This window comes from Ptychodera flava, chromosome 10, assembly GCF_041260155.1.
Source record: "Ptychodera flava strain L36383 chromosome 10, AS_Pfla_20210202, whole genome shotgun sequence".
Classification (NCBI taxonomy): Eukaryota; Metazoa; Hemichordata; class Enteropneusta; family Ptychoderidae; genus Ptychodera; species Ptychodera flava.
Genome location: NC_091937.1, coordinates 38,137,595 through 38,209,683, shown reverse-complemented (window position 1 = coordinate 38,209,683; position 72,089 = coordinate 38,137,595). Strand labels below are relative to the sequence as shown.

At 38.7% G+C, this 72,089-nt stretch overlaps 2 protein-coding genes across 3 annotated transcripts; one reads left to right on the top strand and one right to left on the bottom strand.

Moving 5' to 3' along the window:
- The first annotated feature begins 22,789 nt into the window (after window positions 1-22,789).
- LOC139142707 (metabotropic glutamate receptor 1-like) lies at window positions 22,790-51,520 on the top strand. The gene is made up of 8 exons (XM_070712777.1): window positions 22,790-24,080; window positions 38,327-38,573; window positions 39,861-40,093; window positions 42,482-42,731; window positions 43,672-43,846; window positions 47,120-47,240; window positions 47,736-48,636; window positions 49,685-51,520. Exons 1-8 carry the CDS (start codon window positions 23,345-23,347, stop codon window positions 50,976-50,978), a joined length of 3,957 nt encoding a protein of 1,318 aa, XP_070568878.1. The 5' UTR covers window positions 22,790-23,344; the 3' UTR covers window positions 50,979-51,520.
- Window positions 51,521-56,037: 4,517 nt separating this feature from the next.
- Window positions 56,038-69,406, bottom strand: LOC139142706 (cytochrome P450 2U1-like). 2 transcript variants are annotated; one of them, XM_070712774.1, is made up of 3 exons: window positions 68,662-69,406; window positions 59,517-60,476; window positions 56,038-58,156 (listed from the first exon to the last, which is right to left on the bottom strand). In XM_070712774.1, exons 1-3 carry the CDS (start codon window positions 69,017-69,019, stop codon window positions 57,975-57,977), a joined length of 1,500 nt encoding a protein of 499 aa, XP_070568875.1. In that variant the 5' UTR covers window positions 69,020-69,406; the 3' UTR covers window positions 56,038-57,974. The 2 variants fall into 2 exon arrangements, with proteins under 2 accessions (XP_070568875.1, XP_070568876.1); XM_070712775.1 differs by having other exon boundaries at window positions 58,003-58,156; window positions 59,521-60,476; window positions 68,662-69,098.
- Between the last annotated feature and the right edge of the window lie 2,683 nt (window positions 69,407-72,089).

The following is a 72,089-nucleotide window of genomic DNA, read 5'->3' as shown; positions in this document are numbered from 1 at the left end:
CAGTGTTCGTACATTAATAAGCCGTCGACTGTCAAAATGGCACTCACAACGCCAAGCAGCGTAACCGTAATCTCTCTATTGCTCTCACTGCGAAGAGAGAGCCATTATACGCGATTGTGTCCTGCTTAATCCATTTTCTTCTTTATTAAAAACCAGCTTAGTTAGATTTTCACTTAATGAGACTAGCTGACAACAAACTAATGCTATGAACAATATCGTCTGCGCTGAATGCTCACAATTGCTAGTAAAGGGAGCAATTTTTATGCCGCCTATGTCTGATTGAAATTTGAGCGTAAATCTGCCCAATTTTCAAAGGGGAATGTGGCAAAGTTCATGTCTGTTTTATTGAAACGCAGATATGCGTAAAGAAAATGAATTCCAGGACCGAAAAACGGATTCTCTTCTTTCTGCGTGTGGTTGAGCGATGGGAAATGACGTAATGGCTGTATTTGGTCGTGCCTGGTAAATTACAGCTTCAATGCGTTCCCGCGCTCGGTCTCACGGCGACCGATAAGTCCAGAACAATTCAGATTTGACTGTCAAATCAATAAAAATTCCATGCGACGCACTGAAAAACGTCATCGCCACGTCTTCTTTTGGAAAAAGTGTGCGAAATGCGGACGGGGACAATACAGATAAAAATATTTTACCCAATGCCAAGTTGATGTTTGACCTTTTGACATTAAGACGAAACCACTCGCAAATTTAAAAGCTTAGCATGTTTTAAAAATCTCCCTTAAGCCTCATGTCAAATCCACAGTCGTAAAATGACCATGTTCACTTTGTCTACTACCAGAATTTATTCATTTCGCACCAAAACTACAGTAAATCTTATCGAAAAATTACATCGCGATGTTTTTGTGAATAAAACCTGTGAAATCGAAATATTTCAAAAGGAAGACTTCTTAAAAATTATTACGTTGAATGATGACCGAACATCAGAAACCAGTTTAAAATTACACAGATCGTTTAGAATATTACAAAAATGTGTGCACCATGCAATGTCTATTTTCACCTCTTTACGAAGATACACAATCTTTTGTGTTAGAATTTTTATTCAACCGTAATTTAAAATAAGCAAGGCACAAAATAAGCTGGGAGAAAGGCGCGGGTTAAATCAAGGACGCGGGTATGGTGCTGAAAAAAGGACTCAACATAAGGCGCGTTAAATAAAGTAATTTGTTTGCCGTCCGCGTGGTGAAAGGTTTTCAGAGAAAATGTAGAAAACATACACAATGTTAACACTATTGCAAATAAAATTATTATTTTTCTGGAACAAACAAAATTAGCTTGAGCTTATGTCAATGCACTTGTGTTTTTGTTTATGTTTGTTTTTTCCCTGGCTGGCTGGGAGGTTTTTCAAAAATCCAAGGACGACAAACAAAGAATTTTCTTTAAGTGGCCTAAGTCACATCACGTACACTATCACTGCCACCAACCGTTCATGAACAAACATTTCAGGAAAGAAAAGTTTAGAATAATATTTCTGATGATTACTTGTGTGAGACATCGTGATCTCTAATACAAAAGAAAGGTCAGTATGTCTAGTGGTATCTTTGCAAATGCAAAACCGAGCGAGACCCGACGATAATGTTTATACGCCAACGGAGCCTGGAAAACAACCTAGGTAAGTGAGGAACGTGGAAAGCTTCAGACTATCTGAATTTCGTCGCGATCTGTTCGCTTATTGAGTGTATCCAGATGGTTGGGTCATATTTGATAAACTATTCAATTTCGTTTTAATTTGAGAAGTGTCTCGCCGAGATGTCTGCTAGTTATTATACCACTGTCACCTAAAACAGTGAATAGTTCAACCCCGTAAGCACCATATTGATGTTAGTTTGGACGCAGACGCGCTCTTTCGATCACACGATGGCGCTGTCGTGACAGATTTGTCTGAAAACTGACGGGATTTCAGTGGTAATAGTGACGGCAAATGTTACATGAAGCTTTCACCAGAAGCATTTTCTATGAACAAATATAACCTCCGTTTATGGCATGTGAGATCATCGTGGTACAAATGCCTTCAGCGTACAAACTATCAGACGTTCTTACACGCCCTTGACTTTTATACTCTTCTCTCGTGTATGCACAGTGTCTCATGGCGCCGCTTAATTTCTCGTAAAATCCGCCAATTTTTCTGTCTAAATGCACATCGCCAAAGCCACTCCGAGTACAACACATCAAGGTTCAACATTCTCCTCCCGAAAGACAATATTTACAGTTAGAGATTGATCGTTCATTACGCTAGAATAAACATGTCAGTTCTTCCCCTTCCTATTGCGGTACAAGAAGTGAGCTTATACCCCATGGATACACCTATTCAATTGCAGAGCCCTCCGCTTTTGACCTTGTAAAAGTAGATGTTTTCCTCAATTCTCCAGCCGCTACGGTTTGAGACCGTCGTCGCAGGCCCAACTTTCTTCTCAGATTGTTTATTGCGTTTTAGGAATATGAATGTACGGTAGCCACTAGGTTGGAATGTACCGATTTAGCGATGGTCCTGAATCGATTTGTGCATTCACAAGAGTGCATTCACAAGAGACACTGTGGTGTCACATAACGCCCAGGTCTCACCGTGATTCGACAATAAGACACAAGTTTGTCCTTAGCGCCTGAATTGGTTACGAATCCCCTTCCTTGAAGCAAACACGCGACCAAATTGTCGTTATGTGCCCTCAACGAACTGTGTGTGTCAACCATAATGCGTTACAAACTGGTTACATGGAAGCGTGTCTATGAAATCAGTAGATTTCTAAACCTGCAAATGATTCCTCATTAACAACGTCGTACAATGAGCAGACAGATTATTCCATTGTTCACCAGGAACGCCGACCCTTTGGCAGGACTGAATTACACTGGGCCCACACTGGCAAAATTAGAAAATCAACATAATCGCAGAGGCGGCTAATTCATACTTTCGATAATATAGGCTCCACTAATGAAACTAGAAACATTGGGCCCCATGTTTTCCGGGCTGCTTTATTGATAATTAATTCGTGATTAATTTGTACAAAGTTAAATTCACATTGGCGTTCTCTTTTGATAGCGATATTTAAACAAAAAATGACAAAAATGAGCAGTATGGTGAAAATATTCAAAATGAGCTAAACGAGCCGAGATTTATTTCATGTCAGTTGAGAAACTTACAATAATGGATCATGATCAGCCATTAGTTAAATATTAACAGACCGACATATGTGTCCAGTCCAGGGTTTATGATTGACCTCTTGACCTCTTGGTGTTTTATCATTTATAAACTCGCTGAAATTAAGTGCGTGTTTCCATCATACGTGTATCTGAACAGTGAATAAAAAATGCTGATGAACATCCTGCCGACAGCGTTTGATATCTGTGAAGCTAAAATGATAAGTAATTGATCCCATTCAATATTTGATAAGTCTCGAGAGAAGAATGAAGTCATAAAAACACAATCAGTGACAAATGATGTTTTTGCTGGTCCGTGTCATTGAACGGGACGCCGCCGCCCTTCGATTAGCCAGGCGGCAGTCTCGGCACGTGCATTATAAATTTCGCTTATATCTTCGAGCTCAGAGGCATCTTATTACCTGACGAGAAATTTTCAATATCTTTAAAACGGGTTTTTCATGTATGCTACGTATACTGTCAAATTTTCTCGCAACAATAACTGGGAAGAAAGTTCATTTGTGAGGAATCTACAATGTGTATTGTCCATGTTGTCGGATGCGAAATTTAAAATAAAATCTTATTTAGTCTCGGTATCTTCCTCCTATAGTTATCGTCTGTAAGTGAGCACTAATTTAAACTTTGCAATTCTGTTTCATTTGTCATTTTCCCCTGGCGTGTTTTAAATAATTTTGTGTGTTTGTGTTTCAAACGCAATAGGAACTGATATCAAATAATGGCGACCTACCGGCTGCCATATTTTTGTAACCAAGTAGAACAATCCTTATCGGTGTTTTGTGACGATAGAGTTGGAGATTTCAAGTAGTATGTAACCTCGGCATCGCCTCTGACGCATTTATTAGACATGCAAGGGTCAAGACATAACTCTAGACCATTTAAATCGTAACTTGTTTCTGAAAACGCATCTTTTGAAAGCCGACCGGTTCTTTTAACAATGAATGCACAGTTGATCTGATGTGATTTTGATTTCATTTATGCAGGACACACATAATCTTTATAAAGGTACAGAGCGCTGAAATAGTTCAATATTGTTCAATGGTTGCTTCAAGTAACAATACGCGTTTGTTCATAAATCGCCGCTATTTTATCTGACTGTTCATTACGGTAGACGGTTTTGTCTCCTAGCAACTAAGAAGTCTCAGCGTCAGACATCCGTCCATTCAAAAATAATCAACACTCTCGTAACATGTCTGGACAGGAATTAATGCAAAAGTACGATACTTCAGCTAAAACCATATTTCAAACGTTTGTGGCCAGATAGATGTCTCAGTAGATAGGACATTGAAGTGATCTTATCTGATCCATAACTACTAGAATAACCGGTAATGGGTAAATGTCTTATTTTTTCAAAAGTAAAAATATACCCGGATCCAGGAGAGCCCTTCCTATGCTCAAGGTGCAGAGATTAGGCACTGCACGATTTTCGACTTCATGGAGATTCGAACTTTTCCACAGAAGCAATAACGCGGGAGTTAATAGCCGATAAAAATATTCGAGTGCTGTGACGGTACTAGGCAGTGCTAAATTCTATGATTCCGTGCGTCGATGGTTAATGTTCTGCCGTGGGATTAAGACGTCGATGCATTGCCATGTCACGTAGCCGAGAAAAACACAAACTCACCGGTCGGTTAATTGTTATTGATTCCATGCGTCTCAAAGAGCTTGTCTCTTTCCAAATCACACAGAGAGAATGTCTTTAAATTCTTGTAAACGACGGCAGTGACAACAAACATCAGCCGGTTCAGCAGGGAGCTAGTCAATCTACGTTATTTTATACGGCACACGTAAGGGCGAGGAAAGGTATTTTACTTGGGATTCTGAATATTCAAGAAGCTTTCACTCGTTACTCAAAATGTGAGGCAGGTCTGATTCCAACTCAAAAACAGTGTCAAACAATGTCATCATCCAGCCGTGTCGCTAGTTTCCTGACGGGTTCAGCGTGATGTAACGCAAAGAGTTCACACCACCCGCTCCGCTAATTGGTGACGCGTCAGAATTAATTGCATGAGACTGCAATCGCCAAGCGCAGTGATTTCAACGTACTATGTGATTATTTTTTTTCTCGTTAAAGGAACAATTGAGTATATGGCCGAGTGCGTCAGAAAGAAATCCCTAATTTGCAGACACCAAACAGAACAAGGGCATCAAGACATCTTCCTTGAGTAAGAAAGTAGCGGCGAAGCACAAATTGGTACCATGATTAAAATGGCACAAATCACCGTGCAATTGCTCCCAAACAAAAGATTCTATAAAATCTCACAATAATTTTGGGTTTTTACACAAAATGTATCCAGAGAGGCGAAGATTATGTACCAAAAGTAATACGCAGGCATTCTAGATTCTGTAGGTTTGGAACCCTCTTTACGCATCTAAAAAATAGGCAATATGTGGATGGTTAGATGGACCGACTATCCAGTAGAGACAAACTTCATACGAAGTCCCACGATTACACTGTAGAACAAAATGTATACATCGTTTTCAATATTTCGGTGATGGTCGTGACACCATTTCAAGTTGACGCGCAAAATTTCAAACATTATGTTATTACAAAATTATCGGTTATTGTTAAATGAGCATCCGATAGTATATTTCCCTGATGACTTGAGAACGTCAATAAGTCAATGTTCAAAATTTTCTCCATTAAAATATCACACAGGCATGATTCATTGTTTCTTGTAATTTCGGGATAAATTACGTTTGCAATGTTTAGATGAAATTCCATATCGCCAGTAACCTGTGCTGTTGCTTGGAGACCAGACACACCAGGTCACACAATACATCAGTTCTTCTCAATTTGAGGGTTTTGAGATCGATTTTGACGCGTGATGTATGTGGTTCTGATCCCCCAACTAAAGAAATTTGCGTGTAATGAATTCTTGTGATGCTAGTTCTATACCGTGTTTGGTGGGGAGTCGTGCTAAAACGCAGTAGCGCGCCACGTGGCCGTTGCGTCGCGTACAACCGACAGAGATATTCGCGGATGAACTCGGCGTGGCAGCTACGCCCCATCACTACCCGTTACAGATCAAATCTTGCGAAGAATATGGCGACCTTTACCGACTGAAAATGCGCTCTCAAAGTATCATCGCCTCTCTGCGTTTCGGACGTGTGAGCTCACGTCTAGGGTGTCGAGTTCAACTTGGACACGGCAAATAAAACATTTAACTCTGTTTGTCGGCACAAGGCAAAAAGTCAGAAATTGTCTGTGTCATACAGGCAGAAGAAGATCAAAGCGAATCCAAAAGATCAGGAGAGTGATTTTTCACGCTGTAATGACCCCATCCAGCAAAATTGGCTTCAATTTGCGTAATCTTACCAGACGTTGCCGACGAGTACTCACGATGCATGCAAAAGGGAACTTCTGTGATTCCACTTGAATCCAAATGACATAGCACGTATAAAACTGGAAAGTGTACTCTCTCTCTCTCTCTCGCTCTCTCTCTCTCTCTCTCTCTCCATAAAGTGACTCTGCCTGCATGCGTCTAGAAATTTTCAAAAATGCTTACGCAATGCTTTATATCTCTAATATTAAATAGTTGTGTTTAAGTTTTACATAGGTATGAACGCTGTATTTTTGATGATTTTTTTCACTGACTATATTTTTACGTCAAGTAACGGTTTTTGCTATTCTCCCAGTATTCAGCTTCTCCACTTGGCCTGTACATGTTTGCATTGCATTTTATCGTTGACAAGTCAACGTTGGTCCTGAATAGAATTCAAGTTTAAACCGTACGTGGACAGTGCATTTTACATGTAAAGACGCTGTGTTGACAAGCGAAATAGTAGGAATTTCAACATTCTTTGGGATTTAGAACTAGCACTTGTAATTTACATAGAAAACAAAATAGTGAACAATTATGAAAATCGCAGCCACTATCCCTTCCTCAATTTTGTTCTCGTCATTTGAAATGCTAATCCTGATCGTGGTTGCTTATATTGAACACAAATATCAACCCGAATAAATGACACTTGATTCAGAGAAGAAAGTAAACATCATCATCACTCAGCATGCGGCTGACATGACCTGCGTCATTACCGACGGTTTCCACGGTAACAGTTCCATGGAAACCGGAAATTCCGATGGCACGATACAGAAACGCGCATACCGGTACCATCACTCGGTGGAAGGTGCGCCAACAACACGTTGAAACGGTCGGTACACTACCCAGCAGCTTTGCACGAAATCAGACGTTTTTTGTCGTCAACGCGGCTGTTTGGAGACTTTGAATGAAAATATTACTACTCGTGATCAAATTAGCTGGTCCAATCACGGTTGGATAACCACAGATAATTTCTCCCGGCTCTTGAAGATCAACTTATCGGGGTGAAATCTCCCGGCATTTCGATTTACGATCGCGAGTCCTCGTAGGTGTGTTGGATATCGCCTCGTTTTGAGTGATTTATATCCACAAGCAGTGGACTAGGTCTCCAGAGCGTGAGCCCCGATTCTTTAGTTAATGGATAATTTGATTATTTTGTCTCGATTTATTAGAAAATCTGTAAATATCAAAGTCGATCTGCGTAATGTTGCGTCACTTCGGTAAATTACACCATGCGTTAATGGTTTGACAATCACACATAGCAGGCGGGTAATGTATATGCCAGACTGAAAATTAATATTTGTCGGAGACAAATATGTACGTAGTGTTGTCCCTACAACAGTTGGTTCTATAAAATTACAAAATGCTTATCAAAAAGGAAAACTAAAGAAACTCAGAGAAGGAAGTGTTCAAGCTGTTTAAAAAACATGTTTCATTGAACGACTTAAAAAGTTCCCTGTGTTTTGATTAAAGAAATCAGACATGAAACGCGATGAAAATTCATCAAAGAACGTTGTAAAAGCTCCTGGATTATTATTTGTTTTTCAATGCAATGGTTAGCAATGGCCCATTTAGGTTAATACTTATACATACTTGTCCATTTCATGATCACGGAAATTGAAATTGTCTTGTTTGCTGAGCTGCTCATTGACGACGTTTTTCTTCGTTATGTTTGTTTCATGACAGGATTTTTATGCAATCGTGCAAATCTACCGACGTTTTAATGGGAAGATATTAAAATAGATGCTTTGGACTGTAAGTAGCCCATTGATGTATTTGATGACGGGTTGCAACCGCCATAATCTGAAATAAATAAACGGGTTCGTGTATGATTTTTCAAGTTGCGGGTTCTTCATTTTTCATTCTTGCACTGATGGAGCGATAGAGCGAAATGGTTCTCTTTCATCACTCCACTAATTCCTCTCTCGCCATCTCATTTCACAATAAAAAGTCCTAAAATTACCAAGTTGCGCAGAAGTGAAAACTACTGAGTGCTAAAAAGGCGCAATGCTTCAGTATATTTCAAACTTTAACTATCTGTAAAATACATGTGGAAGCACACTTTCAGATAAGAGGCATATTGGAAACTTATAACTTGTCGTTTTCAAGAAATCATGGCTGATCATAAATTTTGCGGCTAGTTTTGAATTGCACTCCAAAGTGTGTAAGCTTATGTCGAATATTATAAGGTGGATGATTACTCAGAAAATATGGAAGACAACACAAGTCATCGCTCTAAACCGTTCAACAAAGTCTCATTTCAACTATATTATTTGTGAACACCCAGTTTTGAATCAGATAAAAACGTTTCCAATATAAAACCGTACAGTTTGGTTTTCAGGATAATCAGATCACCAACACACTATGTCCCAGTTCCACATAATAGCGTGGATTATCGTTCATGAAACACCAAAGGAATAATTGCAAATGTGTTCTCTCAAGTGTGTGATGTGATATTAAAACTGAAAACATGTGTCAATCTTCTCTTCCCATTTTAAAACAGTCCTTTGTTTGCATCAAAGCAAGTGCGAATCACAACACTGGCCAATATCGGCGTATTGATATCCTCAACTACGGTATCCACATGCATTTGACGTAATATTGTGCCAGTGCATCAGAGATTAAAGGGCAGTATAATAACCAAGAGGAAGGTAGGCGTACCACTGTTGAAAGGATTTGTAAAAAGCTGGGTATGAAAGTTGAGCGTACGATATTGCTTTCGCAATCATAGTATGTCACGTGGTATTACCTCGTTGGATTTGTTCGATCCTTTACCGTATGTTTGCCTTTGCGCTTTCACAAGCGGTGATCACACGATTAGTTTTCCTCTTTTGACCGTTCCTGAGTTCTCCTGCAATTAACTGCTACCACCCTGCACGAGACTAGCTGGCTTCACAAGATTTCTTTCTCGATCAAAGTCCTTCGTTAATTAGCTTTGACCTTGGAAGTAGTTTTGAATATTTAGCTCTGCCTTGCTCAAGTCCAAAATGACACCAAAAGACATAACGTTCAGCTTATCAGCACAGCCTGTATAATTGTGCATTCTGTTCCGCCGTATTGTTGAAAACTTAATTTTTGTCCGGACTGAAATTTATTCGTCAACAGTAAAATTGCTACTGTATAAGATCCATTGCGTAGGCAAAACCATGTTCAATACTTTGTATTTCGACATATTATAGAAAAGTATTGTTTGTTTTCTGAAATGAATATGATGAAAAAGCTATGTTATCAGAAGCTACAGTCATTGTCCCTTGAAATAACTGGAACACACACACATAGCAACAACTGAACCAGTCAACAGTCACATGGCATCCACATGAAGACTTAATCTGTATTTCACATTTGCGTATGGTCTTGCACACAGGTACGATATATTAATTCGGATTTAATCTATATCTTTATTCGTACACCAACATGAACACGTAACTCAAGGCCGATGACGTCAACTGTGTCTGGGTTATACTAATCTAGATAGATCCTAATCAGCGATCCTAATCGATGCACCAATCGTTATCAACATATTTCACTTTCGATAACATTCATCCGACAAGCCGTCCCGACCATGAGATATACGACTGTAAGTCCAAGGTACAAGAATCCCAAACGGAAGATCGAATGCTTTCAAATGTTGTCGTAAAGATGCGGGGAGATTGCCCGCCATGGCGTCGCGATGCATTCCAAGGTAAACGTGGCGACCGTGCCATGCTCGAATCAGCGTCTGTGAACGATGGTGCCATGCTCGAATCAGCATCTGTGAATGATGAAATACAAACATCTTGATTACTACATGCATAAGCGGAGACTGTAAATCCACATTGATTTATTAAAACCATCTTGCCCGAAGATATCCCCTGACATAATTGTTATCCGGATGGAATTTTAAACACATTCAGGCGTCGCCGTTTAGTACTCAGCCGGGCTGATAATATATTGATGTCAGTGTCTATGAAAGACTGTCGCATGCCTTTATTGATGGAATTTTCTTCCGACAGGTTGGAATCGCTTGACTGTGACTTAAATTGGCGGGGACTAAGAAACTTAAATCGTCTTGTCAGATTTTTATTTATATTGATTCTCGCCTAACGTTTGCTGTTAGCTCGATTTTCTATCGTACACTTCCGATTTGTACGACGCCCGCCGTGACTGCTTGACTATCCATCAGCAATTATCGCCGTGCCACAAAAGTTGAAAAGTAGAACTTCCGAAAAGAAATCTCGTCTTCGTTTCTGTTCTCCTAATTTTATCAGTGTTTCAGACTCTAGACACATGCAGAAGAGAAATGATCATTTCGTCATCGAAGATGCATCGTGTTTAACAGCGAGCGACCAACTCTGTTGGCCATACACTTTGTCTTCAGCTCAATATCTAAAAATATTTTTAAAGCAAGACCAAGGCCTAAGTGAAGACGTTCATGCCCTTCCTTAGGTAGGCCTATATACATCCTGCAAATTTATTGATAAGATCAGCTAAGTCCACATACGTGTTTTCTTTTTTCTTTAATGGTTCGATCTTCTAAAGATAACGATTCCACAATCTTTCTAGATAAGCTTACTTTCTATCCTCAATGAGACGAATTTTTCCGGTGGACAGTCTCTGACATGTGCTTATTTGTGCCCAATTCTTGTAGAATCTCGGACAGTGTCCCCATCTCCCGCTTTCAAAAAAGTCTGTTGCCGGATCACAGCAGAACAGTTTAAACGCTTTGGAGCTCGACCATGTTACAGTTGTTGCTATAATCTCTTAACTAAAATATAGGTGTGACTGAATGAATCACGAAGACATTCTCTCATTTTCCGGATTACGCAATCAGGAATCGATCGATACTCTTCCTTTTTCCATTAGTATCGTTAATCCAAGCTGACTTGCATCAACATTTGCAGCTCCCTTCCTGCGTTAAGGTAGGATGCGCCTCGAAAGTGAAAGACTTAAACTTTTGCTCAAACTTTCTTCAAGGAATCTTTCAACTATGCTCTTTCAAAATCGAGATTAAAAATCGACCGTCACCGTGCGAATTTTAGTACTAGAGCGACAAATTACCGAAGTTTTACCGATATTTCCCGATATTTGAAATTCAAAATGGTCGCATCCTTGTGATAACTCTCTGGAAAAAATAAAATTTTCGATTTTCGAAAAATTAAGATGGTGAAAATTTTTCTTACTCCAAGAGCTTTAAAATGATCTCCACGAGTGGTAGATTAGAAAGGAATTCTAAAAGTTTTAGAGTCCGCATATCTGTCCCCGAGGGGGCTGCTACCTTAATGCAAAGAACGATGTTGGGAGATTAACGTATGGGTTTTGATTTGGTGTAAAAGTCAAAGATCAATAAGCAGGGGGATAGATCATGTTGATTTACGTAAATCTCCTGGAATAAATTCTTGAAATAAATCTAATATCGCATTTTTGGAAATCTTCACCAAACTTTGATCATGACTTGCCAAGTTCAGTCATTTTGTCCTGTCCGTTCTGCTGGGCAGGAAGCATATGAGGAGTGATAGAGCATGCGCACCTTCTCCGTTCCCTTGATCATTTATTTATTTGCTTATTTAGTTATTTACTAACTTACTTGTTTCCTTTTTTCTTGAGGTAATTTGTTTGTTGTTTGTGGAGAGTAGCATAGAAATAAACACATGTTTGTGGAGAGTAGCATAGAAATAAACACATGTTTGTGGAGAGTAGCATAGAAATAAACACATGTTTGTGGAGAGTAGCATAGAAATAAACACATGTTTGTGGAGAGTAGCATAGAAATAAACACATGTTTGTGGAGAGTAGGATAGAAATAAACACATGTTTGTGGAGAGTAGCATAGATATAAACACATGTTTGTGGAGAGTAGCATAGAAATAAACACATGTTTGTGGAGAGTAGCATAGAAATAAACACATGTTTGTGGAGAGTAGCATAGAAATAAACACATGTTTGTGGAGAGTAGCATAGAAATAAACACATGTTTGTGGAGAGTAGCATAGAAATAAACACATGTTTGTGGAGAGTAGCATAGAAATAAACACATGTTTGTGGAGAGTAGCATAGAAATAAACACATGTTGCCTTTTCTTTTTATCGTCACTGCAGTTGCTGCCGTCTGTCATGGGGTCAACGGTAACCTTCATACTTAGACACTATATTCCCTTTGTAAAGTGGGTCTGTTAAATGAGACTGGTTTTTTAGTCAAGGATTTCTTTTGAAGAATACATGACAATGTAATACGAGGACATATTCTATCCATCAGATCTCATAGATCAATCAGATCACACCAGACAGGAAGAAGACCATAACAAATTTAATAGATCGTTAGGATTGTTTTAAAGAAGAATAAAACCGAAATACTATGCATAGCATCTACTCTGTCTCTCTCACTCTGCCCTGTAATAGAGCATTAATAGGGTTTTCATTATGTCAGTATTAGTGACATATTTGGCAAAGAGATTGAATTAGCCAAGCATGATAGTGGCAAAAGAGGGCGCCCGGAAATTGACTCCGACCATAACTCGGATGGGCTTCGGTCTTCGATACTATCTCCTTTGGAAGCCTAAGTCGGCTTACCGTGTGCGGGTCCGGAAGACCTTTTCATTAACCTCCCTAAGTATTTAAGTCAAATATATGTTACAAAATGGTTACCATGGGAACAGCGCGCATTAACGACGGAAGGAGGGCAAAATAAATCGCAAAGACACTACATTCATAATACGCATAGAATATATACATCGATATTGAGAGAGAGAGAGAGAGAGAGAGAGAGAGAGAGAGAGAGAGAGAGAGAGAGAGAGAGCACGAGCACTTAACGACGACACACGCTGCTATTGAACAACAAGACAAGGCAATCGTCGACACAGGACCACACATATCTATAAATCTTGTGACAAGCTACAGTTTAATGCGTTAGCGATGTAACTTTGAAATCTCATTTAATAGCTTCTTTTCGATTCCATCTATCGCGACTACTAGAAAACAAACCATCAAAATACGACGAGGGGACGTCGCGGCTCATTACGACTGAGCCGAATAAAAAATGGGTTCGCAATGCAATCGATCTTTCACGCCTCCAAGCTAAGATTTACAGTTCCAGCAGTTGATCTCCGACCCGACGCAAAGAAATCGGCGGATCCTCTATCAGTAGATGAAAAGTTATTATTGGGTTTGGGTGTATAGAAAAGAGACGAAAACCTTATGCCCGACGGTAAAAACGCTAACCCGGTCTGACACGCGACGAAAATACTCAATTGTATTCGATTTTTTCCAACTATCTTGAAAATTGCCCCTGTTGGAATACTGGTATACCTTCAGGTAAATGTAACTCCTTCGTCAGTAGCAAACATGCAAAGTATTTTCCCGTGGGAGAATACAATCCCACGTAGGTTTCCCGACTCGCCCAGGAAGGTTTAGAAACCATGTTTCTTGATGAGAACGTTAACGTTCATCAGTCGAGTGGAAAGGACAGAGAACGCAACCACGTATATTACAGATAGGGTTCGCAGGGCGGAGCGCGCACCGTAAAACGGCTGTTGTGGTTGCTATGGCGATTTGAAATAACAGCAAACCGTGGCAAGATATGGGATACAACAAGGCGTACATGTCTAGAATATACTGTTGTCGGTGAGAGATACAGAATACTCCGATCTCCTGACCACGTACAGCAGTTGAAAAACTCGGTTATTTCATATATTTCCTGGTAAAGACCTAGAGATTCTGAGAGAATCTTGGAGAATGTGCAGCTACGTCTGTTTTTCAGATCTCGGTACTCAACAAATCTGAACTGCACAGTCTCTGTGAAGCAATAAACCCAAAATTTAACGGTTTCGTAACTAATATGTAATTAGGCAGAAAATCTCTCTTTCTCTACCTTTCAGTAAGTGTAAAGGTCAGTGATCTTTGATTCCCCGAGGAGGCGAATGAATAGGTCTCTACTTAACCTCTTGAACCATAATATTCGCAACGTCTTGCGTTCTTTTTTGCAGCCAACAAATTTTGAACTTAAACTTTGTATCACTGTAATGAGTATATATATATATATATATATATATATATATATATATATATATATATATATATATATATATATATATATACATACATACATACATACATACATACATACATACATACATACATACATACATACATACATACATACATACTCCTGAATTTAACTGTCTTATGTGTAATACATTTCCTTAGTATATAGATTTTTAATGTCTTTTACTTTTGGAGATATCTGTCAAGTCATACAATCATCTGCTTTGGAGGAAAACTAATTGAAATAATTACTTTGCACATGGACAATTGGAGTTTCCTTCCCTACAAGAAATTGAAGGTGGCTCTCAAAGGTAAACACTCATTCAACAGCCATCATACAGTAACTGTTGAACGTGCCTAGGCATTGGTTTTGGTGATGAAGAAGACGATGTAATGATATTGGAACATGGTCAAGTGCTTAGACCGAGAGTTAGCGGATTTTTTCAGAACATGAAGAATCGGGCTAAAGCCACGCTTTTCTTCAGTTGCATATAGAGCGACGGTCGCTCTCCAATAACGGCTTATAAACAGCATGCGCTCCTAAAGCCGAATTTAATTCCAGTTTGTGTTGTCACGTAATCGAAATACGTCAACATAATTCCAATGAAGTGTGACGGAGATCTTAACGACATGTTCGCTGTCATTCATCTGATATGCACAACAGAGTTGACTTTATTTTGTGTGTCTACATCGAGCACAGATATTGTTTTTTTTCTGTTAAAGGCAGACTACAGATCCAACAGCGTAGGTCCCTGGATTTCTATGTGACTACGAGCAGATAGCGATGTTGATACGGTATTGCAAAAGCGGGATTTGATAGATATGTATTACATTTTTTCTGTTGCTGTATTCTTTCACAAGACAGCCATCGTCACCTTAGAGATTTATAAGAACGGATTTTTGGGTGAAAGTTAGTCAGGCAAATCAAGACGACCCCTAAAAGGGAAAGCACAAACGAGACGCAGTGAAAATTCATTCATTCATTCATTCATTCATTCATTCATTCATTCATTCATTCATTCATTCATTCATTCATTCATTCATTCATTCATTCATTCATTCATTCATTCATTCATTCATTCACGTGCATATATCAGTAGCAGCCACAACAGCAAAGGACAGGTGTGCAATTACAACAATATACATGTAGCATCAGTTACAATTTTTCAATCAGTGTCTATAGAAACGATGATGTCATTAACATACCAAATATTTTTGAAAGCATATATTAGAATTCAGCCTAAAGTAACTGAAAACATCTAAAATACAACAACAAACTCGCTTAAAAAGGAAACAAGCTCACTACTTACCAACGGATCATTATCAATTATCGCTTTTCGTCTCGTCACATGAATCGCAGCTTAAGCTGTTGTAAAAAAAGTTTAAAAGTGCAAAAAATACGCTTGTCCATATACGATTTATTAAATGGTGGGCCTAAAACGAACCACCAGTATGAAATCTTGGATGAATAGATGAATGAATGAATGAATGAATGAATGAATGAATGAATGAATGAATGAATGAATGAATGAATGGATGAATGAATGAATGAATGAATGAATGAATGAATGAATGAATGAATGAGTACTTCATATGCCACCTCTCTATCTGGTCAATGACTTCGCATAATATTGTATACTTTAAGAAATATTTCCTTTGCCACTCATACGTGGGTATGTTTTAGCTCCTGAAGAAAACAACATACGAAGAAGAGTAAGATTACACTATAGAGACATTTTCACGGAAAAATGCCGGCAGCAATGTCAAAGACGACAATTCAAGTACATTAATGGAGCTATTTTTTTTCACTTTTTCATCAAAAATATGCCACTAATGCAATGTAGAGTACACGGCAACTTAATAACAGCGCCTCTGAAAACGGGAGAACGGCGTGACGTCACAGGCGAAGAACCTCGGAATTGACGGAGAAAAAGAAATATCAGACATTAATACCTTTTTGAGAAGGAACAACTGGATCTGATTTCAGAAGCTTTTTTGTTTCTTTGTACCTTTTATCGAGAATGGTTCGTGGTGTGTGAGATAAAGAAGACGTTTTTGCCGTCGAATCAGAACTTTCGCAGATAAAAGACACCAATGAAATTTTACTATATCAGATATATTTCACTCAAAACGGAATATACTCGATAAGGCAACTGGAGCAGTATTGTCAGTTCAGTGCATATGATGAACGATAAGACGATCCAATCATGTAGAGATGATAAACTGTAACAAAAATAAAACGGCTGTGGAATATGTAATTGATATGCGCATTACGGGGGCGAATGCAAAGTTTGCGTCTGGCTTGAAGGTATACTGTCACCTGTTCCAATTTTGCCACAGTTACCATGGAAAGAAAACCTCTAACCAATCACAGATTTAAGCGGGTGGCCACTTTTTAAAAACAGCGCCCTCACATGGGCATTTTGAATACCAAGGAACGCCATATATGGTATATTTAGATTACAGGTGACTGTATACTTTAATTGTATGCACAAAAAGCAGGTTGTATGTTTGTTCTGTTTTTGGGAGGGAAGGGTTCGGTGACAAATGGCATGTGCAAAGCGTAGGATTCATAAGCGATAAACCTGTCCGCATAATGATGGCACAGACACTTCGTTTACCTGATCATTAAGTTAGGCCACAAGGAAGAAAAAAGGGACCGGTTGTCAATCAACTATATGCACAAACAGCAGGTTTCTGAAAGAAAGGGCAATATTGGTCAATGACAACGTGCAAGATGCGAAGTGAATGAATATTCTATTCAAATGATAAGGAGAAAAGAGCGTAAAATAATCGAAACAAGCACAAAAAGCAACATCGCAAAGAAAAGGACAAGAAAATAAAAGCGCCGGACATCTTACACGTAAGGTATAGTCAATGCCGCCTAACCGTCAATGAGAAGGAGACAAATCTAAAAAAGCGATGGTTCCAGCGAAGAGTCTTCTCTGGCACTGACAACCCCTTTTCATTCCAGGAAGTACGGTGCCAATGACGAGTTAGTTGTCGGCAAAAGGCATAGCTGCAGAGTGTGTGCATATATCAGTAGCAGCGCACAATAGCAAAGGACAGGTGTGCAATCACAACAATATACATGTAGCATCAGTTACAATTTTTCAATCAGTGTCTATAGAAACGATGATGTCATTAACATACCAAATATTTTTGAAAGCACATATTTGAATTCAGCCTAAAGTAACTGAAAGCATCCAAAATACAACAAGCTCACTACTTACCAACGGATCATTATCAATTATCGCTTTTCGTCTCGTCACTTAAATCGCACCTTAAGCTGTTGTAAAAAAGTTTAAAAGCGCAACAATACGCTTGTCAATATACGATTTATCAAATGGTGGGCCTAAATCGAAGCACAGTATGAAATCTTGCATTCCGACCACAGAAACGTCAACAGTGAGAAAGACGAGGGCATTCTGAAAACATTATGTAAAAGATCATCTGTAGCACTGCAGAAACACAATCAAAGGATAAGCTATACGAAGACCAACCACTGATAATAATGAGACGAACAAGGATGACTGATCAAATGAAAAAAATAAATTGATGATAAACACTAAAAATAAGTATTGAACGGTAATATCTGATGATCAATCACTGATGTACTTAAACAGCGACTGGAAACTGGAGAAAATAAGATTACAATAACTAGAGAAAAACTACAAAAGAAGAAAAAAATATATATACTCGTTTCCCAGAACAAAAATAATTAACTGATTATCAAAAGTCACAGCTGTGGTCCCTGCAATGATGGTAGCCTACTTTGCAGACATTTTAGGAATTAAATATCCCATGCGAGGAAGTATGTCAAATCGTGCTAAGCCATGGACCGATTTCAGAGCGATTATCAGCTTTCTATACGATTTACTCCTGAAATAATAAAATGGTGAAGCCCCATGTGGTTGTGTTATTAAAAAACTCACCTTGAAATTTACTGCTGTAATTTCGAATAAATGTTACATTTCTCATAAAGAGATGAACCGACAACTGCTTCTCCTCGCTTATTGCATCATAGGAATATATATTTATACCTGCGACTTTGCGTTGAAATATTATTATTCCCCGTCTGTAAATGCTGAATGCCTTAAGGACCCATCGGAAGAAAGAAATGCATTGGTAGGATTTAAGTTCGGAGCATCCGTAAAACTGACAGTGTGTACGTGATTGCGGCATCTATCGTCATTCCCCAAGGGTCATTGGCCTCGGGTTCAACATAAACCTTTCAACGAATGTTTACTGCCCGATGCTTGTTATTTCAGTTCAATATTGTTTAAGGATTGTATAGTGAGCGTGTAGAATAGCGTCCTTGTTTCTTCGCTATCTTCAATCTTGTAGCACTCACGAATTACTCAGTTTCCGCAACCTTTGACTCACCAGGGGAAATGAAACAACACTTGTAATAGATAAAATTACATTACGATACGACACCAGCTACCGAATATACTATGATAATACATCGCGTGTTCAGGCGAATCAGGACAAATGTATCAAATCGAAAAATCAAGAGATAACTTCCTTTTTATTGATTTCAACTTTTTAGTGCAAATATCACCTCTTGAGTTCATTCGTTCTCGTGATTTTCATGTTTGCCGCCAGATGTGTGATTGGTTAACAGCACATCGTTTGACCTCTTTGACCCCGGGGAATTGCGAGATATTATGTCATTTACCAGGTTCGTATCGCTGTGCGGCAAGCAATGGTCGTGTGATGGAATTAACTTTTCACAGAATGAGTTATTAACTCTCCCTGACCACCTCGGCGGGTTATTGCTGAGTTTCTCCGGCGATGCTCTCTGTCAAACTTCATCTTACTTTACTGTATTTTGATCCTCTAAGTCGTTACACTTCCGCCCACATTTCGCTTGACCTTCTTTACTGTATACTTACATCTACATAGCGTGCTTTTTTCTCAAACAAGTATTGTTTTTGACAACGTCTTACGCGAAACGTTCGTTATCATAAGATGACCTTGTAGCGATCTTTAAAGCCAAGACTTATTCTTGAGCAGAGCAACTTTGCTTTTTTTATTTGAACCTGGGAGCATATACCAGACTCTACATATAGCCACGGATTATGTGTTTCCATCAGGATGTGCTCAAGTTCAGGCCCGTCGACCCTATACCTCATACTTCTTACGCTAGGAAATTGCACGAGATAAGGGAAAGTATATTATACGAAATTTCATTGACGTCATGAAATCCAAAATTGTTACTTTAACGTTAGCGAGGGTGTTTTAAAGAACGCTTTTGTATACCAGAAAACTGACCTTCCCTAAAGCACAATCTCAGTACTCTCTGAGATACAATACTGAAGATTTACTCCAACACACAAATCCTACTCAAAAACTAAAACGTTTCTGAACGGCATTTAATCAAATGAAACATACACTTAGTTTGCTTTGTTTGTTGTTTTTGTTGTTTTTTGCTTTTTTTTTGGGGGGGGCGCATTTTTGTCTGAAAGAGTAAATGATAACCCGAGAGAGCTACCACCTTTTTGACAATCACATCACTATGTCGAACGAACGGGCTTGTTGTCAGTTCGAAAGAGCTATAAAGCCCCTGAAATGCCAAATGTCGACCGACAAACAAGAACGGATTAAATGTTTCCTTGTCACTGTTTCATATGACTACAGAAAAGAACGAGAGAGAGAGAGAGAGAGAGAGAGAGAGAGAGAGAGAGAGAGAGAGAGTGTGTGTGTGTGTGTGCGTGTGTGTTTAGTCACGGTAATTGTGATATACATTTCTTTCTTGTAAATTGATTAACGTTTGCTCTTCTAATGTATCTATATAATATTAATGCACAAATAACTTGCGTGATTCTAATTTCAAGGTTTGGTGAGTCTTGGAAGAAATAGGCTTTTTGAAAATTCAGCAATTTACTGTTTGCTTTTCGTTCCTTTTTCAATTTATGTCTCCTCAGTTTTGATAGATTGATTGGCAAAAACAATAGTAATGGGAAAATGTAAAATCTGTGGTAGTACAAATTGAAAATTTGTTGGATGAAATTACTAAATATGCCTTCACAAACCATTACAGTTCCCTTCCATTGTATCCCGTTCCTCATTTGTAACAATCCAAACATTAGTCTGACGATAAATCATAATTTATAGGGGACGCTGACAAAACAATCGAGAAGAATATCTTTCAGTATCGGAACCGATTGATGTTCTAAATCTTTAAGCCCCCTCCACTGTATCCCTAAATTGACGAAAGTTGCATAGAAAATTAGGACATTGTACACATTACTCTGTTTATCTCATTCTGTCCTGACTTTGATTCTTCGAGTCGGCATCAAAGAGGCAATTAAACTCGGCTCATTTTCCAGATGAAAAAAGTGACCATTATCGATACATGATGAACTAATATAATGCATATTGCACTTTCAAAACATCACGTGACATGGATGTGCTGTATAATCAAAACGACTTCTATACATTCACAATTTCCCCGATTTACATAGTGGCGCTTGAAGACACAGACACTACCCCCTTTGTCTCCGAACTGGAAAAAACTTCCTCAACATGTCTCTAATTTTGTGATTTTCATAAGAAATCTACCGGACTACTTTTTCTTTGCAGTTAACATGCCCATTTGATAATATTATCAACATCGGTATGTTAACTGCAAAGGAAAAAGTAGTCCGGTAGATTTCTTATGAAAATCACAAAATTATAGACATGTTGAGGAAGTTGTTTCCAGTTCGGAGACAAAGGAGGTAGTGTCTGTGTCTTCAAGCGCCACTATGTAAATCGGGGGAAATTGTGAATGTATAGAAGTCGTTTTGATTATACAGCACATCCATGTCACGTGATGTTTTGAAAGTGCAATATGCATTATATTAGTTCATCATGTATGTGTAATATATCCCAGAAAAGATGCCAGAATTTATAACGTTGTGCTCAAATCTAATATAATCCAAAGCGATTACATGTGCCAGAAAACGCAAAATGTGTTCATTTAGTGTTTCCATGCACGGCAGCACGTGAAAGTACCAATTTGCATTCAATTTGTTTGTATATGAAACAACCTGTTTGCCAGCAATGGCTTTGCATGATGAGATAGTGATCACATACATTCCTAGGCTTACATCGTCTGACTTATTTTCTTCTCATTAAAATCTGGTTGCGTTAAGTCTCGTCCCTCTTCGTTCTCGGTTGTCACCCTGTTTAATCGTTGAAATAAAAAATATTACCATATTTATATTTCATTATTGTTCTCAAATCAGATTAAAGCTTTGTTTACATAAAGTATATGACCAGCAGAAAGTCTGACTTAGTATAATGAGATGTAAAGTAATAAAATTATTCACATATATTTACAGTTCCGGATAACCGTGAACGGTAGTTTTGATGTAACACGTAAAATACACCACCTTCTTGTCCAGGTCTGTCGAACAGTGTATTAACAAACTGAAAATAACAAAGAGTTGAAACATTGGTTCCTGTATTTTCAACCGTATGTTGATATGAACTTCAATAATTATAATTGCCGGGTCTTCATGTAACAGACCTATCGCAGTATTAACAAAATACTTGCGTAAACGTCACCCAAACTCAACACCAACATCAACACACGCAGATACGAACGAATCTCTTATGCACACGGGAGCTCTAGAGCGGCCAACAGATGACGGAGATGTCGGTCATTCACACCGTCTTCCACTCTTAAAAGGAAGTTACCCGCCTGCTCACTTTTCAATTGCTGATAATTTTTTCCATCTCCAGTTCTTGCTCGTAACCCGTCACACAGCGGACCGGAGGAAAGTAAGATGAATCATCGGTACTAAAACTTAAATCTGCGAAAATGTTTCATTAAAGTGTTAAATTGATATATAGCTACCCTACAACATGAGTCATCACAAGTATTCATCGGAATCTATTAGCTTCCGTCGACCGAAATACCAACGGTCAATTTTGACAACACAACGGGAAGATCGCGACCATGAACTCGTGACCACAACGAGATCCCTCATTTCCTGAACACCAAGCGAAACCTCAAGTAGCAGATGACAATTTCATACACTGATTATATCGGTGTGTATACCTTAGGTCCCAGCGGCAAATTTAATGTTCGCCCTTGACGCACTATCCACCGGCGTTTAATTCTGTCTTTTAATCGGTACCTCACAGAGTCTGTCACAACCTGGCTTGATCTGCAGAGTGATTCTCTCAAAGAAAAAAAGCGCTTTATACTGAAATCCTTTCTCATGGGGGGAAAAAGGACTTCCGTAGTAATTTAAAAATGCTTTCCATTTCTTTTCTTTTGTGTATTCACAGATCCAAGGGTGGAAGTCAGCAGTGCATTTGGACAGTTTGAGAGCACAGCAAGATGAATGTTGTCACATTAGGCTACGGTAGCTACTCAGGTGGAATATTTCATTCGGTGGAACTCTAGCCGGCGCTCAAAAAGCCATAAAAGTACTCATCGTGTTGGCTGCTAGAAGCCAGTTTTACACAGAGTGTTTCCTCGAGGATAAGACCCAGCAGTCAAAAAGTAAAAGATCACCAGCGTTGTATAATAACTGAGCTTTCGTGCGCGATATTCCGACCCCCGTGACCTCACGTGATTGTTTGTTCCTTCACTCCACGCAATAATGAACAGATCGACGTTCCTTAATCGATCGCAGCGTGACTTTGGCAGCGTACGCTCCTTTGTGACTTACACAAAGCTCGCAGTCCTTCAGAAGGGAGAAAGCTCTATCGAGATCTGAGGATGCTGTCTTGCAAGTGTAGCGAGGAACGCTCGTGGAAATTTTACCTCCTTCATTGCCTTTGAATCGGCAAATCGAGGGGGCGACTTTCGACTCGCTGTTCGCTAAACGCCAGGAAATTATGAAAACAGGCCCATGTCTTCGATGTCTTGACACACGCCCGGTTCCGAGAACGTACATTCGTCATCCTTGCCAGCAACCGGGCTTTTTGTCGTTCTGTGTGATTCTTCTCCTTTTGATTCCCTTGGCCGCGCCGAGTGCGGAAAAGAAGGTCGACAGGAATGCAAAACGGGAGCGGAAGGTTGCCCGCATGGACGGGGATTTGATCATCGGAGCCCTATTCTCCGTGCACCACCAGCCGCGAGCGACGGACGCCACCTTCCGCACATGCGGCGGAATACGGGAGCAGTACGGAATACAGCGCGTGGAAGCGATGTTCCACGTTTTGGACCAGATCAATGCTAACAATTCCCTTCTGCCTGGGATAAAACTGGGAGCTGAAATTCGCGACTCGTGCTGGTACTCCTCCGTGGCTCTTGAGCAGAGCATCGAATTCATCCGGGACTCCATCTCCGACGAAACCGCAGAAGAGGAGCACTGCAAGGCGACCCACAACCAACCGATTGTCGGGGTCATCGGTCCCGGTTCCAGCCAGGTCGCCATACAGGTGCAAAATCTGCTGCAACTCTTCAACATCCCTCAGATCGCGTACTCGGCGACCAGCAAAGATTTGAGTGACAAGCGATTCTTTGAGTACTTTCTCCGCGTCGTGCCGTCAGACACGCTTCAAGCGCAAGCGATGGTAGATATCGTGTTGCGATACAACTGGACGTACGTATCAGTTGTTCACACCGAAGGTAGGTTAATTTTGAATAATTAACAGTCTCCTTATCAACTTTGTATATTGGACATATAGGCAACTGAACATGCATACGTGTAACGGACAAGCTTTTGTAAGATCATCGACGCACGATGGCAAGATGACATCCAACTGTTTTAATCGTGTTCACAGTTTGTTTCAATTTAGCTTGCGGCTCAAATTATCCTGTACATAGTTGAACATTCTAAGTGTATGCCAAGAGTCTTTCAGCGATCGTGTCTAGGCACCCTGACGTTGGTTTATCCACTGGTACGTTCTTTTCCCGCAATCTGCGTAATGTGCGCTTTAATCAGCTACTCCCGAAACTTTCATTTTTACTGAAGATAGTACGTATTCCTTCAGACCGAAGAAAGGATGAGTTTAGTAAAATCTGTCATGTTGGCGACTCTTGAGTTATTTACAGTTAAATTTGCAATAGCTGTCTGCATGCTTTCTGAATCAGACCCCATCCATAACAAAAAGCTTGGCTGCTGTATCAGGGGAATCGTTTGTGAATGCCCAGATAAATTAATGAATCACCCTGACAAAGTATCACTTACAAGAAATAACATATATGCCTTACTGTTTCAATGCGTTTGTTTCGCAGCTGCCAAATATCCATTGTATGAACACCTCTTTGTAATCTGTCTTTTGTTTCGGTGTCAACCTTTTCTCGGTTGAGATAAAAAGTAATCGATCGTCGATTTCCAATAGCTCAGAGATACCACGGAATGAACAGTGACGTTCAATCCATACACAAAGAGAGAACAGAGGCCAAACAACAAACAAATATACAAGCTACCAGAAACGCTTGCTACGGTCCGTTTGTGGAGAGACGGTGTTTAGCAGGACCAAAGACCGTCCCTCGCAGACGCGTGTTGACAGAGCTAGAATTAGCTCAGTCGAGTGGCATTTCACGCAAATCTTTCAACCAAACAGTACACTGCTTACTGAACACATTAAGTGTTACATTATGACGTTAGTCTTGACAACAAGTGGATTCTCACGAGTGTTTTTATTGTGTAAGTATGCAACCGACGCACGTTGCGACGAAAAACCCGCCACGATGGGTGTTTCACAGAAACGATTTTATTCAGTCGTGGCGCGGTGACCAGTCTTTTCGTTTCACTCATTATCGCCAATCCTGTGATGTCCAGTAGTTGACACATAGCCATGAAGAAAAGTAAAACAAAAAGAATGAAATTAAATTATAATTAAATACTACTTGTCGACAATTACTAAATTCAATATTGATCACTTTCATTTATTACATAATCTTCATAGCATTCAGTACAAATTAAAGTAGAAAAATCATTCAAATTTATTATACATGAAACCCTTATATATTACAAACAAACGCAGATACATGATTAAAATAGATATCTGCATCGACAGACGTACACATGCATGCACGCACAATGACCTACACCACTCGGTACCTGATTCCTTAGGTATTATATATATATATATATATATATATATATATATATATATATATATATATATATATATATATATATATATATATATATATATATATATATATATATATATATGCGAGAAATTTATGGCTGTCAACAACAATTCATCGTTGTGTACAGATAGTCAATCATCAAATCTATTTGGCTGAAGCCAATCATTTTACAACAGCCTCCTTTTTTACATTTATCGGCGATGGAATTAAACTTGAATTACAAACATTTGTCAATGATTAATTAACATCTGGGGAATTAATCACCCAACAGTCAATTATCGCGGCTCTAGTCTGTATAATGCGTAACCATGGCACCTTTAATTGGTTTTAATGAATTTCTTGTATGCCTTCCGGACTGCTGAAGACGGAGTTTCCACGCATCGCTGAACAAGAACAAAAGAAATTAGAAATTATACAACATGACCAATTAATAATGTGACAGTTTTTCTTCAATGGGTAGGACGACTCATTTCAAAACCACAACTCCATTAATTTTAATTGATTTTTGTCTTTTTGATGCGGAAAGTCGTTTTTTAATCCTTGCCATGACGCAATTTAGGATGAATTATTCGCTTCAGGGGGCAAAGCTAGCCACATATTAAGGCCGTACGCGCCTCGAAACGTTATTTGCCCAAACTTGCCTCAACAGAACTTTCTATGTCATTCTCTTTCAAAAGCAAGAATAATACAGGTATCACCGTTTAAATTCTGATACCACGAGAAAAACAACTTTAATTTGCAGGACATTTGCACGCCCCATCATTACTTTCTGTGTTAGCTCTGTTTGGAAAAATGCTAAGATGGGATGGTGAAAACTCTGATACTCAGCAAGTTTCACAATAACCCCAGAAAAGTATTGTGAGACTGTAAAAATCAGAATATCTATTCCTAGTCGCGAACTACCTTGAAATGATGTATCACACGTGTTAATTAGGGCCCGGTACTGGCAAAACTAGTTATCATAGCCAAGGAGTAATAAATGTAAAAAGTAAAATTATACCTCTGTCAAAGTTTCCCTATTAAAAAAAATCAAATTCAGTCTATGATTAATAGTCTGTATATTGACTCTTGAGTTTTTTTCCTAAAGAGCGCGATAAAAACGAATTTGTGTCAATAAAATCACAATAAAAACAGTTCATGGTTTAACAGTGGGCATTACTCTGTCTGTTAAATTGTAAGCATGGCGTCCTCATATTATTAATGATATTAGGAAAGAGAGAGACCGACATACAAACAGGTGGCGGGAAAGACGGGTCCGACAGGAGAAAGACCGACAGAGAAAAAGATAATCAGACAGACAGACAGAGATACAGAGAGACAGACAGACAGACAGACTGAAACAACTAAGATTATATTGATAATAATCTTTCAAGAACCGCCATAGCACTGTAATGACATAAGATGGAGAATTTTATTTTATTTAGATTTTACGCTATGTCACCGATTTGCAGAAGTATAACTGTCAACCGATAAAAGAAGTCTGGTTTTCACAACAGTTTGATTCCAAATTTTAGATTGGGTCACCCCTCCATTATTGCAGTAATCTATTCATATTTTAATAACCATACAAAAGATTACATTTTCACAACAAAAGAATATGCACATTGTGTTACGTTGTTATGTAAATTGGTCGCCTTCTGTCTTTCCAAGCTGTGGCGAACATTGCATATCCGCGTGAATTTTAGTCACATGGTTCAGCTCATACTCATCGAAACCCGCGGTACAAGAAAAACGTAATATGATTAAGTAGACATAGTGCGTATTTTTCATTAACAGTTCATTAAAAAGGGCAATTAAATTTTGTTGCGATTGGTATTTATGGTGATGCCTTTTGTGAAGGTCATCTGGATTGAAGAAAATAGTGCAGACGCAGTAATGCCCTTTTTTAACCAATCGCTAATTTTCCCGCGCTTTAGACACGCTCAACACGAAATCTAGTGTTTGATGCGCGCCTGCGCTGGACACAATCCCATTCCGTGTTTAAACGTGACTGCACCGTTCATCATTTAAAGTGCAAATGTTGGTGTTCCTGCGAATGCAATCAGGGAGATTGGACAGGTTAGAGCGCAGTTCCGTGCCAGATTAATCGGGCGTTGTCGAAAATAGACAGTGCTCGTGCATTGTGAAAGTCTGTTATAGATTTTTCAGTAATGAACGGTTTGGTTATAACTGGTCGTAAATAAACATGCGCTACCGCTCGCCAACGCAGAAATGTGTTCTGACCGAGGCGTTTACGCTTAAGTTCATATGTAAACATAGAGAGCTGTCGTTGTACGGTCACGATTGCTGATAAATTAGACACACCTCAAACTAATTGGAAAGTAGCCGGAGGTATTATATTGCTTCGAGTTGTGATTGAGATAGCAAGCGATCTAAACCATATATACATTCAGACTGAAGCCGCAAAATTGAAAATGTTCTTCGGAAAAAATCGAATGGTGTCATAACCTATGGACATCTGTTTCTTTCCGTCTGTCGTAAGTTGACGCCTGGCCACAATCACTCTGGTAGATTTTCATATTTGTTAGTGGTACAACGTTCACACTTCAGTGTGGGCATATATTGTCTCTTTGCAGAATCATCTTTTGGTACCTGCATGCAGAGATTTAGGCCAAAGTATAATTTTGCCGCCATCTCCGAATTCATAAACTCCGAGTCGACTCGACTCTCACGTTCTTCAAAGCTGCCCTTTTATGTATTTTTAGCGTAATTATTATGTACTTTTATCCTTTTGTACCCTAAAAACCATCCTCTTACTGTAAAACTTGACATCCTGAAGAACTGTGAGAACTCTCAAAGTTTTCTTATTTGTGATGCCGCGGCCCGAGACAACGCATGTTCATGAGTGAGGGGTTTGGTGGTTGATGGGCAGTGCTGAACTTTCCATCGAGGGATGAAACCGGCTAAATACTTTACTTATTGTGATATGTGGACCATCTAGCGAGACTTGCGTGGAATTCAGTGAATTCGGCAAATACCCCACAAGCGGTATATGTAAATCCGTATCGTAGCGTGAGATCGTGGCCTGTACGGGCCATGTACATTGTTGTCGTAACATATTGTATCTTTGAGCTGGAAACAAGAAAAGAAACTAAATGACACAGAATGACTGCTCAACATTGTCGACATATGTCGACCTGAAATTTTATAAATGATGTGCTCTGGACGCGAGCTATTTTTCAGTGGCATACATTGGAAAAGAAACGCCTAAAATTGTCGGAAATCTTTCCTAGCATTCGGGACTCTTCGCATGATACCGAAGCCGCAGTTGAACCACAGGACATTGAATACTGCCGCTTTCAAAGTCCGTTGGGGAAAAAAAACCCAGAAAACAACAATAAATGAAGGCTCATTTTGGTTTTCTTATAGTCTTGAACACACAGAATAATTTAAGGTAGAATGCGCCTCGGAGACTGATATTCGAACTTTTAAATTTTTCAATATTTTTCTGGTCTACCTTTGTTATGACTCATTTTATTGCTGTCGGAGTAAGAAAAGGTTATTCCAGTTTTTGTTTTCCGAACATCGAAGATTTTATATTCCCCCATAAAGTCAAACAAGTATCGGTAAATGTCAGGTAATTAATTCTCTAGTACGAAACTTTGCACGGTGACTCTGATTACTTTTTTGATTTTGTAAGACAATTGTTGAAAGTTTCACTGAGGAAAAAGTTTGGGCAAAAGTTTAAGTCATTTACTGTCGAGGTGCGTATAACGCCTTAAGCTGGCAAAACAAGAACCCTAGATGTCGCCATCAAAACCCGAGGAAATATTGCAAGCACGAGTGATGAAATTGTGTTCGCCTGTGGGTCGAATATATCCGGCGAGACAGTAACAACTTGTAAATGATTCAGTACAATTCATCTGACTAAACAATCATAAAATATTTATGAAAAGTGTATATACAGAAGAAAAAGCATGAGTTGTCTTTCATGACAGCGCCTGTCTATTATAACCGAACAACCCAACTTATTGCCGCGGAAGGCTCATCACCGTACACAGTTGTCTATGCTGTGATGTCCACAAGTTGTTTCACGTCTGTCTTAAGTTTGCTATTAAACATTAATAAACTTTTTTAGTCTAAGTTTGCAGTGATTTATATTTCAATCGCTTGTACATATTCTTGAAAAATGTTTTGCGATAGTGAAAAATAGTTGAGAGTCTAGCCATTTCACTTTCGATAATACATAACTGCCACAAGTCACGCCAGGTTGTCCTCTCAAACCTCTTAGTTTTCAATTTTATTAAATACATCTTTAATTTTTCCTAAATATTTCCTCAATATCTTTCCTTTCAATTTCGAACTTGAAAGTTCAAGATCGAAATTTGATGTCACGAAATTGGAATGCTTTAACGCCAGAGCGCATACACGGAATACGTTACGAATTGTACGCAAATCCTTTGGTTGTATTGTCAAAGATTTGTTCGCCAGACTTTCTTCTCTAAAGGAATTCTTCTCCTGTCCTCTTTTCTGGCTCATTCTGGGATAATTCCTGATTTTATGTCAGTCACAAATACAACTTTCTCCGGAAAGCGAAACAAAAAGCTCTTTGCGAGCAAAAAGATACGTACTAGGCATGCGCAGTCGCTTTGAACGACACTGAAACCTACAAAATAGCGTAGATGTCGTCTCTGTACCATCGACATTTGCATTGCTTTGGGGAACACTTAGAACTTGATATTGTCGTCATCAAATTGTCACATAATTGTCACAATCATTGATTGCCCTTTGTTGCTCAGGGTGAATAAAATAATTGACTGCCTTAATTGGTAATTAACGGACCATTTGGACTTCTAGTGATTAGTCACGTGGTCTCGCAAACCCCGGCTGGGCCTGTGCGACGTTTTAATCGATAAAAACAGATTCGGATTTTCTTTTCTGATTCGATAAACCATTGGCGACAAAGTATGGGGCATTCATGTGGCTGCGAATTACTTGTAAAGTGAATATTTGCAGGACTTTAGAAATCACATCAGAATTTTCATGAATGTTGTGACCATATCTCGCTATGATATATGTAAATTTTGGTTTTTAGTTGTTTTAAATAATATAACATTAAAATCATATGTGAGGATACCGCCATCGTTATCGTCTGATAAATAGCTAATTCTTGTACAGTTAGACGGCATGTTATGTGACTGAACCCCACGCGCATGCTCAGTGTTGACATTTCATTTATAAAGTAAAATAATGTGAATCGTTTTGTAACTTTTTACCGAGCCAAGGCCGCGGAGTTTAAGTCCAGCAAAACCAAATGACCATCAAGTTTCTTTACTGAATAGCGTCACTTTTCTGTGGTTTTAAAGTAACGATGAAGGTTTGCATGGCAGCGTTAACATTATGAATCGACTAACCTAATTTCAAAATTTTCATTCCAATTCCGATGTCTTCTTTTTCGCTTGTATCACGCATTTAGTGTTATGATACACGCTTTTGTCACATATATCACTGGTTTCTTGGTCAAAGTTCGCAGGTGTTAGACTTGATGAAGCGTTCGCCTTGGGGCAGTGGTTCATTAGGACAGAACACGTCACCTGATATCCTTTAAGAATACGATTCCAACCTCCAATGGGGAAGTGTTTTTTTTATGATATTCCGTGTTTTTTTTTTTCAAAAAAGTGACTTGTATGAAAGTCTTCAAAGTATTAAACTTATTTTACTCTATTTTGTGGCACCTAATATATTAAATTTCAATAAAAAACATTTTACTGTAAAAGGTAAACCCACAAATTACATTTAAAAAATAAAACAAGCGAATAATTAAGCGTAATTATAATCATGACTAAAAGTGCGCGTTGTTCAGTTGAATAACCCTGTCACTTGTGTGATTAATCACACACTGACTTTACCAGCGTTCAGAACAAATAACAAACAAACTAACACATCTATCAATTAATCACGGACACTATTTGTATTCACGTCCTTTCTCTTGGCCTATGTCAAAGTTAACATTTATTATGTTATGATAACATGATTTCACAAACACATTTGCGGCAATTATATGTCTATATAAATACGACTGATATTTCCTTAACGCAACACAGTATTCCTGTGTATTGATTTTTGCCAGAGGGCTTCCTCTTTGAATCAAATGACTAATTTGCAATGTTCCACACAACGAATCAATTATGCGCCGTTTATTGTTAAAAACTCAAACCGACATCAAATAGCTGTGGAGAACAAAAACGCGATATTTTCAAATCTGACTTTTAACACTGTTGCCGGTGCACAAACACCTTGATATGGGGCGCGGCCTTACCATAGACAACGCGATCAACTCCACTGAGTGATAAATGCCGTGCGTGCACCGACATGAAGTATTTTAGTTGAGAATTGTTTCAGACACGTGTACTTTGAACTGTTGAAATTGATTCGATTTTCAGTGACTAGTTTAACGAGAAAGAAAACGTTAATGTGTAATTGCGGATGTTGTCTTTCTCGTATGAGATTACCGCTTCCGAAATAAGTTTCAAACACAAATAAATTCAGATGAGCGCAGTTTTGCCCAGAAAATCGTGCATTACTGTAATCTTCTGTAAACGCTCTTGGAATTGACCGATGTTTGTCAGGTTTCGTCTCTGTTTTGAAAACAGTTTTCGAATTAAGAGCGCTTGTTTGCGTCGTGTTCCGGCAAAGTGCGTAATAATGCCATATCGCCATCTAGAAACACAAAACACATTTGCACTTTTAATGAAAGCCCGAATTGCATTACTTTTGTTAAACGAGGAATATTGCAAAACAGTCAGGAAATGAAACGATCTGGCCCCATGGCTGACAGCGACTAAAACTTGTTACGCTCTAATCTATAACTAAAGCGATGTGCAAGTCTATGGATTAAATAAATCAAAATAAATGCGTTCCATTTCGAGAAAAGGGGACATTGCTTGGTACCGGAGGCACGAGCTGGGTGTATAAATTGCGAGTCTGTTTGTTGGTGGTGTGTCTAGCCAGCAGCGTGATATCAACATCATCAGCATCATTCAGTTCATAGATTACAGTTGTAATTCAATCTGTAACAGTCTTTTGTACAAATTCTCTGCAGGGTCTGGGAGGGAGTTACAATGAGAAATGTCACCGAGACAGAGAAGGGAAGCGACATTAAGACATTAAGATGGACACAAAATATATATATATATATATATATATATATATATATATATATATATTATATATATATATATATATATATATATGTTTGCTGCTTCCATGACCCTCTTTGACCTTTTACGACGAAAGCAGCCGCAATGGAGATGTACTTACAATGCGACTAGGTTTGACGGAGATTTTGATCACAACATTTAGCATGCAGGTGCAATGTTATTGAGTACGTAATTACGGCGATATACAATGTTTATTGGGTGTTTCCGTCATGTATATGATCAAACTCCAATTTTCTCGTAAATGGCAAACCAGTCAAGCGGAGGCGCACGTCTTTCTCGCAAATGATAACGAATTAGACAGGGAACGATATGCAAGTCATATCCTAAAGGCGCAACGAAAACTGGAAGTTATCTGGTTTCTTACACCCGAAAGAGTCGGCTATCACTGGATAGTTACCTCAATGTGGCAGTTTTCTACGTCTTCCGACTTTGATGCGGTATACAGTGTTGCCTCCGGTCAAAAGACACTTAAGAAACCGTAGGCAATCCTTAATTGGCGATGTCGTGAAAGTTGTTCTCGTTTTCGCTGTCAACTCTGGTTTTTCAGTCCCCGGGCGAGAGTACATGATTTTATAATTCGGGGCGGGCATTGACGTCATCGGTAATTTCATTTGTTGAATAATAGGTTTGGATCGGTTTAGCTTAAGTCACGAGACAAAAAACACGAATTACAAACCTCGACAACCGTTGATGTTTATACTTGTACTTTACAGGCGTCTATGGGTTTCATATTTTCAATATCTTTATGACGTAAGCAAATTTAGCCTTTCTCTTGAAATTGTTTACTCTACTCTGAAGTAGTACGGATACTTTGGAAGATAAAATGGCTCTAAAATTGAATCAATGTTCGCTCATGACGAGATTTAGCTGATCGTTACGAGATGTGATCAACCACGCGTACGAGATTTGGCAGACGTACACGAGATTTCGCAGACCCCAACGAGATTTGGCTAACCCGCATGATATTCGGCTGGCCCCTGTGTTAAAAAGACATGATCAAACTGCAACAACGGCCGTTTGAATCTTATAAATTTTACTCAATGAAAAAAATATCATTTGGACAACTTATAGGCTTGTTGACTGATTTTTGCATGTTCGTTGTATAGTTTGCTCGTCACAATTTGATTATCAACAAACAGTTACTTTGCTACACAGTATGACTTTATGAGACATGATACAAGGAATAAAATCACTCGTACTTATATTTTCCTCACCATAATAAATGTTCTTTTTTCTCAATTGTTCGTTTGTATATTTCGTCTCCATCGTCATCTTCTAGTTTTTATTTATTTTGATTCTTAGCACATATTTTCCATTTGATTTTTGTGAAGGAGAAATGACCAAGACATGATAAATTTGCGTTTATGTTCCCTAAAACTGAGGTCAATATGTGCTTCCTCCAAAAATAGCCCCCGATTAGGCCAAAAAATGTGCTGTTCCGATAAACCGACCTACCCTATTTTTTACCTGCCAACCCTAGACTTTTTAGAGCTACGTAAACATTGAAGAAAGAAAAACCCCGCAAAATCACGCGTTCGTTACCTCGCGTTTGGTTTTTGCTTGAACGAGGATGTCTTTTATGTATAGGATAAAGCCCGAGTACGAGGGTTTTATCTGACTTAAAAACTATCGCCCCTAACTGATATATTTTCGTTTTCAATGTGTTTACGTCAACCGTCCCCTTTGTCAATGTAACATGTTTAGGATATGAATTAAAACTTTATTTGTGAAATAGCCTTCCAATGTTATGGAACATCCTATAAATGCCCTAGGGCACATTATATAAATGCCCTAGGGCACAGCAGATTTTGTGTTGCAGCTGGTTTAGAATGTGACATGTTCACTTTTGATTGGACAGTACTTTACTACGGCGCTGTCATTCGTTTCTGGAATTTGGTGACCAAGGCTTTACGAGTAGATAAAACACCCTGAATTGAGCACTCTGATTGGTCAATCAACAGTAGATAGTTTTTATGTTTTTATTCCTGTACATCTCCGCCAGGCCCAAGCTACCCGTGCCACTGAACACATACCCCATCAGGTCAACGGGTCAGGGCGCCGATACAACTTTTCCTTCATAAATAAAAACGGACTCGGGGTCTTGTATATATACAGCGGGCTTACCATGCCATGCATACTTGATAGGCATAAATGGGATCCAAAAACTGATTTCTTGGGAGGCGTTTTTTTTCTGTCTTTCGTACACTGTCATGTCGTGCCATCACGGTCCCTGGCCTGCCGCACAGAAGCAGTTAGGAAGGCGCGATCTACACGCACGCTCTTGCGAAAGTTCTTTGACCTTGTAAACCGGAGGGAAAACTATACCTGCGCAAGTCGCATTTCATTTCTTCTCTACCTCACGTTCAGGTCACAGGAGTATAATAATTTTGGACCAGTATAAGCGACCTTTCAAGTTTCAGAACTGGGAAAAATCGTGAATTCAATAATGTTCGCCAAATTTTTACCGAAAGGTCGTCTTTTATCACACGAACCCAAAATTTTGGGAAGGATTGAACGACTTCAGGGGGTTACTCACCCCAATGGGATAGCGTTGTCACTGTTGACTGCATTTACACTGATTCAGGTGTATTTCGGATTTTTCACGTCATGGTTTGAATACTCATTAGTCTTTGGCGTAAATAAAAGAGGCTAGGTGCACTGGACACGCGAAACTGACGACAATGGTTTTTTTCATCTCGCCGAATTTCCTTCCAGTGCAAAATAGGGATTAGTACCGGGGACACGTACATCGGTTTACATCAGCACCACACACAATCGTCCCACCATCTCACAAAATTCGGAATCAATATTACCTGATACAAAATATTTTAAGCCTATTAAGATAGGCTATGTTACTTCTTCGACTATCAAGAGAACGCACATTAAAGTTCTGTCCCAGAAGATACCTTTTTGTTGCATAATTTGTCCCGTCGATAGAATTTGGCTGGGGCACAAGCGATTAAAAGCACTGCGTGAAATTGCGAGATCTCGCGAGAGTACAAAAGAAATCGCATTTTTCGTGTAAAATATGAAGTTTTAGCATCTAATTTGTGCACCACCGTGTTCTTGAACGTACAGAGAACGCGGGGACAAAAACCACATCCTTCTGAGATCTGGTTTTCGAGAACTGGGGCGACAGTGTGCAACCCGCGAACTTTTTATGATATAGTAGTAAATAGCAATAACCCCGGCCGCAGGAGAGTATACACTCGATTTTGGTACAATTCGCTCCCAAAGCAAGAGCCACTATATGTCGCGCATTGTATCAAAATCTCGTGTATACCCTCCTGCGGCCGGGTTATTGCATATATATATATATATATATTATATATATATATATATATATATATATATATATATATATATATATATATATATATATATATATATATATAAAATATATCAAATATATATACACATATATTTGTATATACATATTTACATGAAAGTATATGTAAATTATATAACACAAACAAACACATATTACATATGTATACATGTCAATAGATAAATAAATAATAATAATGATTATTATTTATTAGTAATTTATTTCTAGCGCTCTGATTTGCGCATCGAGCACTGTAATTTGCCACGCTGACATCTGTATACTTCGATATATATATATATATATATATATATATATATATATATATATATATATATATATATATATATATATAATTATTGCTTCAAGTACAAAGTAATAATATGTTTCTTAAGTTTCATGGATCTAGCAACCATCAAACTTCTTTTACCCTTTACCCTCAGGACGCTTGCTTATTATGGGGTAGAGACGTAGCATTGTACCATAGTTCCAGGTGGTGTTAAAATTCGATAATTAATATTTGTTTTAATGACGACACTTTGTTCTTGAAGTAATTTCTTTAATTATTTATGACACTCTGCTTTTAGCATCGAGCACTATAATTTCCCACGATCCTTTCCTTCAAGTCGACATCGCTGCAATATTTACATGCGATAGTAAGCTTATATAGTCAACCGAAAGCAGAGGTCGTCCAGGTCAACAGCTGACCTTTCAAAAAATAAGACATCACCTTTAGGGATATGGTAACACAACTGCAGGGGTCGCTGTAGTGTCACACTGGTATAGGAAACACATGCCAGGCCCTAATTGAACATACGCGACTTGTACATTTTTCTTTGTAGTGTCATCCTCACTTCTGTCTAGTAACTTCGAAGCCAGGAATCTTTCAATAGTCTTCTTTCCGATACTCTTACTTTCGATGTAGAGGATATTTTATCTCAGTGACTTTGAGCCAAGGAACCTGCCTTGTTAATTTTTCAGCGAAGGGTAACAGTGTTTACACTTCGCAGCTACTTAAATAAAAAACAAACAAGTAAACAACGCAAAAAGTGCCACCAATCCTATTCCTAAGTATACATCTCTCGGGATAGTGCGCCTTCTCATTTATCGTGAAAGCTGTTCATTCCGAGGTCAAATTCTACGCTCGACTGCTTATATATCTTTCCATTATTATTAGTTTAACGTCGTTATCCAAAGCTCTTGATACGATTACAATGTTGTTCGGAATTTCCCACTCGTCAAATTCTCCTTTATTGAATTTCGTTGCTTTGTAACTGCGCGAACAGATCCGTGAAGGATTACTCTCCGGAAAATATTACCGTTCTTGCCTGGTAAAAAACGACTAAAGTGCCAAACAATTATCGACATGAAATCTACCAAATCGTTTCCAAACAACATTCATCAAGTATTGTTTTGTCTGGTTTTCGTGAAATTAATGAATCGATGATATATTTCCCTAAGACTATTTATCAATATGTCTGAGTAATTACCATCCAATATTTATATATCCGACTATTAATCTTATTTTTAATCTACTAATGTAAATAAATTAACTACTGCGATGTGTATCTTTCTATCTTTAACACGATTGGAACAAATTTGGAATAATTGGATCTTCGTATTTTTCGTATTTCTCAAAAGTGTTAGGTGCCCTACAGCTGAATGTTGAAATAGTACAAATTACTCGTAACAAGTGTAAAACTTAAAAAGAAAAGCATATGAGTTTACATTCCCGTTAAACCGACATTATCCCAAATTATTTCCAATCGCGTTCTTTCTGTCTATTTGTCTATCTCTCTATACATGTATATTAATGGTTTCTATCTATATATATATATATATATATATATATATATATATATATATATGTGTGTATATCTATATGTCTCTCCTCTCTGTCTATTTGTCTGTCTATCTTTTAACGAGTCAGTCGCCTTGCCTTACAGTCGCTCTTAATACCTAGTATACTAATCCATCAAAGTTTAATTATACTTCAAGGATTTTCACGGATTTATCCCAGTGAAGATCTTGTCGACTTTGTCCACAAATCCAACTCTCAGTCATGTCTCTATCAATGTACTGGCGTTTTCTTCTCGTAAATGCCACTTGCCAACCATCCATCCGTCCATCCATCAATCCATAGAATTCGCATCAACACTTAATCTCTCAGAATTCAAAGGTACGATTCGAGATGCACTTGACACACCCGCGAATGATACACAAAACTTGCTTTGTCAGCCTTTTTTTTGCTATTCTGGGTAACATAAAAATATGTCTTTTCTCAGGAAACTACGGGGCCAGCGGTATAGAAGCGTTCAAATCTCTCGGCCTGGCAGCGGGGCTCTGCATCGCTACTGCTGACAAGATCTTCAGCAATTCCGAAGAGAGGGAGTTCGATCGAGTCATCCTGAACTTACAGAAGACAGCCTCCGCGGTCGTGGTAGCCTGCTTCTGCGAGGGTGAGACCGTCCGTGGATTGCTTGCCGCCAGTCAGAGATTGAATGCCTCTGGACAATTTGTCTTCATCGGCAGGTATGGCATTATCTACGACATTCAGTTGTTAGATAGATTTATAGCCCAAACATGGGACTATGTGCCCGAGGGTAGGTGACCATTTGCCCGACGTAAGGAGGGCAAATTGTCTCCTGCCTCGAGGGTACATAGTCCCTTGTATGGGCTATAATGTTTTTATTACATGCCTCTCTTACACAGTTTTACACAGTTTTCAAAATATTTAGGGTTATTGGCAAAAGAAATACTTTATTTCCATCTTAGACGAAAATCCGTTAAAAATGGGATGATTTTCATCATCGAATGGCGCAATAATATATTTAAACTACTGTTATGCGATTTATCAATTTTTTTTTTAAGTAAAATTTTCCGAAAACCGGATTTCCTATGCAAAACACGAAATTTCAACATTTTTACATCCAAAATTTGTCAAGTTGAAAATAGTTCCGGTTCACTTACAGTCAAGTGATGACTATGCGGCCCGCGACGTCACCGACGAGTTACCATCGAATTCAGAGTACGCGCGACGTTCGATATACGAGGCATGTAATAAACATAGATACAAACATAGGTACATCCATCCCGCCATGCATATATATTTCCCACTGATATCTATCTGTCTATCCGTGTATGTATGTATGTATGTATGTATGTATGTATGTATGTATGTATGTATGTATGTATGTATGTATGTATGTATGTATGTATGTATGTATGTATGTATGTATGTATGTATGTATGTATGTATGTATGTATGTATGTATGTATGTATGTATGTATGTATGTATGTATGTATGTATGTATGTATGTATGTATGTATGTATGTATGAGAGAGAGAGTGAGAGAGAGGGGGGGAGGGAGGGAGGAACAGATAGAGAGAAGAAATAAACTGATTATAATAGTAATTAAATAAACCTGTGCAAATATCCTCCTAATATGAAAATCTGTGTATGATCACATTGCATCGAATGTCAAAGTGAAAGACTAATAAATCCATAAGTTTCATTGATCTGAGCGAATCAACCCACCGAGCGATGAAAAGCATTCTACGGCATTCAAATGCTACACTGTTTATTAAAACATAATTACCTCACATGTCGAAAACATTTTTGTACGTGCTAGTGTCTGTATCTATTACCACAGATGCTATTTTTATCACTTCTCGAGGCATCGTATTTCATAAACGTTACAAACTAATTACCTTGAGTAAGGAAAAACGTTCTTGCAATTTTTGCAGTCAAACTTTTTACATTTTTGTCGTGTTGTGTTAATGGTGGTCGGTTAAATATCCCCTTTCCCTCGTTCCAGCGACGGCTGGGCTGACAGGCACGAAGTGATAGTCGACTACGAATCGGAAGCCGTCGGTGGCGTCACCATCAAGCCAAAGTCCGCCTACTCGCCCGAGTTCGACAAGTACTACTTGTCGTTGGACCCCTTCAACAATACCAGAAACCCATGGTTTCGCGAGTTCTGGCAGCACAGGTTCGAGTGCCAGCTGAAGGGCCCGGATGCAGATGTGAGCTTTGATAAGCAGTGCACAGGTATGTGTAATGGCCTTTGAAAAGTGGCTCCGATGAAATTATAGGTCTGTGGCGCGTCAGCTAACGGCAGATGAGAAATGATTTATGGCGGATCTGTACTTATTACCAGGGATGGATTCGTGATAGCACACGGTGATAAATCTCCAGTATCCAACAGAAGTCTTTAAGTCACAGAACAACTACAGCGTGTGTTGCCGTCAGAAATCGTGATTTGGTGTATAGCCCTGACTTTTCGAGGGATTAAGCAAAATATCCAACGATTACTTTGTTTATTTGTGTTTGTACGTGTACCTCGTATACGCTTTACTGTTACATATATATGCTACATAGATACACACATAGATACACACATACATACATACATACATACATACATACATACATACATACATACATACATACATACATACACACACACACATACATACATACATACATACATACATACATACATACATACATACATACATACATACATACATACATACATACATACATACATACATACATACATACATACATACATACATACATACATACATACATATATACTGACCGACTGACAGATAGACTGACAAACAGACAGAAAGTCAGAACGTATTTTTTAAAGGCCTGCGTTGGCGCCAGATTGTCTCATCAGAAAATTTACCCATAAGATTACAACTCCAATGGAAAACAAAAGGCTATCACACCTCCATAATCCTCTCACAGACTAAAACAAAGGGGATCCCAGAGATCGCCAAAAAGTGCCTTTATGTACATACTACACACTGCTTTCGGGCTTTTTCTAACAAACACTTCATAAATAAAAGAAAAATCTTAGAGCGGAATTCGAAATCTGCAATGTATCTAACGGTAAAGTTATCAAGTTCTTGTAACATGAGGTAATCGTTCAGTAGGGTAATCTATGTTTTGACAGCTTCAAAGTCACATATCGCCGATATTTGTGTTTCAGAATGCCGCCAAATATAAGGAATACAATTCAGAAGCCTGTAGAACACAATATTGAGCGTCGTTTAATCGCTCGAGATGCAATTCTTTGATTCTGGTGAGCCAATCGATCCAGAGTTTTGATCGACCCTGGTGATTTTTAATCGAGCCCCCTGCTGACGTCACATATCGACCTCGCCCGAAGGCTCAGTTTTATTCCTCATGATTACGTCATCGCAAACCTTTTCACATTTGCTTGCACACTCCTACGTGTATTGATAAAACAGAATTCGACTAATGGGGACACTTTCCTCGCAAAGCCATGGCAAATTTGATTTGCAGTTACGTTACTTTAGAATATCGTCATTTTGACGTTAGTCAATGCTGTCTTCTGTTATAAAAATCATTACATAGACGACCAATGACCTAGCTCTCTGAATCTTTTGCTTATATTCGCAATGCTAGCAATTGCGTGCTTAATTTGAAACAATACAGTCAACTTCAATTTTGTCTCCACCATTCAAAAAAGTCCAAAAGGAAAATACTTACTATCACATGTTTTGCATTACTATTTTTGTACATTTTAAGCAAATATCTAGGAATTTATCTCTTAATATATATCTATATATTGTTATGGTTAGATAAGCATCAGAAATAAACAACTTTTTCGTTAATATTAAATGACATTCTTCTGTGTTTAACAAACCAAGCAAAGCTGTTTCGCCATGTACGACCTAGTCACGTTTCTCATGTTGTCTTTGGCCCATCTATCATCTTCTTTCTACATTTCTGTGCCATCTTGATGTCTCTGTGTTTGTCACGGTCTTCATCGGTGTTAGGCAGCAGCCGTAAACTGTGTGTGTCACTCTTTTTTTTTAATGTCCAAATCTCTTTTTGACCTTTTGTTCAATATTTTCTTTATATTATTCCAGCTCTAAACTCCTGTAAGTTCTTCTGTCTCTATGTGTCAGCTTGTCGATTCGTCTGTCCGTCTCTGTCTGTCTGTCTGTCTGTCTGTCTGTCTGTCTGTCTGTCTGTCTGTCTGTCTGTATGTCTGTCTGTCTGTGTTCTATGTCTGCGTCTCCCTCTATTTCCCTTTCTCTCTGGCTGTCTTTCTTTTTGTCTCGCATTCTGTACTTTCTGCACTATTCACTCTCTCTCTCTCTCCTCTCTCTCTCTCTCTCTCTCTCTCTCTCTTTCTCTCTCTGTCAAATTGCTTTCTATTGTTAATTCATATCATTTGGCAATATATTTCATGAAGTCGGCGTCTCTTAAATATTCATATAACATTACTACCCGTGCTTATCTATCAGGAAGAGAAGGTTTTGGTGTTTATTTACAGTTTGGCACGTCTCCATGCAGTTCCAAGTTTCATAAAACCTTACCCGCACTATTCTGTGGATTTTAAAATCTAAATACTAGCATTGCATTTAGCCTTTCCCTTTTTGTTTTGATTAGGATACGAGAACCTGTCTACAAACTATGTTCAGGACACCAAAATGGGGTTCATAATCGACGCCATTTACACAATGGCGCATGGCTTGCACAACATGTACAAGAAAATTTGTCCCACTCAGAAAAGCGGGCTGTGTCCTGCGATGGACCCCGTCGAGGGATCTACACTCCTGCAGTTTTTAAACAACGTCTCGTTTTATGGCTATTCGGGAGACCTGATTACGTTTGACAAAAACGGCGATCCTCCTGGAAGGTAAGCGAATCCCCAGTTGCCGTGTATCCATCTGCCAACCGCCTCTCCAAGTTCATTGAACCTTTTATGTTTGTATATCTTCAGTAGATACCCTGAATGTCAAGTGCACCAATATGCGCACTAGCATACCCGTTCGTTCGCGACTGCAGCCAGCTTATATCGCCAGGGTGTGCGAGTGATTCTAAAAGCGAATATTAATATGAATCACTTGTTCTCTTTTGTTTTGTTAAGCCCTTTTTGGATGCAGGTGTCTATTTATAGAGTTGTTCATGCACAACTTTCTTACTCCCTAAGGTAGTATGCACCTCGAAAGTGAAAGACTTAAACTTTTACTCTAACTTTCCTCAAGGAATCTTTCAATCATTCTCTTTCAAAATCAAGAATAAAAATAGGGGGTCACCGTGCAAATTTTGGTACTAGAGAAACAAATAACCCAAGATTTACCGATATTAGAAATTCAAAATGGCCGCCATCCCTAAGTTAACTCTATAGAGAAAAATCAAAATTTTCGATTTCCGAAAAACTAAACCAGTGAAAAGTTTTCTTACACCAAGAGCTTTAAAATGAACCCCAACATGTGGTATATCAGAAGAGAATTGTAAAAGTTTGAGAGTCCGAATGTCTGTCTCCGAGGTGCGTTCTACCTTGATTTAAATATTGATTTAAATATTAATTTAAAGTGTTCGCCAGGTATGCATGTAACAGTAATATAAAACATTAATAAACTCAAAATATTTACTTATCTATTTACTTATCCATAACATCCATAAAGCTTGCTAAGTATCCAACTGACCTATTTTTATACATGCATATATCACTAATAACTGCAACACACATATGAAGCGGAGATTCGCCTATGCCAATAATACTCATATATTTAATGTGTCTTGTAACTGGGGACAACCTTGCTCATTTCATGACCTCATATTACGTTGGCCAGGTACGACATATTTAATTTTCAACGCCTTGAGAACAACGATGCCGGCTACGTCAAGGTCGGTGAGTGGGGAGATGGCAACCTGGTGATTGATGACGACAACATGATGTGGAACCGAGGAAGAAGAGGGGTGGTGACCTCGCGCTGCAGTCCACCGTGCCCAAAAGGTCAAATCAAGGTAAAGTATTCAACAGTTGGTAAAAAATGGGTCATCATTTTTCTTTACACCAACATGACCTTAAGGTTCCATACAGTCCCTTTCATCACTTGGATCATCCATCTATCTATCCATCGTATCTATCCATCTATCTATCTATCTGTCTGTCTATCTATCTATCTATCTATCTATCTATCTCTCTATCTGTCTACCTACCTACACATATATACATATGTATTCATATATATATATACATATATATATATTATAATATATATATATATATATATATATATATATATATATATATATATATATATATATATATATATATATATATTATACTAATCATTTAATATGACAGGGATCCCTAGTGTAAAGTAGCGTCGAAATGATTGTCTACACTGAGGATTAGTTTATACAAACACATGTATCAGTTTGTTCACATATACATACGTCAAATGAGCATGTCGTTAGGTGAGAGAGAGAGAGAGAGAGAGAGAGAGAGAGAGAGAGAGAGAGAGAGAGCTTTCTTTACGAGTGCAATCGCTCTAGGTTTTCGTCGTCGGTACCATGCAATGTGTGTATGCAATGTGTGTATGTTTATAGAAGACGCTATTGTTTCAGAGATTTTAGAAGTGGAAGAAACGAGATCTTCGTGTTTCCTTTTGATTGAACGTCGTCCGTCAAGAGACGTGGATCGGCGACTGACTTGCAATCGAAAACAGTTATTAGCCGGCCCCTGGAGATGTCAAGTCTGATAACTTTAATCATGCGTAAACACAATTGTACTCTAACAACTCATCTAACCGCTAGTAAGTGGCTAGCAAGGAACGGCAATGTTTCCCGCCGCCAAATTGTTCTTTCCGCTAGATTACGCGGAGAACATCGTGTTTTGTACCTGATTTGATTGTTGTCTCACGGGGCCTATTCGTTCGTCCAATGTCCGAAGATGATGAATCTATCAGTGTCGTCATTACAGATCGACTCTGATACGAGTATCGCCTTTCCTTGCCGCGAATGTTTCCCGGAAACGTGAATTTGCTTTCTCTCCGAAGGGTGAATTTTAACCCTGCTAGCTTACAGGGACATTTCTCATCTGTGGAAAGTCGACTTATTGCCCTCTGTTCTGACAGACATCTGCTCCTTATGATGTGCCTGTCTTACACATTGAGTTCACTATACAGACTAATTCTGCACAGAAATGCTCATTTAAGGCATCTGTATGCGTATCATTATCCACATAAATAAATGTATCATCGATTCCACCTGTCTGCTTGCGCATACGAATGTGTTCTTGTATGTATGTATGTATGTATGTATGTATGTATGTATGTATGTATGTATGTATGTATGTATGTATGTATGTATGTATGTATGTACGTACGTACGTACGTACGTACGTATGTATGTATGTATGTATGTATGTATGTATGTATGTGTGACGCGATTAAGTAAAACTGTTGCATTACACCCAGAATGTGGGCTTTTTATAATTTAGTATTGATGTGCAAATAATTATTTTACCTGTTACCATATATCTAGCAGAAAACGTCTTTTCTATACACTACTCACAGCGATTGTTAAAACTTTTATTTTGGATGGGTAAATGATCAATGGATGTACTCTTGGAACTTAGTAACTATTTAAGTTTTAAAGAGATATGGGACCCAGGAGACTAAAACTTAGAGACTGATTAGATTCCATGGTGCTCTTTCCGATCTCTGACACCACATGTAATGAGAGTTGAATTGTACCTACCGTGTTCCTAATCTGTGATTGTCGATGAAACATCCGCATCTGTTCCATTGGGGAACGTGGTCGACAGAGACTGGTGACCTTTTATCGTGGCAGCGCCTCTGTGTCGATTTGTGGAGAAAGGAACGACTTTTTTTGTCATTTTTCAACTGACTGAGCTGTTTCCCTGATAAAAGAGAGCATGTACTAGACAGCTCTACAAGTCTGGAGTGCAAAGGTCTAACCAAAGAGAAACATCGATAGAGTGGCAACGGGTATTGTTTAAGGCGTGAAGCGGTTACGTAACCCATCCATGTTCGCCTCGCCTCAGGTTGCTCTCGCCTCTCTTTTCCGAAGAGTGCCGACCATGAATCCTTCGGTAATTTTCGGATTTTCGCCAATTGTTAAGCAAAAGTATGTTCGGCAAAGTTTGTGTTGTTGTTGTCGTGTGGTGCTGAGCAGAATTGACGTGCTGGCGAAAACGGGAGTGTTTTGAGCTTCAGGAAAATGAGTTTTACCGTTTTAAAAATTCCTCTCATATTTTTATGAATATATAATGAGTGTGTTTGAACCAAATTTGAAAGTCTTTTATCGATACTGTCTGGTTTTACTCAATGGTTTACGGTCAGTCATACCCTCTTTTACACGTGCGTCAAGGAAGGACATGTTTATGAAACTGCTGGCGTGTTATGTTTTGATTGGCGTGAAGCAGTGTTTCTGGCCTGAGAGCTCACAAAGTAACTATGGTGGCAGTACGATGCCATCTCGTCGTATTTTTTGCATAATCTCGTGTAATTATCAACCACAAACAAAGCCTCCAAAAAGTTTAACACCTTTGAAGCTCATTTTAATATGAAAAGCCAATAGTCTGCCGAGACGACCATGAACAAAAGGCATGCAAGCGTTGCCACTCTGTGTTACTCTGTAGTGCAAAGGTCTAACAAAACAAACACAGAATCATTCTCCTATATTACCACTAAGATCATTATTGATATCACTTGTGATCAAAGTGAAAAAAACAGGAGTCTCTATGTGTGAAAATGTTTACGATCACAGTGCCTTAGACACTAGAAATCATCCCTGAGTATACAGCTTTTCTTTTAAAGGATGATTTTAAATCTCCATTAGTTGTGAAGTACAGTTTCTTGTACCACTCTCAAAATGACATTGTAATGCCTCATACTCATCTTGTAAACATATAAAAGTAATTCCCAATGTTGTTGAAAAGTGCCCGGACTAACAGAACAGGTCCAATAATCAGTACCATTCAAGGAAGGTAAATAATGTACCAGGTCCCCCCCCCCCCAAAAAAAAAAACATGAACAGTGTCGTCTTGAACCACTGCTTAGTGATGGTATAAGTGGTGGTACCAAAATAATTAATGTGCATATGTTGACACTGTGTGGTGTTGCAAGATTAATACTTGGTACTTCAGGACACTTGAGGCGGAGATGGAGGAAAGTGTACTCGTAATATCTAGACTAACATAACGACAATTTTACAACACTTTATACAGCTATAGCTCTCTCAACCGTATGAATTTCGTGTTTTCAACAGAATATCCAGAATAACCAGTGTTGTTGGGTATGCACACCCTGCAAGGAGAACGAGTACCTACTGAATGATTTCAAATGCGAGGCCTGTAGCAAAGGTTGGTGGCCAGACGAAAGTTTGACAGGTACGTTCGACAGAGACGTTAGGTTCTCGTTTTTTACCGCGACTTGAAGGTTAGACTACAGCTCCTGTAATAAGCTTAATGATTTTGCCCGAACCAACGAACCAATCTGATTTGAACAGGTCAGTTTTATGCGAATTTCCGAACTGGCACCACCTGAGCCTGGTGTCATTAAAAGATCATTTTGCAGATTCCTTATTTAAGAGGAGTGATTATATTTCAATTTTTTTCATATTTTGGGGCTACGAATGCGGGATTATGTTCAACCAGTCATTTCCTAATTGTCATCAGATATGACATTCCTTGCACATTCATGACCAACAGACTCATTATGCAGAGCCATGCCCTAAAACGCCCACCCCAACTTGGCACTAATCCTGGTCCCGGTCTATTTCGAGCCGGGCTTTAAACCACCTCTGTGACAGAAGTGCATCATGACGTATCTTTAAATTTTATGACTTAGACAAAACAAATTATAATAATTTTTTTGGTCGACAGGTTGCAAGAGGATAGCAGTTGAATACTCCAAGTGGGGAGATACTCAGTCTATAGTGGCTATTGTGTTTGCATGCATCGGAATAATTACTACAACATTCGTAACTGCAATATTCGTCAAGAATCATGATACACCATTGGTCAAAGCTTCTAGCAGAGAACTTTGCTATATTCTGCTGGCGGGAATATACATGTGCTATGGTATGACGTTTCCTCTGCTCGCCAAACCTTCAGTTCCGGTCTGCTACGTTCAGAGAATCTTCCTGGGCCTCTCGTTCTCCGTATGCTACGCCTCTCTGGCAACCAAGACCAATCGCATCGCCCGGATTCTCGCTGGAAGTAAGAAGAAGATCTGCACCAGGAAACCGAGGTTCATGTCTGCGACTGCGCAGGTGATCATCACCACCCTGATCATTTCCGTCGAACTCGGGATAATCATAGCAATGCTGATTCTTCAACCGCCCGAAGCGGTGTACACCTACCCGTCCATCAAAAGAGTAAAACTCGAGTGTTTCACCAGCACTCTTAGCATGGTGGCCCCACTCGGCTTCGATATGTTCCTCATATGCATGTGCACTTTCTATGCTTTCAAGACCCGTAACGTTCCCGAGAACTTCAACGAGGCTAAGTTCATTGGCTTCACCATGTACACTACATGCATAATATGGCTGGCCTTTGTGCCCCTGTACCTAAGCAGCAACGAGATGCGAACGATTGTTGTCTGCTTCTCCGTCAGCCTGAGTGCGACTGTAGCCCTTGCGTGCCTCTTCTTTCAGAAGACATACATAATCCTGTTCAAACCGGAGAGAAACCGGCGGAGCTCCATGACAACGTCGACCCTAGTGCGCATGCACGTTGGTGATCCGAAACCACTCGGCAGTTTGAGCAGTCAAGATACGCCAAGGTTTGTAAGCTATTAAACGATCTTTTAAAAAAATCTTGTCTAAATGAGAGTTTCCTACTTATGTTTCACAAAATTGATGAGATCGATACAAGAGGTGTGACAAAGACAAACCTCATGGTTGACATACAACGAAGTCAGTTGATTTCCCAAGGGAGCATGGCCTCGTAAGCGTCTCCAATTACCCTGAAAATTGATATCAATATTCAGCGCTAGGGGCAGAACTGCACTTGATTACAGGTGGCGCCCCCATGGGAGGACCGACGTAGCGCTTTGCAAGGAACATCGATAAAAGGCCACATAGTGATGTAACGCACACACTTCATCCATTTTTTTTAAAAACCTAACACTTAATTGAGATTTCTAACAGGTTACTGTGTTCACACTAGTAATTCTGGTAGTCTGTATGAGATTACAGATATAGTTACACAAGTTAATTGTTTTAACTGTGAAGCGAATGAAGTACCATAATGAGTGAATATACTTTCAGAAATAACGACATTTTCGAGTGGCTTTGCTGTACTCGTCATTTAAGGTAGTATGCGCCTCGAAAGTGAAAGACCTAAGCTTTTGCTGAAACTTACCTCAATGAAAATTTTAACCATTGTCTTACCAAATCAACAATAAAAGTCGGGGATTACTTTGCAAAGATTGGAACTAACGAAATAAATTACCCAACATTTTGCGATATTTGTAATTCAAAATGGCCGCCATCCCTGTATTAACTCTATGGGGAAAACTAAATTTTGGATTTTCGAAAAACTAAGTGAAAGTTTCTCTTTCTCCAAGAACTTTAAAATGAGCCCCCGCACCTGTTAGATCAGAAAAGAATTGTAGAAATTTGAGTCCAAATATTTGTCCCCGAGGGGTGTTCTACCTTAAAAGGAGTGCTGAAAAATCAAAAACATTTTGCAGAGAGGAATCGCAAGTAGATCCGAAATCTTGCTGCTGGTTCTGATTGCAATAAACATACACAGCGTCAATGGTTTGATGTCTAACTGCTTTTGTTGTTATACTCTGATATTTATGTTACTGATATTAATGTTTTCAGGAGCCAGGCCGATAGCAGAGACTGGCTGATGGATAAAAGGTCTTCTGTTCGCAAACCTATGGTGATGGTGCATCCCTCCAGGCAGCACAATGGCCGATTCTCGGTGTTCGGCAGGTCGTTGAAAAGACGAAAGCAGAATAGCGGACAAGCCAGTCTAATGAGGGCGATAGAGAGGGATCTGGCATCGACGAGGTCGTCCCCACACAGGTACAGGTATTCACAGAGTGACGTTATTCCCTTGACAGATAGCGTCTCTAACAATAACGTTCAGGAGAGCGACATCGCCGAAGATGCAAATGAGTTGACGAAGATGATCCCAGAAAGCGAGCACGAAGAAGCCGATAGTGGCGATCAACAAATAAGTGTCGTCTCCGAGAAGGTACAAGTTTTCTACGAACAGCCAATGGAAGAATCGCCGAAGCGCAGCATTGACGGCATTCACTGCTCACTCGACGACGACAGCATTGAACTTAACTGTGACCAAGATTTCCAAGAGATCCACCTATCAGAACCCGCTTTGTTAGATGTGGACACAAATGATGGGGACCCTAGAAATTCCCTTGATGTCAGGGAGAGGACCGTTTCCATGGACTCAAGGTCCAGTCAGGGCAGTCAGAGACCTGCGACATCCAGGGCTAGCCATAGTACAGGATCACGGTTGCAATCGTCACAAAGCAGCCTTGGAAGAATGAGCCAGGGAAGTTGCACTATCGCTGAAATAACAGAGGGGATACAGTCGAGCCAAAGTGGAACCTCCTCTTCGTCCTCCTGTAATAGAATAAATGCAAATGGCTCCGTTGTCACCGGGGCCCCGGAGCCGACAAAGAAAAAACTCAAGCGACTGAGGTCACTTAGTGATGGAGAGGTCGATAATCGCTCCCCGATGAACAAATCCCCTGAGTGCCCGTCCTTATCAAGGACTTGCAGTAAAAACAGCGATGATATACTTTCACTTGAAAACTGCTACTCGACGAGGAGCTATTCAGCGCCACATCCGGGCGAAGAAATGACATTTGTTAACAATAATCCGTATTCTTATTCCCGAGATGATTATGTGAGGCCAGTGGACAACTCACGGAAATCAGAGATCGGTAGAAACGACTCTCTCCGTGACCGTGAATCGTCTCCGAGTCCGCCATTGCTGAGCGGCCATTTTTCTATGTCCCTGTTCAGTGGCCAGAGGGCGCCCTCTAATTCTGAACTGAGGACTCGAAAAAGCGGAATGATGGACTATTTCATGTCGGCAAGCGAGGGAGTAGAACAACTGCCCGACATTCCGTCATCAAACGTTTGACAATTTTTTTAAATTTTGAAAACCGTGAATTATTTAACTGCGGTTTTGTAGCCATTTTGTCTTTTCAGTGACCTGGCACTGAATATGAGTAAAAGATTATTATGGGATGTATGACGAGTGATCGCGTGCCCTTGGCGATTAGTTTTACCACAGGACATCAATTTTGCATTAGCTGTAACCTTTGATGCAGTTTGAAACACTTTATTCCTACTCCCAAAATCATGCCACAGGGCTTTGAGTTCAAGATGTCAAAAAACATGTATCGACTAATGTTTTATAGACGCTGGAATTCATTTGCCAACAAAAACATTGCATAATAGACCTAATATTGCTCTTGCAAATGTAAGACATTAAGCTTATGCTTATTATGCCCTGTATTTGAATTGGTAAAATGTATTTTTACACGATTTACGCAGAAGAAGGAAACGAATTTTCAAAAGTTACAGCTATTGTCAAAATAAATGATGCGTGTTGAGAAGTAATAAATCTGAGTAAACCTGAATCATCACATAAATTATTAACATACTTGCTTGAAATGAGATAAAAAAATTGTATATTTATGTATCGACGATGCATGTACCGTGTTTGCATACTGGTTTCAGTGTATCGACTTTAAGGGCAAGGTGAGTGTTTAGCTATGACCGTGTCTTTTGTAACAATTTTTAAAAGAGTTTTGATGAGACTTTCTGTGACTCATGTGTTTTTGTACGATAATAGAAGTAATATTATTAACTATATGTATATATACATAATGAGTATATATATATATATATATATATATATATATATATATATATATATATATATATATATATATATATATATATATATATATATATGGGAGGCAGTGGTGTTTCGAGCCAGAAGTTATGAACTGAAACGATTGTGCTCTACCTTTCCTTTCTATTGCGTGTCTTATGTCGATTAAAATCATTACATATTCTGTTTAGAGCAAACCATTCATTTTTGTAATCTTTAATATTTTAGGGCACGGCTTCTGCATTTTAAAGCCTTTTTATATGTGATACCTGCCTTTGCGATGTTTATTTGGCTTAAAAGGTAGCTGAAAAGCTCCACATAAATATAAGCATTTATTGGATGTATATCGAGGTATGTGTTCGAACGAATTATCTTTACATACTTTCAGTGCATTAATGTTTGGAACTTTACTTGCGCTTCTAACAACACCAGCATGCACGCACATACATACATACATACATACATACATACATACATACATACATACATACATACATACATACATACATACATACATACATACATACATACATACATACATACATACATACATACATACATACATACATACATACATACATACATACATACATCACATACCACACACACCACACACACACACACTCACTCACTTACATACACACTCACTCATATGTTAATTAACGAATTAATTCATTCTCCGTTTAAAATGTCCAAAACCAGGCAGATAATTTAGAAGCACAAACTGTGCTTTGCAGGAGGAAAACTAATCACGAAAACAGAAATAGAGAAAGATAGCCTAACAATTATTGAAGTTAGTGCAAAAATTGTGATGTTTCGGAAGAGTAGTTCAAATGGCTCTGTAAACTCTCCTTTTCACTCTTGATGTAAATTACATCATCGTTCGTCTTTCTCCAGACCTATGTTTGAGCTACCGAACGGAACAACGCAACGTCATTTTCTTCGTGCTTTAAATTTCATCTTGCCTTTCCTACAACATACACTCAACTTATCTTCGCATTGCAAGAATCGAGAAGCACCCTGAAGTTATAGACATTTTGGCGCACTTACTTTGGACGTAAGGCATAGGCTCTGTTACTATGGTAAATGTCCGAAATACAAATCAAGCAAGAGACTGGTAGGTACAGCGCCTTCATACGGACGTTTAACGTTGGATACATCTTATGCGATCAATACACTGCGCGTTTTGGAACTTTCTGAAAACAAATTGGAGACACCAAAAACTTCCCTTTTAATAGTGTATTTTTCATTAAATGGTTGGAATAAACTATACTGAAATATCAGTGTATGGATCCAAAACTACAATTGAATCACAAATAAAGATGTATGATGTAGGTGTAACAAGAAAGCTGTTTGAGTAGACTTATAATTTCTTATACTCAATAACAATTTTGAAGGTCATATGTATGTCAATGGCGTTGATATTGAATAAAATACTAAAATTTAACAATCAAACGTCTTCGACGCTATCTCAATAAAACTTTCGTGGACGAGACAGTCTAGCGCCCTCACTAGCCTAAACTGACTTCGCTTTGCCAGGGAGATGTGGTCACAGTTGCAAAGTCGTTTACACCTTTCGGTGACGGGTTTATTTCAGAATACCAGTTGCCAGTTGCCCATGCTAAGCTTCATTAAACAATTCTCCCATCAGAAAATTTGCAACCGCCGTAAAAAAACCCCAAAAAAACAAATAGTACCGGTTGCTCTTATGTTTATAACTTTATAAACTCTTATGTTATCTAACAGTTAGTGTATTTTTTTTACCCGTAGCTAATATGTTCAACAGATGGTCGAGTAAAAACATTATTTTTCACCTCTTTTGTTTTTAAATTTTACTCAAAATGCAATCGACACACTTAAAATTAACACCACATATCTAAATAAATATTTAATTTATATACTGTTTGTGCTAATATGGCAACAATTTAATCACAAGCAGCCGCAAGGAAAATTTAGGCACCAAAAAGTATAATCATATAATCAGCATTAGTGGATGTGCTCCATGGATTCAAATATTCACAAAGAAATTTGAAGCAGATTTTTCAAACCTGTAAAGAAACTTACTCAGAATGAGACGATATGGTAAGTAAACATTAATCCAATCACTAAACTAAGAGTGTGACATTTTTTCTAGAAGACATTTAGCCACCAAACAATCGGGCATCGACACAATATTCCCCCAATAACACGATTAGAACTAATTTGGGATAATTGGGTGGTGAAGTAATACCGATTTAATCTACAAATGTAATCTCATCCGCTTTTCTTTTTACATTACACACTTGTTTTTATGAATAAATTGTAATATTGGAACATTCAGCTATACGGCATCTAACACTGTTGCGAAATTTGAAAAATTTAAAAATCCAATTATCCCAAATTAGTTCCAATCGTGTTCAATATTAATATGGACCAAAACGAGAAATAAGAGCATAGCAACTGTTTGCTCAAGTGAATTTGTAAGGTTAATGACCCGTACCCGGGCCATAGTGACCCCATGTCAATCCAAAGTACAGACAATTGTTTGTTTTGCTGTTTTGTTTTTGCGCCCTGTCTAAGCTTTTTTTTTCAAAATCGATGGAACCTTTAGGGAGATTAGTTCACTGTCATGAGGAGTGTTTTGATTAGCCACGAAATTGGTCCATAAAGAGGGTAGTACATGTGTTTGAGTTTTCTAGCCTGAGCAAAGCTTTCTTAACTTGAGCTACAGATTTGAAAGATTTGTGAGAACTCAGATTTAGCACCAAATATGTTATTCGATGTCGGTGGAAACTTTGTGGACTTATGTCCACCAGTAGGTCATTTGGAGTGCTTTGGCTACTCACGAAGTCAGTCCGAAAGGAAAGTACTACGTGAGTTTTAAATGTTCCGACATGCTAAAATTCGCTTTTGGCAGCTCAACATAAAAAGGTCCGCCGGAGCGGACAAAAGTTTCCAAAATGGCCGAATTTTCCCGTTTTTCTCTCAAAATTCAAATAAATAAACTTACTTTGCAAATTTAGCTTATATTCAGGTATATGATTGACCTTTTCTCAACATACAGCCACCTAGCAGGTCAATGTTTAAATGAAAAAGCCTCCACAGGTAGGTAACCTTTACGCCTGTCTAACGAGTAAGAGTGTTACATTCTTTCTAGACGACAGTTAGTTACGAAACGATCGGACATCTTCCCCACTTTAATCGGGACCTAAAACAGCAAAGCCTTACTCAAGTGTAATTGTATGATCAATGACCCAGAGTAACTCCATAAACTTCAAATGATGAGAAATCAGTTTTAGGTCCCAATATCATATTCAATGTCGGTGGAAACTTCGTGGAGTTTAGTTATTTCACGAGTACTTTGCCTATCCACAGTCGGCAAGATAAGTTGTAGCCGAGTTATAGTTTTCCGATATGCAGACATTCCTGTTTAACTGAGATTAACATGTGAAATACACGTGATAAAAAGTCTGTGGAAATATTAAAATTGTACTTGGCCGCCATTAGCCACGGACCCAAATTCCACTGTCAAAACTGAGTCATATGTTTTTCCTTTAGAGGGCATAGGCATATATTTTATAATGTGAATTGTAGACAACCCAAAATCGGCAGTGATTTATGGAATCAGATTGTCATCTATTACTTGTCACGTCAAAGTTTTTGAATTTCGTTGAGTCGGCTTTCAAATGAGAAAGTACGTAAAAACACATAGCATGCAAACGCAGTACCAAAATATATAAAGTGGAGTATACTTTTATCGGACGAAACTGACTATCACATTTGGGTTTATGTTGTGTTTCCTTCTCCTTCGTATTACTGTCTTAATTTGTCTCAGTGTTTATTTCGCTATACTCCATGCATCTGTCTCCTGTCTCTGTCTGTCTTTTTCACTGTACATGTCTCTTTCCGTCTCCCCATATCTCTCTGTCTCGACTTTCTCTATCCCTTTTCTCTCATCTTTCTCTCCGGTGCTAATCTCTAAGTTGTGAAACCAATGGATTCAGTCGACTGAGAACAGCAAAACTTAGGTGATGACAATGATGTCACATTTCTTTGCATAATACCTGTCTATTATGCTCCCGTGTACTTCGATGTGGTGAAATCGTTGATTATATTGCGGCTGATTCATTACTTCGTATAATTGAACAGTTCAACTTGCATTCGTGACAGAACATGCTTGTCATTTACCTATTTGAGTCACTTGTAGCAGATGACAGAGCCGTGATATCTCTCTCTCTCTCTCTCTCTCTCTCTCTCTCTCTCTCTCTCTCTCTCTCACAGACACACACATATAATCCGAAAATGTTGACTTAAACACGATATCATGGAATTACCATTTATTTTATATCACTCTTGTGATTTTATACCTTCACATTTGATCAAAATCAACAATCGTAACCATAGTCGAAAAAACTTGACAAACGTCACAAACGAACAAATATACAGCCCTTGTTTGGATCTTGAAAGATTCATACAAATTGGTCGACGCCCTTTGTAATCATAAACACTTTTATCAGGTGCATGTGTGAGGATGATGTGAAAAAAAAACACAGATACGCTACACGCTGAAATATTGAATATTCCTCAATCACAAGAGTTCGTCACAAGGATTTACTATGATATTAAAAACGAGATACCAGCAGGCTAGTCTGGACATTATCTTTACATCGTCTGCCAAAAATTAATTATGACAGTTGTTAACTGTTGTTTAGAGATAATGATGTACCAGTTGCAAGAAAGAGACAAATCTTACTAACTACATGTATTCTGTGCACTCTTGACCCACAGAAAGCCTAACTTCGAGTCTCAGATTAATTTTGGCGATGAAAATCAACAACTCCCCTAAGTATTTAACTCATTAACGAAAGTATGGTGGCTTTTTTACTCAATAAACAGCAAAATCATGTTTTTTGTCGAAACAAAAAAGGGCACCAGGGTCAAAGCTGAGTTGAACGGTTTTAATGCACGGTGATTTCGAAATAAAAGTATCGAAGAAAAAAAGGGAGCTGGCGGTTTAATTTATCTTCATGTAGGTGCCTCGATAGTCTGCCGAGGCACCCATTTATTTTTCTTCATACACTTGGTTATTTGTGATAAAATATCAGCAAGAATTTTTCTAAGGATATATGTACGCGTACTTTGTCATATAAAAATAAAAAAACAACACAAATCAATCGATCTAGAAGACAACAGAACATTTCGTTATGTCAAGATAAAAGAAAAAAAAACATACACATATTTATGCTTAGTCGGCAAATTCTTGACAGAACGACACGCTTGTAAAATAATGAATAACACACACATAAATTTGACGACGTATCTGACTTCACGACACGTCCAAGTTAAATATTTACAGGTGGTACAAAGTATACAGATACCAATTCATCAAATATTGTCGCTGGCAAATCGACATCGTCGTCCTTTGGAATGTATCAAGTTGACGCAAACGCGTTATCTATCGTAAGGCAAATATATGAAACATATAGTTTTCATGGAAAGTAGGAAATATTTACAACGTTTGAATGTTTACAGAAATTATAACGTCCCTGAAAAATCAAAAGAAATACAACATGGTACCGTTCTCAAAGTAATACATGAATTTACAGTTTAGTTTATATGTCCTTCATTTTTATTCTGTAGCTATCCAAATGATCATTTCAAAAAGTATCGAATTACGTACATTATTTGAAGATATTTTTTATTACAAACGTATCTAATTTTGCATTTTTAAGGATGTCAGAGACTACAGATTTTCTGCGAACATTTCTCTCCAATATAAAGAATATTTACTGCTGTGTCGATTAAGGAACATGTGCCAATTGGCACCAAGTTACATGCAAACAAAAAGAGAAAATTAGACACTCTAATTTACATCTAATCAACGGTTGTAGCTCTATGCTGTATGAAAATGTTTTAATATCCCCAACGCCCTCAATTGTATTTTGATGCAGTAAGGGAGATTCTATACATTAGAGAGAATTGCTCATGACGAGATCGTTACGAAGTCTTAAAATGCTTAAGTGCCTATGCACTTCGATAAAAGTCAAGCAAAGTCGCAAGGAGCTTGTTCTAGCTGTCTCGGACAAATGAGATTGTGCAAATTCACAAATTCAATACCATAATCGGTATGGTCGTCATACATCGGAATATATGGCTTGGAATATATGTCTTACATTTGATAGATGGTTTGATAGATGGAAAGTTTGGAGCATTTTGACGAAAGTAGACATAATGTCGTCGGACATGATCGTCTGTACATTACGCCCTCGGGAAGACACAAACTTCATATGGATGCGGACTTAAGGTGATCCCTGTCTTACCAACCAGATTTGGATATGATGCACCGTCTGGCATGCCGAACTTGAACTTGTGTATCAGGCATGAGAAGAAGAGAAAGAGCTCCATCTTGGCCGTCTGTTCACCTAGGCACATACGGGCACCTGAGGGAAGCAATGTGGTGGAAAATCCGGGTACTTTGTTAATATAATAATAGCATGTGTCAATAATGTAAATTATTGGTTTTGCGACTTCATTCAAAGTCCAGAGGCAACACCTCATTCATACTATCAGTCTGATAAGCCTTATCTAGAATAAACGTTTTCAAACAGATAAACATGGGCGGGTTCTTTTGTGTCTAACGTGCCATAGATTACAAAGTTTGCCAAAACCCGTGTCTATCTCACACCTCTCTGCCTCACAAACCGTTTAACACTCAGTCATCATTACATTAGTGCTGTAACGGTTCCAACCACACATAGACATATCGGACTATCACGTCTTCGCATGGCACATGTATCGTCATTTATAAAGGGTTAAAAGATCGGAGATTTGTTCGCTTACTACCTCGTTATGGTGCGCACATTTAAATACACTAAGTAATATATGCAAAGAAGAGCACAATGTGATATCGATGTTTTAAATTGCACGAGTAATAATAAAAGGCCCGCAAAAACGAAAGCACATCCAATAAATTGCTAGTTCCGAGGCAACTCCCCTTGAAGTATCCCCCCGACTAAAATTATCCATTACAAATGCAAATTTCATACATGAAGAGTGAAAGAGGATACTAACGAAAGGGTAAAAATCAAAATGTCAACGGCTTGGTTTTTTCTGTTTTAAACTTATCAAGGTAGTTCGCGATTCAAAATTGAACAACTTGAACTTTTGTCTAAACTCGAGGAAACTTTTAATAAAACACGATTAGAACTAATCTGGGATAATTGGATCTTCATATTTTTCACATTTTTCAAAAGAGTTAGGTGCCGCATAGCTGAATGTTGTATATTACGAATTACTCATAAAAACAAGCGTGTAACTTAAAAAGAAAAGCAGATGTGCTTACATTTGCAGGTTAAAACTTACTTCACCATCCAATTATCCCAAATTAGTTCCAATCTTGTTATAATTCACTTTCGAAATCAGAAATAAAATTCATTAGTCACCATGCACAATTTCAAAAAGAAATTACCCAATCTTTACGAAGCCTTGATATTCAAAATGACCGCAACTCCTGTGTAAATCTGTGGAGAAACATTCAAGTTTCGATTTTCACAAAACTTAGTGAAAACTTTAGTTATTCCATGGTCTTCAAAATCAGCCCCTACAAGTTGCAAACCAAAGATATACTGTAAATGATTTCAATTCCGAACACCTATTCTTGAGGTGCATTCTACCTTAACCCTTTCACCCCCCCCCCCCAGTTCCCTGTATACAGGTCCAACTTTACCATAGAAAACAATGGATTTGGGACAAACCATGGTGGTGAAAGGGTTAACTTGACTTTCTATTATATCAACTCACCTACACTGAAAGGAATGAAATTGTCCGGTCTGTGAACACTGCCGTCTTTGTTTAAGAATCTCTCGGGATTGAATTTTTCTGGCTCTTCCCAGCCATCGGATTCATGCAAGACAGACCACAGGTTTGCGATGACCACAGTGTCTTTTGGGATCTTGTGGCCGTTAATTTCAGTGTCAACCATAGAGCTGTGCGGCACTGAGAGAGGCAGAACGCTGGCGATTCTTTGGACCTCCATGATGGTGGCTTCTATGTAGGGTAACTTCGGCTTGTCCTCAAGGTTTGGCCGTCTGTCGGTTCCGACGACACGTTTCAGTTCGTCGTAGACCCGTTGCTGCACTTCGGGAAACGCGACCATATAGAGAATCAGCCAGAGGATAGTGGTGGCTGTCGTCTCCGTCCCGACGGTGAAGAGATCATTGGCGACGCGCCGGATGTTGTCGTAGTCGAATGATGATTTCTCGTTCCTTTGCTGACGAATCTCTATCTCCCTTAGATACAGGTCGATGAAGTCACGGATATCGTCAGGGTTGTATGTGCGTTTGTGTTTCTCAATCATGTCCATCAAGCATGTTCTGAAGTAGACGTGATTGGTCAAGACCTTCTGGTAATTACCAAAGGGCAGATATTGCAGCAGCGGTATGAAGTTGACGGCCGTAGCGGAGCCGCAGAGTAGCATATTTTGATGGTGAGTGGTCAACAAGTTGCGAAATTCTGCATCGTCGTGACGGTAGCGGCGACCGAAGACAATGGAGAATATTATGTTGCAGACTGAGTTGCGAACGTAGTGGAAAGGTGCGAAGGGCTTTGCTCCGATGCTCTCAAAATCTTCAATCAAGCCATCAACCTCGTTCATCACCCTGTCAGCAAAGGCGGAAGAACCCCAGCCGAAGCCTTTTAAGGCCGACACGGCGAAGTTTCGCTGTTCTTTGTAGTCGTCGTCGTAGGTTGCAAACACAATGCCTGAAAATAACAGAAAGAAAGTGATTTTTGTTTATTATAATCAGTAACTGACATCAGTTCTATCGTATTTTCATTGGAAGCCACAACCCCCCCCCCCCCCGGTCCGGAAAACATAAAGTACTGAAACTTCTCTGCGACTTGTGTTCCTTGATCGATTTCATATAACACCCATACCCTGGCTTATGTTGTCTTTGCCAATTTGTAAAAACACGTAGAAGGCAGACAATGAAGTGATCTTCCGCGATAGAACAGTTCTATCGTTTTTCTACTCTGGTAATCAATAAAACAGGGGATTCATAAGGTGTTACAGGTCGTTTGACAATATTTGCAAGTGTTGCATATACATATATTTACAGTTAATAGTGGCTTTAGGATTATATATTATAGCCAAAACATGGGACTATGTGCCCGAGGGTAGGTGACCATTTGCCCGACGTAAGGAGGGCAAATGGTCTCCTGCCCCGAGGGTACATAGTCCCTTGTTTGGGCTATAATATTTTTATTACATGCCTCTCTTACTCAGTTTGCACCAAAAATATTTACGTTTATTGGCAAATTATAGTCAAATGCTTTATTTTCATTTTACACGAAAAACGGTTAAAAATAGCATTGATGTATTTAAACTTCTGTTATGCGGTTTATCAATATTTTTATGCGAAATTTTCCAAAAACCGGATTTTCTGTGCAAAACATGCAATTTCAAGACTTTATGTGGAAAAGTTTTCAAATTGAAAATAGTTCCGGTTCACTTTCAGTCCAGTGATGACTATGCGGCCCGCGACGTCATCGACGAGTTACCATTGAATCCTATTGAGCGCGCGACGTTCGATATACGAGGCATGTAATAAAATGCTTTATAGGTACATACAGATCATATTACAGCGAATCGACTGCAACATAAAGAACATGGTAAGAACAGTTTAAAAAATGGCAATGACATGGGCAAAAAACTGTTGCAATCTAACACGCCTTAGGCACTAACGGAAAGACGTGATTTCGCTCCACAGGAAAAAGAAGGCGTTCGCACAGTTGCGAAAACCTGAGGCTGGAACGTCGCGTTCCGTCGCGACAATTAACGAGCCCTGGGCCTAGGTATTTTGCACTTAGCTACCTGTTCAACACACTCGTACCGAGACAGAGTAGCTATCTCGTGTTGAAACTGCAATCTTGCTTGGACTTGAGGTGGGTGCGTCCCTGTTGCGAGGCTGAAGCACTTTGATTTATTTCGTCACCTGTTCATCTCGGCTGTTGTTTAAATCGCTCAATTGCTGAATGGCATTTACAACGGGCAATAAAGGGACCAAATGAGCGCGAATAAGAGTTGAATATATTACCCATTGGTGTTGATTTACTGTAGGGCGTTCAGCATTCTTCACTGCTGTATTTAGAATGTGTTGTTATTTTTGTGTGGTAGCGCGACCTTGTTGATTTGATGGTCACTTTCCAATGCACTGTAAGCTAAACGACAATAATCAAATTGATGAAGGCCAACAACTCAACAAAACGCGCTTTAATTTCAAGTTCGTGACTGGCCATGACCCTTCTCCAGTCGGATGTCGAGTCTAACCTCATGAACGCGAAACTAGGGAGCCGTCATTATTTACGGCCTGGGGGGGAAATCGGAGGAATTTCATCGGAAACTCTGAAATTTCGAGTAACCCCCCTGCCAACCCTGGTGAATTCGAGTAATTCCCCTCTCTAACACAGACATTCTGACTGACCCCCCTCACTTAGAGAAGTTAAATATCAAGTTATGTATTTGTAAAATTTATAAAAATACAGCAATAGTAAAAATCTTTCATATCCCTGGTGTACCCTGCTAAACTATCATCGGTTATCCCATGACGGTTGAAAAGAGTAAAATCAACAAAACGAAATTCAAAGTCACGATAAAATGTAGATATGAAGCTCACTCTATAAAGAGTATCCAACCACATAGTATTGTTTACTTTGGATGGGTATCATGACAGGGTTTTCACTAAGATATCTGACAGGGCAGAATTTGAAAGTACAGGGGGAGAACACGCGGGAGGCTGGGGGAGTGTCAATTGATGTGTGCAACGGTGCAGTCTGGTGCAATATGAGAGGTGTTTTCAACTTGCATTTTTACTAAGTAAAACTGTTAGAACATCCAATGGGGAGAGAGCGAGAGGGGTGTTGATGTGTGAAATTGGGCAATCTGAGAGGTTTTTCAATTTATTTTGCACCAAAAATTGAGTAACCCGCTTCTCTCTCTCCACATTTTGAGCAAGCCCCCTTGTAGCTTTCAATTTTTGGGGTGGTCCCCCGTCACATTCCTCCGGCCCCAAGGCCGTAAATAATGACGACTCCCTTAAGTCATATTGAAAGACGGAACGTCAGTCTGACCAAAAGCATGACAGGCCAAATTTGGCAACATCAGAACAATTTAAAGACAAAACGGAGCTCAATGTTTCCGCAAAAAATTCGGTAGAACTTTATAACGGTATGTTCCAAAATATTTCTCCGCTTCCATGGTGGAATAATGTTGGGTGAAAATATAGAAATTGTTCTCAGGCATTCTGATCATGTTCAATATTTCTTCCCGGAAATTCATACTACGTACGTGTCAGCGAACATGTGTCCTTGACCCACTCATGATACTGACAGGTAGAAATCGTAGATGGGAAATCTCTCTCTCTCTCTCTCTCTCTCTCTCTCTCTCTCTCTCTCTCTCTCTCTCTCTCTCTCTCTCTCTCTCTCTCATCTTATTCATGAAACAAGTCAGTAAAATAATGTCCTTATACATAAGATGGATGAAACACTGTCATGTCACCAACTTATCCGTTTAACTATTATTTCATGAATATTGATGTGCATTTCGAGGTTCATGGAAACGATCGGATTTTTAACACAATAATGGAAGATAAAGAAACTAAAATACAATCGAATGTCAAATAGTATGTACAGTTTCAAATAAATCAAAACGCCCATGCAAAAGAGGGAGAGGCCTTTGAAGTTTACATAAACCAAAGTCTGCCGTTATTTGTGTCCCTTTGGTTTCAATATTAATCTTGATAGCGTAATTTCTATATCGGTCAAATGCCATCGCCCTTTTCGGACACCATGACCCGCTATATGCGAGATTTAGTACCAGTTCACATCGAGTTGAAATTCACAAGGTTACTCCTTACAGTGCTCTGTCCTTGGTCGTACCATTCTTTAGGACTTTGTGTTTTCAAATCTTCTAAAAGTTTAAAAGTTTAAAAGTTAGCCGAGGGGAGTCTCTCCCCGATAATCACTTGAGAACAGTTCGTCCTTCAGGGTAGACTGCAGCTTTACAAAGATAACTATACAGTGAGGTTGCAAGAAGTTGACGTATTTTCTAATTTGATCGTTTTATTTTCTTACCTCCAATACATCTTAAGCTAGTATGCTTCTCGAAAGTGAAAGACTAACTTTCGCTAACTTTTCCCTATAAAAACTTTCTCATCAAATTGAAAAAAACCCAGGGATCACTGGGTTGGAACAAGAGAAATAAATTACTAACATTTACCGATATAAAAACTTTCAACATTTCTCTCATCAAATTGAAAAAAACAGGGATCACTGGGTTGGAACAAGAGAAACAAATTACTAACATTTACCGATATAAAAACTATCAACATTTCTCTCATCAAATTGAAAAAAACAGGGATCACTGGGTTGGAACAAGAGAAACAAATTACTAACATTTACCGATGTAAAAACTTTCAACATTTCTCTCATCAAATTGAAAAAAACAGGGATCACTGGGTTGGAACAAGAGAAACAAATTACTAACATTTACCGATATAAAACTTTCAACATTTCTCTCATCAAATTGAAAAAAAAAACAGGGATCACTGGGTTGGAACAAGAGAACAAATTACTAACATTTACCGATATAAAAACTATCAACATTTCTCTCATCAAATTGAAAAAAACAGGGATCACTGGGTTGGAACAAGAGAAATAAATTACTAACATTTACCGATATAAAAACTTTCAACATTTCTCTCATCAAATTGAAAAAAACAGGGATCACTGGGTTGGAACAAGAGAAACAAATTACTAACATTTACCGATATAAAAACTTTCAACATTTCTCTCATCAAATTGAAAAAAACAGGGATCACTGGGTTGGAACAAGAGAAACAAATTACTAACATTTACCGATATTTGAAATTCAAAATGGCCGCCATCCCTGCATTAAGTCTACTAGGAAATAGAATTTTGATTTTTGAAATTCTAAGACGATAAAATGTTTTTACAAGAGCTTTAAAATGAGTTCCGACAAACGGTAGATTAGGAAATAATTGTAAAAACAATAAGAGTCCGTATATAAATCCTCGATGCACATTCTGTCTTAAAACGAGTAAATTACTGCACCTAACACAAACAGAACATTCGGATATGATTTCAAATAGGAAACACACTCAAATTAATATGTATTAATTACGCAGGCGCATTCTCCAGCAAAAGTCTACAGAAAGTTGCATTCCTTCGTTATGCTTGTCGGCAAGCCATGGGCATGATAGACGAGATCCTGGTCAACTAATTTAATTCTTTTGAGCTCATTCTGTATTTTAAAGCTTTTCAGTCAAACCGAAGAATGTGTAAACCGTATTCGTAGAGATATCCCCGCAAATCAAGTAAGTTTGTGAAACGTAATTAACCTTAGGGTTAATAATATTCCATTGAATGGATAATTATATTAATAATATTCCATTGAATGGGTAATTATATTAATAATATTCCATTGAATGGATAATTGCAAAACCTTATGGAATGCAGCAGTATAGAACAAATTTGATATTTTTTCTTACTTGCCCGTAATAAGACTAATGGTGAACTGGAGAATACAATGCTAGCTTTAATAGTGCGAATGATAGCTGAGCGATATCACACTGTGATTGCTGGCAATACTTGAATTATCCTGCTTTTATTGTAAACATGACATGCTACAATTATTGCACCTTATGGCTTCTTATTACCTTTAGGGTCGAAAAACAAAACATAAAAAATCGATTTAACGGCATTACAAAGGGAGCAGTGAGGTATATAAGTAGACCATAAGCCCCCTTTCACCCTCGACTCCACGTTCCTGCTGTAAACGCTGACAGAAGTTATTTTTGGGTGTTTAGATTTTTGATTAGAGTTGCATTTTGAGTGTGTGGATAGATGTTTGGGCAAACCAGAGAATCTATAGAGAAACAAACACAGTTGCACGGCTGTATGATCATTCGACAATGTTATCTACAAAAACCATCATGTCATTTATGTGGGCAAGGATATTGCTCTTTAATGAAGAAGCAACACGCACTTATTGTAGTATACCAGTAAAATCAGTTGAAACTGCATAATACATCGTTCAAATCACCCTTATCTTATAAGAAATACTTTGCCGTGGCGTGACCATAATTATTGCGATAGGTTTGGAGTTTATCGGCTTCAGATATACATGTTTGTTTACCGGTCTACTTGTACGGAAAGGCACCTGAGATGTGTTTAATGTTTTGATGATATAGTCCCCATGGCGATGTTATCATGGTGGGTCCCGGGACTGGCTTCGGGGAATTCTCGTTACAAATTGATACAAGCCTCTCTTGAAGAGGACCAGATGCATTGCAGTCGGGCATCTTGCGCTCCCGGTAAATACGGTTCTCCAGGTGCTAGCATTTACAACCCGCCATGCTGTGATTTATTCTCAGGCAAGAGTAAGCGCACGTGAAATGTTATTGTGATACACTTCTCGCGTAAAATTGATTTACAGCCTTGCCGTAAAACGTGCGGTTTGCGGAATGCGCTTTTAGGGCGCTGCGGCCCACAGTACTAGAGATTTCCCATAATACATCATGATTTGTACCAACGTAGCTACCATGTCTCCAATGTGTGTACAAATTCCTGGACCAGTTGTAACAATTCTGAAAACGTAGTTTTAAAAACACCTTTCTTCTCAATTCCCGTTTTACAGGATTAAGAAAATTGTGCTTGATTGAGAGAAGAGAAAGGATTTTTGTAATTTTTCCACTGATTGTGTCCTCAGCCATACAGAATAAAGTGATGAAAAGTAGGGAGACTTGTTGCACCTGTTTTATTAAACAAAGGGATATTGATTTTTTTCCAAATAGAAAAGACAAAAGAAATTTACATGCTAACTTTTTTCAGAAAATGACCCCTTCACTTGCTTCCCAAAAATTGTGACATTTGTAGTACCTTCATAATGTGACTTTTATGGTTAATTGACGGTTTCTTTGAAATTCATACTACAATATTTCAACGTACTTTTAATAAATATAATTAATCAATTATTGTGAGACTTTACATTATTGCTTTTATACACTGAAAAAGTTATAAGAAAACTAACGTTGTTGGTACAAATCAAAAGGCATTATTGGTAATTTATTGTACTGTGCGGCCGGCCACGCTAAAACCGCAAGTTGATGTGTGTATGCGCAATGTGAACATCGATGCAAACTAATCAACGACGCCCTCGTAGAACGACGCACCGCTTAAAGTGTCATTGGACAGAGTCAACGATTCTAGATTGTACCTCAAGGAAGTCTCTACCAATACGAATGATTTTATTTCGATTTAGGAAAAACACGGAAATAAAATGGTAAATATAAGTACATTTAATTTGACCGAAGCGTGGTTGGGTTTTGGCCAGCACAAACAATTTGAAAAATAAGTTCTTAACATTAATATATTCAACTTTATATCGAGATGGCATTCCTCCAGTATGCCGCACCTTTCATTATCATCAAATCTTTAGCTAGCTTGCTCAACGACAAAGTCGTAAACTTACTCAACATTATCGAAGAATCCACTTTTTCACATCATTCATAATTTGGGGCACATGGCGATAGGGATGATCAGGACTTGGTTTTCGTGTTTGAACGTCTGATCAGGACTTGGTTTTCGTGTTTGAACGTCTGATCAGGACTTGGTTTTCGTGTTTGAACGTCTTATTGTTGTTATTTATGAAAGGGTGGTTCAGAGTTTCCTTGGGCTACAGCATCAGAAAAAAGTTACAAACTGTCCATATTTTCAAAGCATAAATTACATGAAGTGAAGCAAGGAAGCCGACCGATTGCTGTGTCCAAACAATCGAGGAATGTTGACATTATGTTGAGATTAAAAAAGTCCAAAACACAATATTGCAACTTTAGAAGAAAAGGAGTAAATATCAATTTCAAATGTGTTAACTTCAGTCACATTATGCATTTTGACTAATGAACTAAAAGGATACAGTTTGGTATACTGTTAATGTTTTTGCTGTTGCATAAAAATGCTATTACACATTGATTGGTAAATCCGAAGATATAGATTTGAAAGCCCTACTACTAACAATAATAGTATGTGTAATTTCAAAAGCATTTTTCCGTTTGGTTGTTTTTCAGCTTGCAAGATCCAAGTGAAGCGATAGCACAAACACATAGCAAGATGCTTTATGTTTTCTTAGGAAACGTAGTCAAAAATCAAGTGAAAAAGATATCTCATTTTGGACACGAGGGACAGATTCATACCTGTCAGGTACACGCTGTTGATCGCGAAGGGAAGCTGAAATTTCGGTTGATACTTGTATGTGGACAACTTGTATGTGGACAACAAGAGTTTAATGCGAAATCATGGACATAAACCCAACGCTATGTTAACTATCTGAATCTGTAAACCCCGCACTTATGACCTCAACACATTTCAATAAAGCCTGTATTACTAATGGGTTATCAATATTCTTTATTTGTTAACATTTATTATCATTTTGTTCAGTGAACTTGTCTTGATTGACTCGCTAGAACGAGAAAAAAATCCCTTTTGCCATGTCATAGTGATTTTGTATAAAAAGATTAACTTTCACTCTTATCACCAGCATGTAGAACAATGACTGAAGTATAAGAAAATATGTGTTCAAAGGCAACACTACCTCTTTGGTAAAACAAGCAATGTCAATTGTTCAATATACAACAAGTTTCTCGCAAAGATATATATATATATATATATATATATATATATATATATATATATATATATATATATATATATATATATATATATATATAAATTAGTGTTCAATATTACCCTAAGTAATTGGCAGTTATTTCGCTCAGGCTAAACCCTTTGTTGAGAACCTTGTGTTATTGTAAAATGGCATTCCTCCTGTTAAAGTAAATCGCATAATGAAATTGTAAAAGTAAGTTCTTACCTCTGCCGGCGCCAATTAAGTCTGAGAGCACCATACTTGGCCTTCCCTTGAAGGTGTCGCCCTTGTTGACGAAGGCCTCCTTGATGGCTTGGTATCCGTTGAGAACGACCACCATGGTGCTACCCATCTGAAGTGAGTACACATTGCCGAACTTCTCAGTCAGCTTGACCATGCTCTTGAACGGAGCGCTCTTGTCCAGTAAAGGCAGACAGCCTATCACCGGGAGACCCCATGGTCCAGGTGGAAGGGACTTCTGCTTCGCCTTGTACAGGAAAACAAGGAAAGCAGAGAGAATCAACGCCGTAGTGACGAGGATGTAAGTGATGGGGTTGCTCTGTGCAATGGTAACACCGATCATGTTGCTGCTGTTCGTAATTGTGCGTACTTGATAGTGCTTACTATCCTGACAATACGGTTTTCAGAATCGATGTGTTTGGCTGTTATATATACCGGCTCTATTTATATGTTTATTTACCTTACTGGCCATCAAGAAACTCGCGAACCACGTGTCTTGTATGATTTCGAGGGTGTCACGCCTCCTAAAACCTCACGTTTCTGAAAGACACAAGGAAACGGCACAAACATTTGTGTGTGTTACAGTAAATGCACACAGTCATCAGATTTAGTGCAGTGATGAATTGTAAACGATAATGTGGAGAGAACTTGAAGCTTGCCGTTCACTTTGACAATATTTCAGACGTTGGAGCGGAGTCCCCGGTAAGACAACTCCACAAGAAGAGTCACATGGTTGAAGACTCTCATGCCTTTACGTGAGGCGTGGCAGCACTACTACCTTGATTTGTCGTTGGACCCACGCCAAAAGTTGAGGCTCACCCCGGCCAACCGCGTCCGCGGGGATTTGGCCCTGACATCTCGTGCGTTTAAGTTATACACCAACGACCATGGACTATCTATAGGTACATTCCAAATTACCTTGACTTCTCACCCAATAGAGTGGTATGAGAATGACCCTTATAGATCTATCTTGACTGCATTTCTACTAGCTCTGCGTACGATGCTGTGTGTTCCCGTGGTGGTTTCCACGTGGTGGGAGGCCGTGTAACGCCGGGAACAGACAGCATCATGCGCAGGGCTACATTTCTGCATAAGTTTGCAATGCGAGGCGAAAATTTCAGCTGAGCATTTAAAATAGCTGATGAAGTGATTTAAACATTCAAAGACTGAGCAACATGACACTTCCTAAAGTAAAAATGAAGTTTCTGGTTTATATCGGAGATATAAACCCAGGGTGTAAATAAACAAAGAAGTTATTAATCCATGCGACTTGCGATGCTAATGCATGATTCGAAGCCACCACTCACTTGTGTAGTAGTATAATATACAAACATGTCTGATTCAAGTGTAAACGACATCGAAATGACGAGGACGAATACCCAGCATCGATAGGTCATGGACACTAGTAGGGGTAGGGTGGAAAAGCCCCAAAGATATAGCTAGATGAGTAATCCAACCTGTTGCTTTTCTGATAGAGTATAATGAATTTCATTTTAGACGTCGTCGAAAATTAAATGTGCCATTAGAACTCTATCTTCTTCAGTTTGTCTGTCGTGACCGTTCAATCCACCACGGACGGGCAACAAAGTATATAAAACCGGATAAAATACATGGTTTTACCGCGATTGGCCACATGGGGATTGACAGTTTTTACTATTTGTGCAATGGTTGCCCCTGACATCTAAAGGCTTTCAAACCCAGTTCAGAATAATTCTGAGATTGTCCTTCATAAGGAGGCAGTTAATGAATCCGAATGGATTTAGGACATTCAAAAGGTACCTATTTTATAGCAACAAGGAAGAAGTTAAATTGACCGATTTTGCACTGAAGGGACAAAATAGATACACAGACTGACTTACAAACAAACAGACAGACATCTTGAAATGGGGTATGACCAACCTCAGTCAAACCTCAATTTTTTGTGTCGGTCGCGATCGAGAAACGGCTTTACAAATATTGACCTTTACCCGAGAGTTACATTGTACCCCTATCAGTGATTTTAAAGACATGTACACAATCCCGCCAAATCGACAAAACGAAAACTATTAAATTTATTATGTACCTACCGAGAAAAGCTACAAAAAGTTTGATGAACCCACTAAGGTTAAAATAAGGTAATTTACGGTGCCTGGGCACTTCAAATGATATTTCTGATTGGTTAGGTTTTGCCTTTTAATGTCTCAGCCTGTAAATTTTGGAACCAACTGTAATTCATTGGGTTAAAAATCTCACGAAAAAGTTTGATGAACCCGTTCAGCTTTGCATCAGGTTGCAAAATGTGTTTGGGCACTTCAAACGCGTCATATGTTATCAAACTCTGACACCTTAACTGTCTTGGAATTTATCCAGCGCGTACCTTGTTATACTGTGGCGAAACGATTCGACTATAAAACCTATTATTCTCTATTAAACGATCAAATGGTAATCTAATTAGGATGCGATAACTCAAGTGGACTATATCGGTATGTGAGGTCGACTGTTCAGTTTGCTATGTTCTGATTACTTTGGTACTTTGTACCGGTAATACTGATAATTTTCTCTGTGCCTAAAACCTCGTGACATTGGTCCATCTGGGCACATTTGAGTGATTAGGTGGAATTTGCTCATAAAAATTGGCATGTGACTAAGTTTCAAAGTTCAAATATCCAACCTTTATTCTGATTGGACAGCTAGTTTGTTCATCTTTAGTAAAAAAGAGTATCAGACTTAATCACAAATTTCAATGTCTGACCTTCCAATGATTGTCATTTCTTTGTTACAAACGGACTTTTAACGTAATCACAAAACACGAATTTTAAATAAACTAAGCTTAATCTTTGGTCTGATCGGACGGCTATGTGCCTCGTTGACAAAAAACTTTAAGAACAAAATGTAAATGCCATGAGTCACAACTGCACATTTAATTTACGTCAAGTCGCTCGGCGTGTATGTGTCAACATTATTTTAGCATACCAAGGCATCGTCTTGCAAAATCTTAGTCATTTAAATGATCTATCCGAGATCATAGATATGCTAAAATACCTGGATTGCGTGTATAATTTAGTCCATGGCATTGTGCAACTCAAGACCCTGTAAGATCAAATTACGTGGTAAATATTGAACTTGCTGTGTTTCACGTGCACTCCAGGAAACTATCATGTGCAAATCTCTGTCAAATTTAACAGCGACGTCACTGTCCTTGCCCTTGGACACAGTTCAGTGGGAAATGTGGCAATGACGCATGCACACTATCGTACACATTGCTTTCTTCTTTGAAGACATTGATCTAAAACGGTTGAGTGCGCAAGTTGCACAGTTGGGTAATACCATTAGTCATTAATCATTTACGTTAACTTAATGTATCAGAGGGACTTCATACCCATGGCGTCTATTTGGGTTAACTTTCATGGTTATCATTTGCAAGTGAAAGTAAC

Coding starts and splice junctions, on each gene's coding strand:
- LOC139142707 (XM_070712777.1), top strand. CDS start 23,345: ATGAAAACAGGCCCATGTCTTCGATGTCTTGACACACGCCCGGTTCCG. Junction 43,847..47,119: donor GCCCAAAAGGTCAAATCAAG/GTAAAGTATTCA, acceptor TGTTTTCAACAG/AATATCCAGAATAACCAGTG. Junction 48,637..49,684: donor AGCAGTCAAGATACGCCAAG/GTTTGTAAGCTA, acceptor TAATGTTTTCAG/GAGCCAGGCCGATAGCAGAG.
- LOC139142706 (XM_070712774.1), bottom strand. CDS start 69,019: ATGATCGGTGTTACCATTGCACAGAGCAACCCCATCACTTACATCCTC. Junction 60,477..68,661: donor CTTAATTGGCGCCGGCAGAG/GTAAGAACTTAC, acceptor TGTTATTTTCAG/GCATTGTGTTTGCAACCTAC. Junction 58,157..59,516: donor TTTCATTCCTTTCAGTGTAG/GTGAGTTGATAT, acceptor TGCTTCCCTCAG/GTGCCCGTATGTGCCTAGGT.